At 44.4% G+C, this 72,089-nt stretch overlaps 1 protein-coding gene and 3 pseudogenes across 4 annotated transcripts; 1 reads left to right on the forward strand and 3 right to left on the reverse strand.

Annotated features, from left to right (window-relative positions):
- Nucleotides 1–3,454: 3,454 nt before the first annotated feature.
- On the reverse strand, nt 3,455–6,745 carry LOC120110569 (cysteine-rich receptor-like protein kinase 10; annotated as a pseudogene). The gene is made up of 6 exons (XR_016413302.1): nt 5,800–6,745; nt 5,426–5,530; nt 5,193–5,311; nt 4,853–5,063; nt 3,811–3,961; nt 3,455–3,674 (listed from the first exon to the last, which is right to left on the reverse strand). The product of XR_016413302.1 is annotated as a cysteine-rich receptor-like protein kinase 10 (transcript).
- Nucleotides 6,746–7,426: 681 nt separating this feature from the next.
- On the forward strand, nt 7,427–10,154 carry LOC103696543 (cysteine-rich receptor-like protein kinase 6; annotated as a pseudogene). The gene is made up of 6 exons (XR_015988134.2): nt 7,427–7,487; nt 8,097–8,230; nt 8,400–8,610; nt 8,897–9,134; nt 9,247–9,388; nt 9,468–10,154. The product of XR_015988134.2 is annotated as a cysteine-rich receptor-like protein kinase 6 (transcript).
- Nucleotides 10,155–22,824: 12,670 nt separating this feature from the next.
- On the reverse strand, nt 22,825–26,003 carry LOC148715241 (uncharacterized; annotated as a pseudogene). Its single transcript, XR_016413298.1, has 6 exons — nt 25,184–26,003; nt 24,805–25,104; nt 24,611–24,716; nt 23,322–24,531; nt 23,002–23,205; nt 22,825–22,899 (listed from the first exon to the last, which is right to left on the reverse strand). The product of XR_016413298.1 is annotated as an uncharacterized LOC148715241 (transcript).
- A 6,909-nt stretch (nt 26,004–32,912) lies between these two features.
- LOC103698462 (cysteine-rich receptor-like protein kinase 10) lies at nt 32,913–36,698 on the reverse strand. Its single transcript, XM_088724317.2, has 7 exons — nt 35,708–36,698; nt 35,334–35,438; nt 35,101–35,219; nt 34,761–34,971; nt 34,106–34,343; nt 33,749–33,899; nt 32,913–33,612 (listed from the first exon to the last, which is right to left on the reverse strand). Exons 1-7 carry the CDS (start codon nt 36,591–36,593, stop codon nt 33,286–33,288), a joined length of 2,037 nt encoding a protein of 678 aa, XP_088580443.1. The 5' UTR covers nt 36,594–36,698; the 3' UTR covers nt 32,913–33,285.
- Between the last annotated feature and the right edge of the window lie 35,391 nt (nt 36,699–72,089).

Raw genomic sequence — 72,089 nt, forward strand, 5'->3', positions numbered from 1 at the left:
CCCGAAACCCAAACCCATTAGACCAGTAAACAGATTATTTGCAGTTAAGCCCTTGGCAGTATGCTATTTCAGAAATAAGATCTTCAGTAATTTGTATTTGATCCCTATAGGAAAGACTTATTACATAAAGGTCCCCAACAATAGTTATTTAATCCTCTCACTCAAGTCTTATTATAGAACATTACCCTGTAATTAAATATTAGTCCCTGCAATAAATTTTATTGCATAAATGAACCAATTAGAAGCCAACCATGGGGGCCCTATTTAGCCGAGTCTATGCGGGCCCATTGGGCCGAGTCCGATATGGGCCCTATCAGGCCATGCCCATTATGGGCCAACTTTGGGCTCTGTTGGACCATGTCCAATAGTATTATTTTTGAATTTTGCTTAGTCTGAAATTAACAAAAAATTAATTAAACTTTAACAGGTGAACCTGATCCGTCTACCTGAAGTAGGAATCAAGCGAGAAGAGGTAAGTAACTTAATACTTCAAGTGTGATTTCTAAATTATTTAATAAACTGATTATGTTTTGATATATGTTTTGCATTCAGTAAAATGGGTCAGACATGTTAAATTTTATTTGAAAATCATGTTATATGCTCTGAAATCCATGAAATATAATTGGACAATTTCTGAAATATATTTTTATATATATATGCATTCTCAGCATGGCTATGATCTGTTCTGTTCTGTTCTGGCCCCACCAATGGGGATTATACGTTGGACCTGTCGACTTGTAATCTGTGAGGAACCGGTTTCGACACCGTACCACCGGTGATTAGAATAGTGGTATTTGGACACCGTACCACCGGTGCTTAATAATAGTGATGTTTGGCACCTTGTGCAACCCATGCCACTGGGTTACGTGGCCGTAGCTTATTATGTTGAGATTCTGGTATCAGAGTTTTTGGAAAAATGATAATAAGTTTTGAAAATAGTAAAACAATGTTATTTATGATTTATTTTATTATCCTGTATTTGATCTGATATGCTCTGACCCTACTTTGGGGTATTTTGTTACTTACTGGTTTAGTGTAGCTCATTATTTTATTTTCTCTATTTTTCAGATCCAGAGGCTTGATCGCACGGGATTGGGGAGTGCGTTAGATTTTCCGACGATTCCTTTAGTTATTAGTCCTTTAGTTAGATTGATTAAAGTATTTGACTTTTGTAAGCATATGCTATTTTGAAATTTTATAAGACTGCTTTTGAACAATTTAAATAATTATGCCAGTTTTGAACATCTGTATCTGCTTTGATATGATCTGCTGCCTTGCATGCCTGTGCGGCCCGCCGTGCAGGCGTGCGGCGTCTGCCGCGCCTCGGGCTCGGGGCGTGACAGTCTCTGAGAACAGGATCTCCTCATGGCTGTTGACATGCTGCTTCTTCCCTTAACGCAGGCAAAGCTAAGATTTCAAGAGACGCTTTCCATAATCAAAGAAATGCAGCTTCTTTAATTCAAAAAGGTCTGGCTGTTGAGATGCCCCTTCTTCCCTTAACGCAGGAAAAGCTAAGATTTCAAGAAACGCTTCCCATAATCAAAGAAATGCACCTCCTCTAATTCAAAAAGGTCTGGATGTTGAGATGCTCCTTCTTCCATTAACGCAGGCAAAGCTAAGATTTCAAGAAACGCCTCCCATTATCAAAGACAAGCAACTTATTTAATTCAAAAAGGTCTGGAAGTTGACATGCCCCTTCTCCCCTTAACGCAGGCAAAGCTAAGATTTCAAGAAACGCTTCCCATAATCAAAGAAATGCAACTTCTTTAATTCAAAAAAGGTCTGGATGTTGACATGCTCCTTCTTCCCGCAACGCAGGCAAAGCTAAGATTTCAAGAAAAGCTTCCCATTATCAAAGAAATGCAACTTCTTTAATTCAAGAAGGTCTGACGCCAAAGACAACGCAAAATATCAAGGCGAATGAAGCATATCTATCTTGTTCCTCAGACCAACAATATGTCGTACTAAAAGGGGGTTAGAAAAGACAATTGTTTTACAACCTTAATCCAAATCGGAGAAAGACAAAGAGGTTGGACTAACAACAGAAAAAGTAAAATAAAATAAAATTATAAAGAAATCCGGGTCAACAGTGTGAAGGAGGAGAACAATAAATCCAAATTTCAAGAAAATCAAAAATCCAGGAAAGAGGGGAAGGTGAAGAGAAAAAGCAGAAGAACAATATAAGAGAAGAAGCAACGGTTGGATCAAGAAGAGGTCAGAAAGACGAGTCAGATATTTCGCGTACCGTCGCCATCGGGGGTAGGACGCCGGAGATCATCGATTCTAAAGGGTTCGAAGGAAGGGAGAATGTTGAGCTCAATCGTTCGAAGTCACGGACCTCACGGTAAGTTTCTCTCTTCTTCCACCGACGGTGGGATGTGGGAGAGGGAGGGATCGCGGCGGTAGAGTGCACTTGATATTTTGAAATTTAGGATGCACCGAAAATGCCCCAACCAAGTATACAATTTACAAGTTTGGTTCAAGAACATAAAGTTGTGTGTGTGCGCGCGCATCCACGCGCGTGTGAGAGAGAGAGGCGTGAAATTTTGGGTTCATTCTAAATTATCCTCCAGAAAGATATAACAATATATCCAAAACATTAGTTGTTTCTTAAGAATGTTGGGAGTTGAAAATTATGAAAAGATACCCTACTCCCTACATATGAAAATTATACAGACAATAAGTGACTATAAATAAACAGGTTCGGCATTTTGTATACATACACATACTAATACACAAATATAATGCACATTAAAAATAAATTAATAAAAATTCAAAACAATGGATGATAAGAAAGATAAAGCTGTTTAAACTTGCCTCGAGTTGGATCTGAGCCTAACTTTAGCTATTCAAGATCGGCTTGCATATGCTCTAAGCCCTGCTTTTGTTGAAATGAGTTAAGTTTCCCTATTGTTTTTGTAAATAACGCATGTCCAAATTTGACTCATTTATAAGCCAAGCTCCAAATTTTGTTGGAGCTCAGCTCACTTTCTAACTAAGCTAGGTTTGGACTAAGCCAAAAAGATGATCAACATAAACTCAATATGAGCCATTGCGTTAGACCAGTGAAAAGTAATATATATGAGCCACTAATATTGATGGCCTAAGAGAAGGTGTTTCCGAGGCCCAATCATTCGTCTTCCAGGAAGAAAGGGAGAAACAAGAAAAAAAAAGAAAAAGGAGAAGACAACAATGTAAAAAGAAAAAAGGGCACAGCCAAATATTGATAATAAGGGAAAACAAGATACTCAACAGGAGCAATATATATATATATATATATATATATATATATATATTCCTGTAAGCTTTTTATTCCATTGTCCTTGTTCTCATCAATGATCAAATATCCAAATATCCATGGAGTTTCTTAACGGGGCTCCATGTCGGTAATTGACATGTTGCATATAGTTAACGAGTCAAATGGAGTGGAATTGGTAGTTCCCAAAGCCTCGTCTGACTCAATGGTTGTTCTACCTCGAACAAAGTATGCAGGCGTTGAAGGCGTTGGAAGAGTCACGGAATGATTGCTCAGCATGAGAACCACCGATGCCATGCAAGGTCTTTTCCTCATATCTTCCTGAGTACAGAGTAATCCTATGTGAATGCATGTCAGAGCTTCTCGTCTATGGTACAGTTATTTCCAACGCCTTTCCTTTGCTCCAGTGCTCCCATGCCTGTTTAAGAAACAATCAAAAAGATTAGCCATAATAAAAGAATAAGCTTGGAGAGATTACGGAATGCAATTTATAATCCCTATCTTTTGCTTCATGTCTTGGTAATGACTAAGATTCATTAAGAGGCAGTCCATACAAAGCTTAGGAGAGTTGTAGAATCCCCTGATCCATGGAAGTCACTGATCCTTCGACCGGTCGCAATTTCTAGAACTAAAACTCCAAAGCTAAATACATCTGATTTATTTGAAAAGTACCCTTGCATTGCATACTCGGGTGCCATGTATCCACTGCACACCATCAAGCAATTGTCATTTGTTAAACCAACAACAGTGTTAAGTGCCATAAATCAAATTAAGGGAAAAATAGATATGAAGGAAAATTCTATTAGTTCAATAGATTATCATAATAGCAAAGACTAATAACGTTTGCTAGATATTACACAATGATCAAAATTTTGATTAGGATAAGGAAGTTAATGAGGCTTTTAGCATACTTTGTACCAGCAATTTTACTAGTGCTTCCATGTTCTCTCTCAGACTCGGAGAGCTTTGCAAGACCAAAGTCTGAAATCTTAGGATTCATATGTTAATCTAACAAGATGTTACTTGCTTTTAGATCCCGATGAATAATCTTGAGGCGAGAATCTTGGTGAAGATAAAGAAGCCCTCTTGCAATTCCTTCAATAATTTTATAGCGCTTTCCCTAGTATAGAAGTCCACGTTTGATGGGATCTCTAATTTGATCATTATGACATTATTATATGCTTTGGAAAAAAAAAATCTGAACTTGTCTTTGCCCAGCTCAAAATTCTATATGACTTGTCCCATACAGTCTACTAAAATAGAGACTACTGCTACTTACCAACCATCCATTTACCGCTCAGTTCACCAGTCTGACATGAAAGTTGGTGATTGATTCAATAGGACTCATGAATAGGGCAATGACATAGTAGATGATCTGGATGATCTCTCTCTCTCTCTCTCTCTCTCTCTCTCTCTCTCTCTATATATATATATATATATATATATATATATATATATATATATATATATATATATATATATATATATATATATATATATTAAAAAAAAGAAACGAGGAACATGGTGGCAGTTTCACTTTGTTAAAAAAGAAAATGTAAGATTCATATAGGATGAAAAAGTGTATGTCAAAAATACCGAATAGAAATTTGTCGAGGCTTGTATTTGGGAGAAACTCGTAGACGAGTAGCTTCTCTTTTTCTTCCAGACAACAACCTAACAGCCTCACGAGATTTCTGTGTTCAAGCTTAGCAACAAAAGCAATCTCATTTCTTAACTCCGGAAGTCCTTGCTGTGAACTTCTGGAAAGTCTTTTCACAGCTATTTCCTGGCCATCTGATAGTTCTCCCTGTTGCGAATACAGCAGAAAACAGGAAAGAGTGTGTGTTGTATTTAAATTGAATGGAATTAAGCTATGTTCCCGATATAAATTAGAAATAGAGTGGGTTCCAGACTTAAAGTCTTATGTTAATTGTACCTTATAAACTGGACCAAATCCACCTTCTCCGAGTTTGTTTGTCTCGCAGAAGTCATCAGTAGCGTCTCTAAGTGTGCCCAAATCGAAATACAGAGCTCCAATGTCTTTATTTTCCTCACCTTCAATAAAATCCGGTAGCCATGGAACAGCATGAGAGCTTTTTAACGAAAGAAAAAGTGCTTGCGTCCTGTTTTGAAGCCGTACAAATTAAACTTGACGTATGCAATACTTACGGGATACTTTTAAAAATGTTCTCCTCCTCCATGAACAGATGAAAATGGCTGAGAGGACCACCAACGCGCCAACCAACGGGATGACCAAGGCTACGTTCTTTTTCCCTGATCCAAATGCTAATATTTTAATTAAGCTCATCTCGTTAGAAATATAACAGCCCACGGATCGCATAAGAAAGGCATATTGTTATGTCATTCGTTTTGGAGCTTGGCTTAACCATAATATTTCTGAGTTCGTCTTGGATTCCTTCGGACTTTGTTTGTTTTTGGCCCATCAAGCTTTATGTTGAGTCCAGCCCGGATTATTCATGAGTTCATGGGCTGGCTATGAATGCAGGCTAACTGGGAAGAAAGAAAGCGAGCTTCGGCATTACCTGAGTCCTTTCCTCTAGGCGGCGGAGCGCCGGGATCCACCTCCGGTGCTGGCGGAGGTGGTGGTGCAGCCCCGACAGATTGATTATAGAAAGAGTACATCGCGTGCCGCATGAAGCAGTTGTAAGCCATCGTCGCCGCTGCAATGCTCCGTGGGAAGGGAGTCGACATGACGTTCACCGACCGCTGCAGGCACTGGTGGCAGTCATCGTCCGACTGATCCCTCGTGCACTGCACAAGTCCGTACAGCCTTTCGGAGCTCGTCGTATTGACCTCTCCTGTGGCAAACAGCCGCGCCGACCTGTATGCCGCCCGCTCTGTCAAGTTAGTCATCAGGTTTCCCAACAGTGCGGCGAAGGTCGATCGGCTCCGAGGCATTCTGCGTCTCGTAGGAGAATCGTCTTAATGTTGAAGTCGCGTTGTCTTTGGAAGAGGTGAAGTTGTTGCTAGAGTAGCGGAGAAAGCAATTTGGGTACCAAATGGCTCCTCTTCGACTCAACGGGCAGAGCTGGGGGATGTCTTGGACGGCGGTGGAGAGGCAGCACTGGCATTCGTCTTGAGAGATATCGCCGCGGCAGAGAGCAGAGCCGAAGACTTGGTTCGGGGGTCGGCCGTTGGACTGGGTGGAGAAGCCGGTGGGGATGGCGGCGGAGGAAAGGGAAGAGAGGAGGAGTTGGAAGTCTGATTTATAGGTGCTGTGGGTGGTGAAGTTGGATGTGATGGAGCAATTGAACCAGTACCAGCGGTTGCTGGTGGCTGAAGTGGCGGTGCGAAGGGTGGTGAAGAGGAATGAAAGAAAGAGAAGCTGGGGAAGATTAGGGAGGAGATAGGAAGGCATGGGGTCTGGCGTTTGGGATACTATAGTAAAAGGATGAGGAGAACTGTAGGTGATCTTGCTACTTCCGTATGGAGGTTTATAAGCTCTTGGAGCAGAGTCCTTGAATTGACGGTGATTCCGTGGAAAAAATGGGAAGTCTCGACAAAACGACTTAAAGACTCGAAGACTTAAAAACTATGTAGCGCCGTAAGAGGTTGGAAATTAAAGAAACTTTAAAACTTAGAACAGATGTTAAAGTTCCGGTCAATATAGACTAAAAGTTGTAGTCCAGCCAATAAAGAGACCAGCTATTTGATACACCTTTTAATTTTCTCTCCATCAAATGGACCAAGTGTGGACTTTAGATAAATAAGAATTTCTGAGGACCAATATGTCGGGTCATAATGGATTATAGATCTAGTTCAAGTTACCAAGTATATCCAAAAAGAGAAATGAAATGAAATGATGATAATTTATAATGACTAGATATCAAACAAACTTTCAAGTGGAATGTGGCACAAATGATCAATCTATTGTTTCACAAAATATCCAGCTCTTTTCTTTACATTTTTGTTGGAGAGCTTGAGCAAGTTCTACCAACAGGAAAAAAGGGATGAAATCTAAGGTGAAGTTACTATAGAAGTTATGACCAGAAAGGTGTACTGTTAAACAATAAACAGTGCGCATTGCTTGATTATTTTTTTTTGGCATATTAAAAAAAAAAGTGTGCATTGCTATAGAAGTTATGACCAAAAAGATGTACTGTAAACAATAAAAAGTGCGCATTGCTTGATTATTTGATTATTTGTTCAATGGCCTTTAATAAGCCTGTAAAAACTAGGTCCAGCAGTCCACAAATCGCCGCCTTCAGAGGCAACAGACCTATATAATTGTGAGGCCTTGTGCGGGCGTGTATTTAGTCCCACATCGGTTATTCGTTGGGTAGATCTTGGGTACTTATACAAGATCAAGGAACCCAAATAATAACTTCCGGCTAGCCATTTTGAGTGAGGTCCTGGGTTGTTACAAATGGTATCAGAGCCGACCCGGCCCATAACCTATGTGGACTAGGGGACACTGCAGCACAGATCTATTGGAGCTGACCACGGGCTGATCGTGGTGTTTGTGATTAGATTCGAATGGATTTGAACCCTTAGCCTGACGAGGACGTCAGGGCTTGAACGGGGGGAGTATGTGAGGACCCATGCGGACGTGTGTTTAGTCCCATATCGGTTATTCGCTGGGTAGATCTTGGGTACTTATACATGATCAAGGAATCCAAATAATAACTTTCGGCTAGCCATTTTGAGTGAGGTCCTGGGTTGTTACAATATTGGTCTTGATTTAGAGTTGACTTGGTTTAATTAAGCAACATCATTTTTCTAATTTTTTTCCTTCTCCAATTATCTCATCTTGTTATCATTATTTGCAAGATTCAAAAGAAATTTTTGACAATAGTTTCAAAATTCCGTGCACTTTCAGTAGATGGGTGTAGCCCGGAGGAAATTGCAAGTGTTGAGTCCCTATTAGTTGATATATCTACACTACGAATTGCAACAGCTAACTTCTCTGAAGAGAACAAACTTGGAGAAGGTGGCTTTGGTGCAGTTTACAAGGTATCATGGTAGTCTATTGCTTCAACTTCTCTATATCTAATCTTAATAGAATTGTACTCCAATATAAAACTTTATCATACGTAATTTTCTTGATCCAATTCAGTTCTATATTTATCTTTAATTTCTTCTAGTTCTATATAATTCCTGCTAACCTCATAATTCTGTATAGGGACAACTACCTGATGGACGAGAAATAGCAGTGAAGAGATTATCAGCTAGTTCATTACAAGGATTCAGAGGGCTGAGAAATGAGCTAGTTTTAGTTGCAAAACTTCAGCACATGAGTCTTGTAAGGCTTATTGGTGTTTGCTTGGAAGAACAAGAGAAGTTGCTTGTTTATGAATATGTGCCTAACAGTAGCCTGGACACCATTCTTTTTGGTATAATTTCTTCATCCACTCAAAACTGACTATCTTTAGAAACGTATGCAGCGGCCATAATATGGTTGAACTATAACTTAATACTGAACCTCCAACATTGATGTTTGTTTAAATCTAGGCTCTCCTCTTCCAACTAAATCAAGTTGTGTTTCTAGTGTAACCCTTTTGTTAGTGCAGAAGAAACAAATGTCTGACCATCTTATGTTCAAGCCCTCTTTGGACTTACTCTAATATGTATTGCCTTAATTGATCATCCTTAATTGATTATCAAGTTTGTATGACATAGATCCTGAGAAGCGTGAACAGCTAAACTGGGAGAAAAGGAACAAGATCATTGGCGGGATTGCTCGAGGCCTACAGTACCTGCACGAAGAATCTCAATTAAAAATTATACATCGGGATTTAAAAGCCAGCAATATCTTATTAGATGCAGATTTGAACCCAAAGATTTTAGACTTTGGTTTGGCTAGGCTTTTTGGTGGAGACCAAAGTCAGTGCACCACGAACCAAGTTGTTGGAACATTGTAAGTAGAAATCTTGAATAACCTAAGCATTCTCTATCTGAAAGAATTACCCATGCATTCCAGTGATGGTTGATTAAAGAGTATTTTAAATAATATACTCATTTTATTACAGTGGGTATATGGCACCGGAGTATGTCCTGCATGGGCAGTTTTCTATCAAGTTAGATGTATACAGCTTTGGTGTTCTAATTTTAGAGATCGTTACAGGCAGAAAAAATAGTGATTGTTCTAATTCTAAATATGTTGAAGATACAGTGACCTATGAGAGTTTTCAATTGTATAAAAACAACTGTTGTTCTGTCCTAAATGACTGAATAAATTCATTTCATGCAGCTCTGGGAGCAGTGGGTCAAAGGAACAATTTTGGAGATATTGGACCCATCTTTAGGCAATCATTGCCCAAGAGGTGAAGCATTAAGATGTGCTCAGATTGGCCTATTGTGTGTCTAGAAAAATTCATCTAATAGACCCAACATGTTACAAGTTGTTGTGATGCTCAGCAGTATCTCTGTGTCTCTCTCGACTCCTTCTATACCAGCATTTTGCACCGGAAAGAGTGGCATTGATTCATATGCTTATTCAAATGAGTTGATTTATCTGGAGGTACGCATGACAAATCTTCAAGCAAGTTAATACCAGTGTCATCAAATGAGGTGTCGATTACAGAAATTGAACCTAAATAAATGTATGAAGGTAAGTAGAAGAAGGTTGATGAATATCTTGAACAATTATGGTCTTTCTTCAAAATTATAAAGATTTTTCATCATGGATGTAACACCTGCATTTTTTATCAGACCCTCGGAAACACTGGAAATTTAGTGTGTGTGCCTCATGTCTGCCCATTCTCTTACAAGACAATCTATTACTTGATTTCCTTTATTACCATGTTTACTTATCTTCCAGAATTTAATCAAAGTTCAAGAAAATGATGTATAGAGAATGAGGACATAAACCTAACCTCAAGCAAAATTACCAAAGAATGGTAGTGGATACACAATTGCAAATCCAAATAGACAAGAGAAGGAAGTGCATAAAAGCAAAGATGATCTTTGCTCTAATTAGGTTGGGCAATTAGAAGTATGAACTACAGCAACCTAAGAGCCGAGGAAAGAGACCAGAGAAAAATGTCTTTTGTCCTGATAGAACTGGTATTATTACTAATCACTAGGCATGATAAGAGGACTTAAGAAACTCTGATCACTCTATTTTTGAAGAACTAACAATCCCTCATAAGTAGTATTTTGTCACCTTGTTAGCGCCAAAAAATAAAGGTACCAAGACAAATTTTACTACCACATGATAAACATCCTGAAAGTTAATAAATTTAAGAAACTGTAATCTAATGGAAAAAATTATAAACATCATATTCAATTCAGTCATATTGGCCTAGTCAACAATCAAGTTATGAAGTCAAAGGAGTAATCTGTAAGGTGTACCAGAAAGCAAGCACATTATTTTTGCAAGAAGTTTATGGTTTTGTTCTGTATTCCGATGATTCCATTATGAGAAGCTCATCCTTCGACACCATGTCTCTAGGTATGTCATGCTTTAAACCTTAGTTGCCAAAACTGGGAGCAGATGCAGCAATGGATACAAGGAGATAAATTTTAAAAAAAATTGAAGGAAATACTTAGGAAGTGAGTACCCAATCGAGTTTCTGGGGAATTTCTGAAGCCAGGAAGTAACCCTCGGTAGAAATTTCCCATGACCAAGTCTTAGTCTATGTTTACATCACTCAACCTCCTAAAACAAGTGCAATTACCCAATATGCATATTTGCACCAATCGAAAGCTAGTGGCTACGTGTAGACGTGAATTCACCAGCTTCTTCCCCAATTGAATGGTCATCCAATGCACTCATTCCAGTTCCACTGGTAATGAGGGTATTTATTCTATCTCAACATTGTCATATAAGCATGGCTAATCTAGAAGTGCACAACATATATTATCAGATGAGATGCAGCAGATAAAGCAACCTCCTGAAGTAAATAAGATGAAATATTGTTTCATCAACATTACTGTAATGGCTGTGCATCCTCAGACTGGTAATCAAGTTTCAGCAAATGTGAATATAAGGGCTAACCGTTTATGTTATTATTCCAATACTAATTAAGAGGTCTTCTGCTCTAGTCATCAGTATATTGGTAGTCGCACTGCCTGAATTTTCCAAATAACAAAAATGGGTGCCTCCCCTCCCCTGTTAATCACCATCACTGTATTAAATTTTTGACCCACTCTTAAAATATCGGAGTCGCTGAGTCTTTTATCTGACTTCTTCCAAGGATTAGAAAGGCTGTCACATCATTGGTTGTGCCCTGTAAGATATAGAAATCATCAGTCAAAGCAAAGAATTGCAGTTCTAGCAACATTTAAAATCTAATATTCATGACTTGATGGGTTCAAAGGCAATGTTGCTAATGCTTCTTTCTTTGAAAGTTCTTTCAACTACTTTATGCTGTCTTCCATCATTACCACGGTTTATGGGCTTGTGATCATTGCAGAACTTTTCTATTGCAGATGCCAAGGCATAAACTGCTAGACCACCAACAGAACTTCCAAGTTAACCTCGATCCTTTGCTCTCCTCCTAATCCCTCAATAAAACCTAGGTGAAATCCTGGACTGGGTCTATGGCCTTGCTCTCTGTCGAGGCAGCACCGACCTCCTAGCATGTTCAACATGCCTCAAACCCACATCTCAGGATCCCTTGCAACTATGCCCACATGTTAAAAGTGCAATTTATCACATATGATGATCGCCACCTGTACTACATGATCACAATTTTATTACAAAAATTTGATGATCCCAAATATGTTCGCAAGTGGGGCTGCAGTCAAGCAAAATGATTAGATCAGGAACTGGGAAAGATAATAATTGTGATTTCTTAATAAACAGTTATTGTTTATGTGTTTCTATTTTGTCAAAATTCCTTCTACCGAAAGCAACAAATAACTCATCTGGGCAACCCGTCTTTTGTACGTTTGAATATATGCATGAGAGCACAGTGATGGTCGGCTGGCACCTTAAAGTCCCTACAAACCCAGCAAATTTCCTGACCAGAGTATGCTCCACCCATGTTTTAGATTCCATTACAAGCATCCGCATTCCCAGCCGCGTATGTTGTAAAGATCTGAATTTGGGCCCGTCCTTGGGCCCAATGAACTGAAGTCGGCAATGGATGCCGACTTCAGTCTGTTCTTCGTGGTCTCCTCATGATAACCACGCCGGCCGAACGGCCAGCGAAACCCCCGCACCCCCCTCTTCTCTCTCTCTCTCTCTCTCTCTCTCTCTCTCTCTCTCTCTCTCTCTCTCTGCGTTAAAGAGAGTTTAGGAACTCTCAGAGGAGCCCCTCTCCATCCCTCTAAAAATTCAAGCTTTCCCCTCTTCTTTTTCCCTTTTCTTGAGAGGATTGCCGGAGCCACCGTCGCCGCCGGAGCCGCCGGGAATCCACTCGTCGACGACCGGAGGTGAGTTGAATCTGAGATCTGTTATGGTCTGATTGAACCAGTAATCAGTAGGATGGATTGAGTTTGAGTTGAATCTGATTGGATCTGTGGGCTGGGTTGTTTTGGGCCTGAGATCTGATCTGGACCTGTAATCTGGTTTGGTTCAATTGGGTCTAATCTGTGTTGGGCCACAATTGGTTTTGGGTTTAAAGGATTCTGATTTTTGGGTTTTGGTCTATGTTTGATCTTGGGGGCCTATTCTTGGATCTATGAACTTAGAAGTTTAAGGGGTTGGAATTAGTTTAAATTATGTTTCTTAATTAATTAAATAATTAATGTTTATGTTTAATCAGGGGTTCGTGATATCTGTGGCAGAGATTTTTAAGCGAGCCCAGGTAGGTGACCGATTGCTTTAAAGTAGAATTTTAACATGTATCTTGCATATGTTGATGTTATGATGTATTATTGGCAATATGTGTTAGAATTAGAATTAAATATTTAATTTCATAAACTGTTATGTGCTTTACTATTGGAAGTATGATCATGACTTTATTTTGGAAATTTACCATGTGGAAAGTTGATTCATTGATTTTTAAATCTGCGTGACTATAGTCTAAGCCCCGCCAATGGGATGATACGTTGGCCCTGTCGACTTGTATTGAGGAACTAGTTCCGACACCGCGATCACCGGTGATAGAATAGTGGCGGCACAGGGGTGCATTTTGCTCTTCGGAGCGGCTCGGTGGAGCGTGAGATTGGCACCAAGGGGTGCGGCACAGTGGTGCATTGGCTCAGTGGAGTGGCTCTTCGGAGAGTTGTATTGGCACTTCGGTGTAACCATGCCACTGGGTGATGTGGCCGTAGTCATGCGGTTGAGTTCTTTTGAGTCTCGGATCGGGTTTACGGATTATCTGTGGATTTTTGGATTCATGAGTTTTAGCTGCTTTTTATATGCATCATGACATGTTATATGATGGTTTTATTGCATAATGTTGCCTACTGAGCTGTTAGCTCACTCCTATTATTTATATTTTTGCAGGTGATGACATATGATTATAGGGATTACGGGATGGAGTGATCATGATGTATTTAGCTAGTAGATATTGACTTTTCTTTTGACTTATGTATATATATGGACATTTGATATGAAAACTGGAATTTATCTTTAATTAGTTATTGATGGTTGATCTGATTTATCTGCCTTGCGTGCCTGCGGGGTCCGCCCTGCAGGTACGCGACGTCTGCTCGCGTCCCGGGCCCCGGGTTCGGGGCGTGACAGATTTATTGGTATCAGAGCCAGGTTAAAGATCACTAGGGTCATTAAAACAGAATCATAATATATATAATAATAAATAATAATAATAATAATAATAATAATAAACTTAGGAATATAGGGACACATGTGAAGAAATGAGAGTGGGGTAGAAAATCTTAGGGTGGATGGATCTAACACTAATGTTGTGTTATTTGTGCAAATAATAATTGATGAAAAAAAAACTTAGAAATATAGAGACACATGCGAAGAAATGAGAGTGAGGTAGAAAATCTTAGGGTGGATGAATCTAACCCTAATGTTGTTTTATTTGTGTATGTATCAGCATGCCGCACCGCCGAGCACGTGTGACACCTCGCCGCCTGATCGAGACTATCGGGAGTGATCCAGCCACTTCTCATCCGACTGAGGAAGTTCAGGAGGACGAGACTGATCAGACGGTATTGGATGGACCAGATCATGGCCAGGAGAGCAGGATGGGAGGACCGACCCAGGTGTTGGAGCTGATTAGAGAGGTTGTTGGGTTAGTTCGGCAGCAAAGGGAACCACAACAGCTATTTCCCTCTGCCAGTTCTTCAGATCAGGGGAGGAGTATAGCAGAGTTCAGGAAGTTGGCTCCTCCGGCCTTCAAGGGAACTACCGATCCCCAAGAGGCCGAATGTTGGATAGATGAGATGGAGAAGGCCTTCAGGGCCATGGGTTGTATTGAGGAGGAGAAGATTAGATTTGCCGCCTATATGCTTCAGGACCGGGCTCATCATTGGTGGGAGTCTGTGGAGAGGACCATGATGCAGGATGCAGGATCTGTGACCTGGCCGGGATTTCGCATGGCCTTCTACTCCAAGTATTTCCCTTCCAGTCGTATCAGGGAGCTGGAGAGGGAGTTTCTGAGCCTCCCTCAGGGGAGTATGACTGTGGAGGACTATGAAGCTGAGTTCGATCGGCTGTCCCGTTTTGCACCATCTCTTGTCCAAGACCCTAAATCTAGGATGAGTAGATTTGAGGAAGGACTGAGGCCTCGCCTGCGTCAGGATTTAGCTGCTGTTCACTCGACTGATTATGATGATCTAATTGACAGAGCTAAAAATATGGAGATCATCTGGAAGGAGACACAGGATGCTCAGAAAGGAAAATCGAAGAGGACCAGGGACTTTGATTCTGACGGTGAGCGGCATCTGCGCCGACCTATGCAGTTCCGTCCAGGAGCTGGGCAGCAAGTTCCACATGGGAGGACTGCACCGGATCGCAGGAGGATATCAGGAGTGTGCTTCAGGTGTGGCCAGACTGGACATAGAGCTGTTGAGTGTCTTCAGACACAGCCTGGTGTTGGGGCGTGTTTCAGGTGTGGTCAGCAGGGCCACCGGATAGCTGAGTGCCCTCAGACTCAGACTGTTTCTGGAGTTTGTTTCGGGTGTGGTCAGCCGGGCCACAGGATTTCCAGTTGTCCTCGTACTGGATCTGCGCAGAGGCCACCGAGTTTTGTAGCTCCTCAACGACAGACTTCCTTCATTCCAGTACAGGTTACTCAGTCAGCTGTTCCCAAGCAGCAAAGGGGAGGAGGGCCTCGTACCCAGGGACGAGTTTATGCGCTGACTCAGCAGGATGCTCAGGCATCCAACACCGTAGTGACAGGTACACTGTTGGTATCTTCCACTTATGCTTATGTGTTATTTGATTCTGGTGCTACGCATTCTTTTATCTCATCTTCATATGTGCATAAGTGCGATTTACACTACTCTTCCTTAGAGAGGGAATTATCCATTAGTACTCCAGCTGGGGGTACGATGACAGTTAGTCAGATCTGCATTTCCTGTCCAGTACTAGTTGAGGGTAGAGATTTGAGAGCTAATTTGATTGTTATGAATCTGCATGACTTTGATGTAATCTTGGGTATGGATTGGTTGGCTGCATACCACGCTACCATAGACCGTTTTCTGAAGAGGGTGACTTTTCAGATCCCGGATACTGATGAGTACAGTTTTATGGGTGATGACTGGGGTGTCTCTTCTCAGGTAGTGTCTGCTATGCAGGGCATAAGATCTCTTAGAAAGGAGTTTCCCATCTTTATGGCCACAATTGCAGATTCTGAGCAGTCTGAACAGAGAATTGAGGATATACCAGTAGTCAGTGAGTACCCTGATGTCTTTCTTGATGATCTGCCTGGCTTACCTCCTGATAGAGATATTGAGTTTGTTATTGATTTAATCCCTGGTATTGCACCTTTGTCTAAAGCTCCTTATAGAATGGCCCCTGCTGAACTAAAGGAGCTGAAGGACCAATTACAGGAGCTATTGGATCTGGGTTTCATTCGACCTAGTGTCTCTCCTTGGGGTGCCCCAGTATTATTTGTAAGGAAGAAAGATGGTAGCATGAGACTGTGTATTGATTACCGGAAAATTAATAAGGTGACTATTAAGAATAGGTATCCTCTGCCCCAGATTGATGATTTATTTGACCAGCTTCAGGGTGCTCAGGTATTTTCCAAGATTGATCTTCGATATGGATATCATCAGCTGAGGATAAAGGAGTCTGACATAGCCAAGACTGCTTTCCGTACCAGATATGGACACTATGAGTTCCTTGTGATGCCTTTTGGTTTGATTAATGCTCCAGCAGCATTTATGGACCTGATGAACAGAGTGTTTAAGCCTTTTCTGGATAAATTTGTGATAGTATTTATTGATGATATTCTGATATATTCAAGGAGTCAGGCAGAGCATGAGCATCACTTGAAGATTATTTTGGAGACTCTGAGGCAAAATCAGTTGTATGGTAAATTAAAAAAATGTGAATTTTGGCTGGACAGGGTGATGTTTTTGGGGCATGTTATCTCTAAGGAAGGAATTACGGTTGACCCAAAGAAGATTGAAGTGGTGGTTGATTGGAGCAGACCGAGTAATGTGTCTGAGATTCGCAGCTTCCTTGGACTAGCCGGTTATTACAGAAGGTTTGTGGAGGGCTTCTCTAGTATTGCTGGACCCTTGACTCGACTCACTCGCAAAGGGGTGAAGTTTGAATGGTCGGATCAGTGTGAGAAAAGCTTCGGGGAATTGAAACGCCGTCTAGTATCAGCACCTATTCTAACCCTACCAGTTACCGGTACTGATTTTACCATTTACAGTGATGCTTCCAAGAAGGGTTTAGGTTGTGTGCTGATGCAAAATGGAAAAGTTATTGCTTATGCCTCCCGACAGCTCAAGCCCTATGAAGAGAATTATCCCACTCATGATCTTGAGCTTGCAACTGTGGTTTTTGCCTTAAAGATCTGGAGACATTATCTGTATGAAGAGACATGCCAGGTATTCACTGATCATAAAAGTCTGAAATACCTCTTCACTCAGAAGGAGCTGAACATGAGACAGAGAAGGTGGCTGGAATTGCTGAAGGATTATGATTTATCTATTCATTATCATCCTGGGAAGGCAAATGTGGTAGCAGATGCTCTAAGTAGAAAATCGTCAGAAAATGTTGCAGCTTTGATTACTACTCAAAGGAATATCGTGGAGGATCTGAGGAGGACAGAAATAGAGGTATATCTGCAAGATGCTACCCTGAAGTTGGCAAACTTGCGGGTCCAGCCTACACTCATTGACAGAATTAAGGCAGCGCAAGTGGATGACTCTCAGCTCCAGAGGATCAAGAAAGACGTTGAGTCTGGATCTCAGTCTGATTTTCATATACATGAGGATGGCTCATTGAGGTTCATTGGCAGAGTTTGTGTTCCAAATGATTCTAGTCTGAAGAAGGAAATTATGGAGGAGGCTCACAGTACTGGATATACAGTGCATCCTGGTAGTACAAAAACGTATAGGGATCTGAAAGTTGTGTTCTGGTGGAATAATATGAAGAGAGAGATTGCCCAGTTTGTATCTCAATGCTTAACTTGTCAGCAAGTTAAGATTGAGCATCAGAGACCAGCTGGTATGTTTCAGCCCCTTCCGATCCCAGAGTGGAAGTGGGAGCATATTACTATGGATTTTGTGTCAGGACTACCTCCTCAGAGGTAATGATTCAGTCTGGGTGATTGTAGACAGATTGACCAAATCAGCACATTTCCTAGCATTTAAGACTGGGATGACACTAGAGAGATTTGCAGAGTTGTACATTGAACAGATCGTACGGCTGCATCGAGTTCCAGTATCTATAGTGTTTGATAGAGACTCCCGATTTGTGGCTCATTTCTGGGGCAGTTTGCACAAAGCTTTGGGGACCATTCTTAGTTTTAGTACAGCTTTTCATCCACAGACAGATGGGCAGTCCGAGAGGACCATTCAGATTCTAGAGGATATGCTGAGAGCCTGTTCTATTGACATGAGGGGTTCTTGGGATCATCATTTATCGTTGGTAGAGTTTGCTTATAACAATAGCTACCAGGCAAGTATTCAGATAACTCCTTATGAGGCTTTGTATGGTAGGAAGTGTAGATCACCTATCTATTGGGATGATGTGGGGGAGAGGAAGATTCTGGGTCCAGAGATTATTCAGCAGACAGTGGAGAAGGTTAAGCTGATCAGAGAGCGACTTCGGGCAGCTTAAAGCAGACAGAAGAGTTATGCTGATATCAGGAGGCGGGATCTGGAATTCCAAATCGGAGATCATGTTTTTCTCAGAGTGTCCCCTTCTAAAGGAGTAATGCGATTTGGAGTTCGGGGTAAGCTCAGCCCGAGATATGTGGGACCATTTGAGATTCTCGAGAGAGTTGGAGCTGTTGCTTATAAGCTGGCACTTCCACCTGCATTATCGGGGGTCCATTCTGTTTTCCATGTCTCTATGTTGAGGAGGTATATTGCTGATCCCAGTCATATGATTGAAGTGGCACCTTTGCAGCTCCGCGCAGATCTTTCTTATGTTGAGCAGCCTATCCGTATAGTGGATAGGAAGGACCAAGTTTTGAGGAGGCGCACGATTCCTTATGTAAAAGTGCAGTGGAGCAATCACAGTGAGAGAGAAGCTACCTGGGAATTGGAGGAGGAGATGAGAGAGAAGTTTCCTGCCTTGTTCTCGGATTGAGGTATGTTTTAATTTCGAGGACGAAATTTTTTTTTAGTTGGTTAGAGTGTAAAGATCTGAATTTGGGCCCGACCTTGGGCCCAATGAACTGAAGTCGGCAATGGATGCCGACTTCAGTCTGTTCTTCGTGGTCTCCCCACGATAACCATGCCGGCCGAACGGCCAGCGAAACCCCCGCACCCCCCTCTTCCCTCTTCTCTCTCTCTCTCTCTGCATTAAAGAGAGTTTAGGAACTCTCAGAGGAGCCCCTCCCCATCCCTCTAAAAATTCAAGCTTTCCCTTCTTCTTTTTCCCTTTTCTTGAGAGGATTGTCGGAGCCACCGTCGCCGTCGGAGCCGCCATCACCGCCGGGAATCCACTCGTCGACGACCGGAGGTGAGAAAGACAACCTATTCATTATTTTTTTTATGGATTTAAGGGGAGAGGAATGAGGGATGTTATCGGTTGCACTTCCCCTGTTTCGGGGACGTTTTGTGAGATTCGGCCGACCGACGGTGGGTGGCCGGGGTCAATCCGGCCGAAACGAGTTCGGCCGGAGGTGGGCGAACGGGGGCCGGGCTTCCCAGCCCCGGTCTCTCTCTTCCTCCCTTTCCTCCTCTCCTTCTTCTCTTCTTCCTCTCTTCTGCGCCGCTCGTGACAGCGGTGTGGCCGACGGCTGCTGGCCGAGCGCCGCCGCCGAGGGCCACGGTCGGCCGCCGAAGGTCGACCGGAACCACCAGCCACCCTTCCTTCTTCCTTTCTTCCCCTTCCTCTTCTTCTTCTTCTTCTTCTTCTTCTTTCTTCTTCCTGGGAGTTTTGTTTTTTTTCTTGTTTTGATTTTCGTTCCTTATTTATGGATCAGACCATGAACCGGTTCAGACTATGAACTGGTTCCACCTAGTCCCTGAAGTGGGTTTCAACTGAGTTGAGAGAATGGGTTTTGTTATGGTCTGATTGAACCAGTAATCAGTAGGATGGATTGAGTTTGAGTTGAATCTGATTGGATCTGTGGGCTGGGTTGTTTTGGGCCTGAGATCTGATCTGGACCTGTAATCTGGTTTGGTTCAATTGAGCCTAATCTGTGTTGGGCCACAATTGGTTTTGGGTTTAAAGGATTCTGATTTTTGGGTTTTGGTCTATGTTTGATCTTGGGGGCCTATTCTTGGATCTATGAACTTAGAAGTTTAAGGGGTTGGAATTAGTTTAAATTATGTTTCTTAATTAATTAAATAATTAATGTTTATGTTTAATCAGGGGTTCGTGATATCTATGGCAGGGATTTTTAAGCGAGCCCAAGTAGGTGACCGATTGCTTTAAAGTAGAAATTTAACATATATCTTGCATATGTTGATGTTATGATGTATTATTGGCAATATGTGTTAGAATTAGAATTAAATATTTAATTTCATAAACTGTTATGTGCTTTACTATTGGGAGTATGATCATGACTTTGTTTTAGAAATTTACCATGTGGAAAGTTGATTCATTGATTTTTAAATCCGCGTGACTATAGTCTAAGCCCCGCCAATGGGATGATACGTTGGCCCTGTCGACTTGTACTGAGAAACTAGTTCCGACACCGCGATCACCGGTGATAGAATAGTGGCGGCACAAGGGTGCATTTTGCTCTTCGGAGCGGCTCGGTGGAACGTGAGATTGGCACCAGGGGGTGCGGCGCAGTGGTGCATTGGCTCAGTGGAGCGGCTCTTCGGAGAGTTGTATTGGCACTTCGGTGTAACCATACCACTGGGTGATGTGGCCGTAGTCATGCGGTTGAGTTCTTTTGAGTCTCGGATCGGATTTACGGATTATCGTGTGGATTTTTGGATTCATGAGTTTTAGCTGCTTTTTATATGCATCATGACATGTTATGTGATGACTTTATTGCATGATGTTGCCTACTGAGCTGTTAGCTCACTCCTATTATTTATATTTTTGCAAGTGATGACATATGATTATAGGGATTACGGGATGGAGTGATCATGATGTATTTAGCTAGTAGATATTGACTTTTCTTTTGACTTATGTATATATATGGACATTTGATATGAAAACTAGAATTTATCTTTAATTAGTTATTGATGGTTGATCTGATTTATCTGCCTTGTGTGCCTGCGGGGTCCGCCCTGCAGGTGCGCGGCGTCTGCTCGCGTCCCGTGCCCCAGGTTCGGGGCGTGACAGATTTATTGGTATCAGAGCCAGGTTAAAGATCACTAGGGTCATTAAAACAGAATCATAATATGTATAATAATAAATAATAATAATAATAATAATAAACTTAGGAATATAGGGACGCATGTGAAGAAATGAGAGTGGGGTAGAAAATCTTAGGGTGGATGGATCTAACACTAATATTGTGTTATTTGTGCAAATAATAATTGATGAAAAAAAAACTTAGAAATATAGAGACACATGCGAAGAAATGAGAGTGAGGTAGAAAATCTTAGGGTGGATGAATCTAACCCTAATGTTGTTTTATTTGTGTATGTATCAGCATGCCGCCCCGCCGAGCACGTGTGACACCTCGCCGCCTGATCGAGACTATCGGGAGTGATCCAGCCACTTCTCATCCGACTGAGGAAGTTCAGGAGGAAGAGACTGATCAGACGCTTATAAGCATCTTTCCCGACGCTTATAAGCGTCGGTAGATCTCCTGGCCACGCTCCCCGAAGCGTGGGTAACACGTCGGGCAGGTGGGCGTGGGCTCGGTTTAGGCCGACGCGTCAAGAAAGCGTCGTCGACCTATAACGACGCTTTCTAGCGTCGTTCATTGCGGACGTAACCGACGCGTAAAAGCGTCGGCGATAAGGTTGGTTACTGTGGGACTAGGCCGACGCTTAAAAGCGTCGTTAAAGGCGTGCCACTTTACGTGCCGGTTGCTTTTTTCGACGCTTATAAGCGTCGGCATTAAATTTTTTTTTAAAAAAAAATTTTGTAAAAGTAATTTTTAAATACTCTGTGTACATTAAATTCTAACAAAACAAATACACTGAATCACATATATAACAAAATACAAGTCACAAACAAAAACTTTGATTACATTCATATTATCATATTTGATTACATTGTACTTCAAAAACATTCTAAAAACATACAAGTCAAATTCCTAAGTACACAATCTACGATATGTATCAAGGGTCGGCATCATCATCTCTACGAGTAGATGAAGTATCATCAACCTACAAGAAAAAAAAATATTTTAGAAACTAAAAATACGAAAGTCATCACGCTCATACAAGAATACATTATAATTACATAAAATATTCAAATAGATTTAGTTATATACCGGAGGAGCAAATCTCTGCAAAAAGGATGAAATATGGTCAAGCTGGTCCTGCAAAGATTGTATCTTCAACTCTTGGCTTTGCTTCAACTCCGCCATATCAGTCATATGACTCTGCCTCATCTCCTCTATCCTTGTCTCATATGACTGCTTTATCTGTGCCATCTCTGTCTTCAAACTACAAACCTCTGCAGTGCTAGTACCTTGTCTGGCATCTTGGGTTTATCGGCTCACTGCAGATAGCTGAGTGGGGGTAACTTCGACACCGTAACCCCTCACGCGACCATAACGTTCTGGGCCCATCAATTCAGCATACACCTGAGCCTCGACGCGACTGACCGCGTCGGATGATGATGACTCCCCGACACGCTCTGAAATAAGATTTGTAGCTCTTTCTTATATCTCTCTCTCAAAAAAAAAACAGTCACATTAATATTTTAAAAGACGTAAAATTAATAAAAAAATTGTGATCAAATAAAAAATGAATACATACAACTATATTTCTCGACTCGTCCCGGACAAAGCTGCCATCTCGGTGGGTGTGGGTCATCTTATAAAACTCTACCTCACCAGGCTCCCTTCCATGCTCTACTATCTACACATACGGAAAGTATATTGGCAAACTATATATTATGATACGTGCTATATGTTAGTAAAATTTCAAATAGTTTCAAAAGAACTTACGTATTCATTTCTACGTCTCGCATAACTCTTCGAGCTTGAAGTATGAGGAACTGCTTGAGATGCTCGTGCAGCTCTACCAATATTAGAATATGTCTGACAAAATAAAAACACACAGTATAATATGATTCAATGTATATATTTGCAATCTATATTAATAATAAATATAATATAAAATATTGAAACAATATACGTGACCTGTCCTTTTTCAGAAAACCAGTAGTGAACAAGCTCCCTCCACTGCTGAGGGTATACATCAGGAGGAGTCACACGAGCAACCTCCTCCTCTGTCATACCCTCGCGCTTGAAGTCCATCTTCAATTTTGCTTTATATTCTTTCCATTTGCGATTGAGGGACTTTAGCACCCAATCATGGCTCTCTGGAGGGAGTACAAACTTACCCTACAACAAGATATAGAATGTTATAATAATATTAAACCTCAAAAGTAAAATTATGGTAGTAAACAAATTAACATACAGAAGGTGTCAAATTAAAAAGAACAAATTCAATTCATTACCCGTATGAGTCTAAGAAGCTCAACCTTATACGAAGGAAGCATGTCATTCCACTTCGTATAGTTGAGCGGACACAGCTGACCCTTGCGTGCAACCGATCCTAAAAAGCTTGATAGAAGACTTCCAGCTCTATTGATGGGCTGCCCCAATTCGTTGCATCGGATGATGATCTTCTCACCCGGAGGAAGCTTCCACACATCCTTTGCTTGAGTGGGTCCCCGTCTTGTCCTCACTGTCCCTTGTCCATCTATTCAAATTAAAAAGTCTTAAAAAGTTGAAGACAAATATGAACATAAAATATAAACTTTAAATCGAATTACCCTGGATCCGGAGCTCATCCTCCGGACAATCAGCAGGAGGCTCGTACTGAGATCCTGACTCGTGCTGCTGGTGCTCACATGGCTGCTGGGACTGCAGGGACTGCTCAGAAGTAGATCCCACCTGAGAATGCTGGAACTCCACATCTCTAAATCGTCTCCCTCGGGGCATATTGTTACCTGGTATGCACAAAAAAGAATCAATATTTGGTTAAATAATAAATTTATACTAAATAAAGGGCTAATAAAAGAGAATATAATATTTGGTTAAATGATAAATTTTACTTACCATTATGAAACTACATTCTCATTCAACATCCATCCTAATCAAACTCATTGGCGCATTTACTTCATCAGTTGGCACAACATTATAAGGCATACACTGAGTATAAGTATCATCGTCCTCCTCTTGCAACCTTTTTCCCATATCATACAAGTCCCTAGATTTCGTCTTAATAACAAGAGACCAATTTTTATCTTTTGAGTCTTGCACAAAAAATACTTGTCGAGCTTGAGATGTAAAAATAAATGGATCATCTTTCAATAGCACACCTGTATGTATCAACCTTGAAAAATTTACTAGTGTGAAGCCATTTATATCTTGCCTCAAACCTCTAGGTGAGTTTATATCCATCCAATTACATCGAAATAATACTACCTTAAACTTTCCATAATAATCCAGCTCATAAATATCTGTTAGAGCACCATAATAATTTTTCCCATCCGCCTCAACCATTACTCCACTATTTTGGGTTTTTCTAAATTTCTCACGCTCTTGAGTATGAAATTTAAAACCATTTATAATAAACCCATCATATCTGTTGACAATATTATTCGGACCTCGAGCAATGACTATTAACTCTTCAGAACAATTCCTCTCCATCATCACCGGTACCTAAAAAAATTATGGAAGTAATGATTAATTTCTCTCTAGAAAAATTTAAAAAAAAAGCTTAATATATTAGACATCTAACCTGTTTGAAAAGCCATTCTGGAAATAACTCAACCAACCATCGTTGCTCAATCCTTGGTGTAGGACGAATGTTATGGTTGAGACTTCGCTGAGCTATTAAAAATTCTCTGCACGATCAGAAAATCTTTAATTAAAAGCCAATATTACATTCTTCTGACATGACAGTAAATTTAGATTTTAAGTAACCGTACTAACCTGCGAGACTCGGATATTATATCACTATGAAGTAAGACATAGCGATGTGCCTGTGCCAACGATTTCTGGTCAAGAACAACACTTTCAACTTTTCCCAAAACTCTTCCACCAGATGAGAACTTGTAAACTTCTGCATTCTCTATGATATCACAATTCCTTTGAGGTCGATTGAAAACCGTTTCAACACCTTCAAGATATCTCGAACAAAATGTCAAACACTCCTCAGCAATATATCCTTCAGCAATCGATCCCTCGGGATAGGCTCGATTGCGTACATAATCTTTTAAGCGCACAAGAAACCTTCAACAATAAATTTTTAAAATAAATATCAAAATCAAACTGATTATTAAATATGGATATTAGAGTTTAGAAAAATCACCTCTCAATAGGATACATCCATCGGTAGTGAACCGGTCCACCAAGTTTAGCTTCCGCCGCTAGGTGAATGAGTAGATGAACCATAATAGTAAAAAATCCAGGAGGAAAGATCTTTTCCATATGGCATAGTGTAAGTGCAACATTAGACTCCAATTGATCAAGCTCCTTAGGATCAAGAACTTTGGAACATAATGCCTTAAAGAATGATGACAATTGAGAAACAATTGTGTAAACTTGTTTCGGTGCTGACGATCTTAAAGCCAATGGAAAGATATCTTGCATCAAAATATGACAATCGTGACTTTTAAGATTTGAAAGTTTTCGCTCTTTGAGATTTACGCATCGTGAAATATTCGATGAGTACCCATCAGGAACCTTCATATTTTTCAGAACTGTTAGAAAAAGATCTTTCTCTTGAATAGACATTGTATAACATGTAGGAGGTATATAAAATTTATCATTGGCAAGCTCTGTCGGATGAAGCTCTTGTCTTATGCCCATATCTTTCAAATCAAGACGCGCTTTCAAGTTATCTTTGGTCTTTCCATCAAAATTTAACAATGTTCCAATCAGGTTATCACAAACGTTCTTCTCTATATGCATCACATCAAGGTTATGTCAAAGAAGATTATACTCCCAATAAGGTAAATCAAAGAAAATGCTCTTTTTTTTCCATAGTTGTTTCTGTGTAGATGCTGTCATTGAGTCATCATCATTTTCCTGACCATATACGTTGTCTTCATTCTCAAAAAATTTGTCAACATCCTCAGCAACCTCTGCTATTAATCCTTCATTCATTGTGCTGCCAACATGCTCCCTTCCCCTCTTCTTTGAACATTTGGAGACCTTACCCGGTATATAATTGGTGCCATGCATTTGTTTAAAGACTTCAGTTCCGGTTGGTGGAATAGGGGCAGATCGCAACTCTATGGTATTATCAAACAAGTCTTTCTGAAATCGAAATGGATGGTTTGCTTCTAACCACCGACGATGGCCCATATAACAAAACTTTCCTCCATGTTTTAACCAATATGAATGGGTTGAATCTCCACAAGAAGGACATGCAATACGCCCCTTAGTGCTCCAACCAGATAAATTAGCATATGCAGGAAAATCATTGATAGTCCAAATAACAGCTGCACGCAATTTGAAATTTTGGCCAGCAAAAGCATCAAATGCATCAATACCCTCCCATAATTGTTTCAATTCCTCTATTAGAGGCTGTAGAAAAACATCAATATCATTACCTGGGCCCTTGTCACCTGGAATAACCATTGACAGAATTACTGAAGACTGTTTCATACACATCCATGGCGGCAAATTATATGGAATCAAAACAACTGGCCAAATGCTGTATGTTGAGCTCATCGTTCGAAATGGATTAAACCCATCAGTAGCTAAACCAAGCCTAACACTCCGAACATCAGAAGCAAATTCGGGATGCCTATCATCAAATGCTTTCCATACGGGACTATCTGCTGGGTGTCGTAACATTCCATCCTTTGTACGGCCTTCGTCATGCCATCTCATCGAGGAAGCCGTCTTCAGTGATGCAAACATCCTTTTCAATCTTGGTATAAGAGGAAAATACCTCAAAATTTTAGCCGATTTTTTCTTAATCGGTGAAGCATCCACTTCAGTCACCGAATCATTCTCATCTTCTTTATGTTTTTTCCATCGTGAAGTTCCACATATTCGGCACGACTCTTGGTTGATATTTTCACCGCGATATAAAATGCAGTCATTCGGACAACTATGTATCTTCTCATATCCAAGGTCCAACTCTTTTATTAGTTTTTTGGCTTCATATGAAGATGTTGGCAAAGTAACACCTTCCGGAAATGCATCCTTTAATAATTGAAGAAGCATAGTAAAAGACTTGCTGGACCACCCATTCAAATATTTCAAATGTAATAAATGCAGGAGAAAAGAAATCTTCGTAAAATTCTTACAGCCCGGATACAATTCTTGATCACAATCATTCACCAAGTTATCATAACGAGCTGTGTCATCAGAATATATAGATTCATTAACATGCATGGACTGATCATTAACTGTACGCTCATCTTCTCCTACAGTTCTAATACTATGTCCAAGAGCATCTCTAAGTAAGCCCCTTATATCATCTTCTTCTACAGAATTTTGTTCCGTGTCACTGGTTCCAAAATTGAAGGTATGTTCTAGATAGGAGGGTTGGCTACATGAAGGTATGAACTCTCCATGAAGAACCCATTCAGTATAACCCTTTAGAAAATCATTCCACACCAAATGTTCTTCAACAATTTTTGGATCAAGAGCAGAACCGTTTACACATTTTTGACATGGACAATAAATCTTCCCGTTCATATTAGATTTCTCAAAAGCAAACTTAATGAAATTCTGAACTCCATCCAAATATTCGGCACTGGATCTCAACTTATTTATCCAACTTTTGTCCATTCTATTAGAATATAATATTTGAACTGCAGTTTATAAAAAAAATATAAACAAAATTAGGACTCATATGAAATTAGGACTCATATGAAATTAGGACTCATATGAAGTGCAGCAGTGATTAAAGGAAAAAGGATTATGCTTTACAGAGTTACTTACAGGCTGCCTCACGTTCCCTGATCGACTGCCCAATTACGAGGAGCTCAGAGCCTACATGAAAGCATGGGATGGGTGAGTGCCAGGTCTAGCATTCAGCTAGAGATTGAGTGTCTTACTAACAACTGTTAGTTGTGAACAAAATTTCCAATGTTTTGTCAATACCACTTCTCATTTGGAATTGTGCTAGGTATCATCTCTTCTTCCTGTGCATTGATTATTAGATATCTGCAGAAGAGTTGTTCTTTTTTTCTTCGTTTTTATTCTCAACATTTCTGAATATAGAACTGGCTAGAGCCATCTCTTCTTATGTTTTTTTATATAAGTAGGTGTGGGCAGTGACAAACCATGTGAAGTAAAATATGATGTTTTTTATATAACTATTACGGAGATCTGTTTTAAGTTTACAGGTCTTTTCTCTAGATAGTAAGTTCAATAATAAAACCAACAGATCTTATTTTTGGCTCATGCCAAATTCAAGTTGCATGCTTGTTTGATGCTGTTGGACGCATACAGAAAGTTTCACAGGATCACAAAGTTGTGCTGGTTTTCCTAGTGCCCATTTTGCAAGGCTAGGCTTGCATTAGGCCACTCCTAAACCAAGCTTGGCTAGTTCAAACTATTTGGTGAAGTTGGCCAAGCTTTCATGACTGAAGTTTGTCCATCTTAGGACAGTAATTTAAAAGCAATGCTACTTAACATTAGTGGTACTGGTACAGGCTACTTCTTGCTGTCTATATTCCAGCCAAGGTTTCACAACACTTGCAACATATTAAACATACTTATAGGCAATAACAATGCAGCCCAATTCCCGGCATCAACCAACTTTAAAATCAACAAAGTTAGAAGCAATGCTCCAGAAAAGCAACAGTGGGAATGGGCATCTATTGTAGTACCTGGTCTATTGCTTCTTTGCTTCCCACCAGTACACTGATTTGTTTGCCCTGCAGAGATGACATCTACGCTAGCAAACTTGATTTATACACTCTACCCCTAAAAGATACTGCAGCAATGAGTCTTTTCCAGCTGCCATTTATTTTGGAACCAACAAAAATTTGAATATGGGATATCATTCAAACAAACATCCACTAAATGAACAGCTATAGTTTCCTGAAATATATCCAACAGGCCATAACAGTGGAGAGTTCAGAATAAAAATTTAGCTTTTAGAACTTACAGACTGAGTATGTGACTAATCTAAACAAATCAGTTCATTGACTGGCAGCACATACATCACAAGATAAGTGCTGACAAAATCAGACTCCTCTAATGAAAGCCTAAGATTTGTATTTGTACTCTGAGTCTGTAATTTCATATATCTTCTGTAACTTTATATATCTCATGAAAAAGGAAGGTTCTCTAAACATTACCCTTGCCCTAGACCACCTCACAAAAGTACATGACCCTTAGACCTAAACCTTCAATTAACATCAAGGTTACTATGTTGGTACTCAACAAAAGGAAGGCCAAGGCTGACGGTGAAAGGACAACAGGAGGATGGCCATCAGATCACGAGGATCACCATCACCATCAGATCACATGAGATATGATCCACTAGATATGATCCATGTACTTCAGTCTCTCTCTCTCTCTCTCTCTCTCTCTCTCTCCTACACAAACACACAAAGGTGTGTACTGTGAAGTCACCTCTCATTCATCCATTGGCCAGCTCCAATCACACAAAAAATAAAACAAAAACTTTTCAAAGTTTCAAACAACCAAGTTTTCTTTTTTTTATCTTTCCTTTCCTTCGGAAATAGCAGATGCCAACCATTAATTACAGAGAGGACTGAGAGTAGAAATGGAGCAGCTTTGTTCAGCATAGTTTGGTTCTCACAATTACATCATCCATGATGGAATTGATTCTCCTCCTTCTGATCCCAAAGAGGCCCCATATTCTGTTCTTGAATAGTCCGGTAATAATGGTGCACGAGATTATGAGGCATCATAATTATTATGAGGCTTTTTTTTTGTTTTCAGGGATAAAACAGGAGATTAAAAAAAAAACCTAAAACAACATAATTATACACCCTCAACTGGTGAACAAATTTTCCTACAGGATTCTAAATGCATAATCTAGCAAAGTCATTAGATATGTTCACAGCAAGCAGTTATGAACGGAGAGTATGAGGATCACTTACCTCAGACGACGGCAATGTCGACGGCGGCGGAGTAGCTAGGGCTCGCGCGGGATGGAGGTGAGATGTCGGCGCGCAGCTAGCGCATCGACCGACAGAGGATGAGGAGACAGGGCCGGGCGAGCGTTAAAGACAAGAAACAAAAAAAGAGTTGGAGGAGGAGGAGGAGGAGGAGTAGGATGCTTACCTCAGACGACGGTGAGGTCGACGGCGGCGGAGAAGCGGAATCTTCGATCGCCGATCGGGGCTAGGGATGGAGGTGAGATCAGTTAGAGGAGGAGGAGGAGGAGGAGGAGGAGGACGAGGAGAAGAAGGAGACTTACTCAGACGAGGGCGAGGTCGACGGCAGCGGGGAAGTCGCCGATGGAGGTGAGAAGTCGGCCGGGCGATGGAGCTAGGGCAACGAGCAATAGAAAATGAGGAGAGGGGGGAGGAGGAGGAGGAGGACGAGGAGAAGAAGGAGACTTACCTCAGACGAGGGCGAGGTCGACGGCAGCGGGGAAGTCGCCGATGGAGGTGAGAAGTCGGCCGGGCGATGGAGCTAGGGCAACGAGCGATAGAAAATGAGGAGAGGGGGCCGGGTTGGGGGGTTTTATGTTTTCTAACGACGCTTTGTAGCGTCGTTGTTTTTGAACGTTTTAACGACGCTTTATAGCGTCGTTGTTTCTGGAGTTTAACCGACGCTACCAAAAAGCGTCGGCAAAGGTTGGCGCCGAGCCAAACTTTACCGACGCTTTTTCCTAGCGTCGGAAAAAGATAGTCGGCAAAACCCACATTTGTTGTAGTGTATATAGACCTCACCCAATCAAGGGTTATCTTGTGATACACAAATAGCCTGTGATTGCAAGCTAGATTTATCTACTTCAATGGTGTATTGGAGAGAATCCAAGCTCATGGCTCATACATGGATAGCCTCTTAGTACCAAGGGTGCAAGAGAACTGAGGAGGAGAGCATAGAAGCCAAACTGAGAAGTTAAGATTTAAAACGGAAAATATCAAGACAAATTGACTTAAACTCTACAATTTAAGCATGTTTAAGTTTTGTTATCTCAAATTTTGAATCACAATTACCTTAGTCTTAAGTTATTATAAACTATGGATTGTTACTGTTGTAAAATGAACCAAAAAAAGTATTCATTTTGATATATAAGTTACAAGGTGTCCCCTTTGAGATCCATCATGGAGCCTGATGTACTCTTCACCAAGATATATTACACTACAGGAAAAATAGCTTTCCTCGATTGTGATCTATCGTCGCTAGAAAAAAGCATCAGTAATTTAGTTACCATGCCAAAATTTACCGATGCTTTTTAGTAACGTTGTCAGGAATTAAACTAAGACGATGCTTATAAGCGTCGTCAGAAGCCAATATTAAGACAACGCTTATAAGCATCGTCGGAAGCCAAGGTTAATGAAAATAGAAATTCCGTATCAAATGGCTAAAGGAAAGGAGGGCAACAAAAAGAGATCGGATTTTTTCATCTCTTCACTTTAGCTAGAAGATCAGCCAGGATTAAGACAATGCTTATAAGCGTCGTCGGATGCCAAAAATCAATATTAAGACGACGCATATAAGCATCGTCGGAAGCCAATATTCAACCCACCCCATCACTTGACCCAGCATCCCTAGCATCCCGATTTCAACCCCTTTTCTTCTTTGGCATCTAAATCGACTGACCGACCCGCCGAGCTCCACCTCCTTCCGTCCGCGCAGGTCTCCTTCTCTTTCTCCCCCTCTCCGGCGCTTCTTTCTCCTTTGCCAACTTTGTCCTCCTTTTCCTCCTTGCTGCCCATACCCATCGCCAATCTGCGGTGTTTTTCGAAGATCCGACCGACCACCCTCTTCCGGTCGACTGCCTCCTCCATTGCAGATCTCAGCCGACCTTTCTCTACGCCGGTAAGTTTCTATGTCTAGAATATTTTCCTTTTGAGTTGTTATTTGGATTTTGGCCGAGAGTTTTAGAAAATTTAGGGATTTCTTAAATTTTTTTGCAAATATTTTTCTCATATTTATTCATACAAAAAGCATATTCTTTTTATTGTAATCTTCTTCAAATGAACAATTTTATTCTAAAATTTTGTTGCTACCAGTTTGGCATCTTCACCAAGGACACGAGTTACGACAGCATGACAATGAAAATGGTAGCTCCATGTGGCACCAAGTGTATCCCATGGTAGTCTAAATATTGAATACTTATTAGCATCAAATAAGTGCAATAGACAAAAGAGCTTAAGATTCCTATTTTTATGATAGTATAGACTTAGGCATCATGTGCCAAGAAAATATCCTTGTCATCAGATGATCCAAACTTAGAAAGTTACATTCATGACTTATTAATAAGATAAATAGTAGAATAATCATGTGTTTTTTTATGCAAAGCAGGCCATCTACCATGTGAGATGCATGAAGTTGTATTAAAATTAAAGTCAAAGTATACTTAAATATATTTAAAGTATATTTAATAGATCAATGTCTAATTTTGTCAAAAGTTAGATAAATAAGTCGAGATCCAGCAAAAAATATTTGGATGGAGTTCAGAATTTTATTAAATTTGCTTATGAAAAATTTAATATGAACAGAAAGATTTTATGTCCATATCGAAAATGCACATACTAATAAATAAACAGGTTCTGCATTTTGTATACATACACATACTAATACACACATATAATGCACATTAAAAATAAATTAATAAAAATTCAAAAAATGGATGATAAGAAAGATAAAGCTGTTCAAACTTGGTTCGAGTTGGATCTAAGCCTAACTTCAGCTATTCAAGATCGGCTTGCATATGCTCTAAGCCCTGCTTTTGTTGAAATGAGTTAAGTTTTCCTATTGTTTTTGTAAATAACGCATGTCCAAATTTGACTCATTTATAAGTCAAGCTCCAAATTTTGTTGGAGCTCAGTTCACTTTCTAACTAAGCTAGGTCTGGACTAAGCCAAAAAGATGATCAACATAAACTCAATATGAGCCATTGCACCAATGAAAAGTAATATATATGAGCCACTAATATTAATGGCCTAAGAGAAGGTGTTTCCGAGGCCCAATCATTCGTCTTCCAGGAAGAAAGGGAGAAAAAAAAAGAGAGGAGAAAACAACAATGTAAAAAAGAAAAAATGGCACAGCCAAATATTGATAATAAGGGAAAACAAGATACTCAACAGGAGCAATATACATATATATATATATATATATATTCCTGTATGCTTTTTATTCCATTGTTCAGGTCATCCTCGGACTATTGCTTCATGCTGTAGGGAAAGAAAAGAAACTCAAGTTGCAATTCATACATGCGATCTATCATCAGTCTCGTTGGAAAAGCTTGTCCTTGTTCTCATCAATGATCCAATATCCAAATATCCATGGAGTTTCTTAACGGGGCTCCATGTCGGTAATTGACATGTTACATATAGTTAACGCGTCAGATGGAGTGGAATTGGTAGTTCTCCAAGCCACGTCTGACTCAATGGTTGTTCTACCTCGAACAAAGTATGCAGGCGTTGAAGGCGTTGGAAGAGTCACGGAATGATTGCTCAGCATGAGAACCACCGATGCCATGCAAGGTCTTTTCCTCATATCTTCCTGAGTACAGAGTAATCCTATGTGAATGCATGTCAAAGCTTCTTGCCTATGGTACAGCTCACCTAGGCTGTGATCCATTATGTCCAACGCCTTTCCTTTGCTCCAGTGCTCCCATGCCTATTTAAGAAACAATCAACAAGATTAGCCATAATAAAAGAATAAGCTTGGAGAGATTACGGAATGCAATTTATAATCCGTATCTTTTGCTTCATGTCTTGGTAATGACTAAGATTCATTAAGAGGCAGTCCATACAAAGCTTAGGAGATTTGTAGAATCCCCTGATCCATGGAAGTCGCTGATCCTTTGACCGGTCACAATTTCTAGAACTAAAACTCCAAAGCTAAATACATCTGATTTATTTGAAAAGTGCCCTTGCATTGCATACTCGGGTGCCATGTATCCACTGCACACCATCAAGCAATTGTCATTTGTTAAACCAACAACAGTATTAAGTGCCATAAATCAAATTAAGGGAAAAATATATATGAAGGAAAATTCTATTAGTTCAATAGATTATCATAATAGCAAAGACTAATAACGTTTGCTAGGTATTACACAATGATCAAAATCTTGATTAGGATAAGGAAGTTAATGAGGCTTTTAGCATACTTTGTCCCAGCAATTTTACTAGTGCTTCCATGTTCTTTCTCAGACTCGGAGAGCTTTGCAAGACCAAAGTCTGAAATCTTAGGATTCATATGCTGATCTAACAAGATGTTACTTGCTTTTAGATCTCGATGAATAATCTTGAGGCGAGAATCTTGGTGAAGATAAAGAAGCCCTCTTGCAATTCCTTCAATAATTTTATAGCGCTTTCCCCAGTCTAGAAGTCCACGTTTGATGGGATCTGTATCATCCAAGTAAAATCTAGTCAAAGCATATAATAATGTCATAATGATCAAATTGGAGAGAAGAATGAGGTTTTTGCCTTAATTCAACGTTATCGTGTAAAATGATACCATAATATAACCAACTTATCAATTGGAAAAAAAAAAAATCTGAACTCGTCTTTGCCCAGCTCAAAATTCTATATGACTTGTCCCATACAGTCTACAAAAATAGATTCTACTGCTACTTACCAACCTCCATTTACCGCTCAGTTCACCAGTCTGACATGAAAGTTGGTGATTGATTCAATAGGACTCATGAATAGAGCAATGACAGTTTTTTTTAAAAAAAATAAAAGAGGAACATGGTGGCAGTTTCACTTTATTAAAAAAAATGCAAGATTTATGTAGGATGAAAAAATGAATGTCAAAAATACCGAATAGAAATTTGTCGAGACTTGTATTTGGGAGAAACTCGTAGACGAGTAGCTTCTCTTTTTCTTCCAGACAACAACCTAACAGCCTCACGAGATTTCTGTGTTCAAGCTTAGCAACAAAAGCAATCTCATTTCTTAACTCCAGAAGTCCTTGCTGTGAACTTCTGGAAAGTCTTTTCACAGCTATTTCCTGGCCATCTGATAGTTCTCCCTGTTGCGAATACAGCAGAAAACAGGAAAGAGTGTGTGTTGTATTTAAATTGAATGGAATTAAGCTATGCTCCCGATATAAATTAGAAATAGAGTAGGTTCCAGACTTAAAGTCTTGTGTTAATTGTACCTTATAAACTGGACCAAATCCACCTTCTCCGAGTTTGTTTGTCTCGGAGAAGTCATCAGTAGCGGCTCTAAGTGTGCCCAAATCGAAATACAGAGCTCCGATGTCTTTATTTTCCACACCTTCAATAATATCCGGTAGCCATGGAACAGCATGAGAGCTTTTTAACGAAAGAAAAAGTGCTTGCGTCCTGTTTTGAAGCCGTACAAATTAAACTTGACGTATGCAATACTTACGGGATACTTTTAAAAATGTTCTCCTCCTCCATGAACAGATGAAAATGGCTGAGAGGACCACCAACGCGCCAACCAACGGGATGACCAAGGCTACGTTCTTTTTCCCTGATCCAAATGCTAATATTTTAATTAAGCTCATCTCGTTAGAAATATAACAGCCCACGGATCGCATAAGAAAGGCATATTGTCATGCCATTCGTTTTCGAGCTTGGCTTAACCATAATATTTCTGAGTTCGTCTTAGATTCCTTCGGACTTTGTTTGTTTTTGGCCCATCAAGCTTTATGTTGAGTCCAGCCCGGACTATTCATGAGTTCATGGGCTGGCTATGAATGCAGGCTAATTGGGAAGAAAGAAAGCGAGCTTCGGCATTACCTGAGTCCTTTCCTCTAGGCGGCGGAGCGCCGGGATCCACCTCCGGTGCTGGCGGAGGTGGTGGTGCAGCCCCGACAGATTGATTATAGAAAGCGTACATCGCGTGCCGCATGAAGCAGTTGTAAGCCATCGTCACCGCTTCAATGCTCCGTGGGAAGTGAGTCGACATGACGTTCACCGACCGCTGCAGGCACTGGTGGCAGTCATCGTCCGACTGATCCCTCGTGCACTGCACAAGTCCGTACAGCCTTTCGGAGCTCGTCGTATTGACCTCTCCTGTGGCAAACAGCCGCGCCGACCTGTATGCCGCCCGCTCTGTCAAGTTAGTCATCAGGTTTCCCAACAGCGCGGCGAAGGTCGGCTCTGAAGCATTCTGCGTCTCGTAGGATACTCGTCTTAATCTTGAAGTCGCGTTGTCTTTGGAAGAGGTGAAGTTGTTGCTAGAGTAGCGGAGAAAGCAATTTGGGTACCAAATGGCTCCTCTTCGACTCAACGGGCAGAGCTGGGGGATGTCTTGGACGGCGGTGGAGAGGCAGTACTGGCATTCGTCTTGGGAGAGATCGCCGCGGCAGAGAGCAGAGCCGAAGACTTGGTTCGGGGGTCGGCCGTTGGACTGGGTGGAGAAGCCGGTGGGGATGGCGGCGGAGGAAAGGGAAGAGAGGAGGAGTTGGAGGTCTGATTTGTATGTGCTGTGGGTGGTGAAGTTGGATGTGATGGAGCAATTGTACCAGTACCAGCGGTTGCTCGGGGCTGAAGTGGCGGTGCGAAGGGTGGTGAAGAGGCATGAAAGAAAGAGAAGCTGGGGAAGATTAGGGAGGAGATAGGAAGGCATGGGGTCTGGCGTTTGGGATACTATGGTGAAAGGATGAGAACTGTAGGTGATCATGCTACTTCCGTATGGAGGTTTATAAGCTCTTGGAGCAGAGTCCTTATGTTGATGGTGATTCTGTGGAAAAATTGGGAAGTCTCGACTAAACGACGTAAAGACTTGAAGACTTAAAAGGCTTTAAAGACGAGAGTCTCAATTGGAGCTTAACATCATAAGCTCTTGGAGCAGAGTCCTTGTGTTGATGGTGATTCTGTGGAAAAATTGGGAAGTCTCGACTAAACGACGTAAAGACTTGAAGACTTAAAAGGCTTTAAAGACGAGAGTCTCAATTGGAGCTTAACATCCGGCTCTTTGTTTTGACCGGGTCCATCGGTATTTAGTTTTTAGTCCCGCACATATTTATAATTTTATAGCATACACTTATTGTTCTTGTACACGCTAATATTGTCCCTTCACATAGTTACATCGTCTTGCACATATTTACAATTGTGTACACCGTTATTTGTAACTATATACATATTGTGATATAAAGCCACTAAAGGTTGGGAATTAAAGAAACTTTGAAACTTAGAACCAATATTAAAGCTCTGGTCAATATAGACTAAAAGTTGTAGTCCAGTCAATAGAGAGACCAACTATTAGATACACCTCTTAATTTTATCTAATTTTAAAACTTAAAACCGATATTAAAGCTTCCGGTCAATATAGACTAAAAGTTGTAGTCCAGTCAATAGAGAGACCAGTTATTAGATACACCTCTTAATTTTGTCTCTCCATCAAATGGACCGAGTGTGGAATTTAGATAAATAAGAATTTGTGAGAACTAAGATGTTGGCAAGTAACAGATTATGAGTCTAGTTCAAGTTACCAAGTAGATCCAAAAAGAGCAATGAAATGAAATGAAATGACGATAATTTATGATGGCTAGATATCAAACAAGCTTTCAAGTGGAATGCGGCACAAATGATCAAGGGCTATAGTGCGAGGCAGACTAGATATTTATTTATACTAACTCTTTAAGAAAAGTCAAAGGTAAACAAAATTATATAATTAATATTATTCAAATTACATATTAAGTCAAATATTGGACACAAATCAATCCCAACACTTTTTTTCTACCACATATGGACTTAGAATTGTTTATGGGGGTTTATAATTAGACTTGACTCAAAACCCGCATGTTTGAGTTAAAGTCCCACAAATCAAGTCTACGTGATAATACCGTAGGAAAAGATTCTATAAAGCAATTCAGTTTTTTCTACCAGATATGGATCTAAAATTATTTATGAAGGTTCATAATTAGACTTAATTCAAAGTCTGCATGTTTAATTCCGGTCCTACAGTTCAAGTCTATATGACAATGCAATGAGAGAAGATTTTCTATAAAGCAATTCCAACACTTTTTTTCTATCAGATGGACGAGGTGAGTTTGTCCTCAGGAGATCTAACGGGACCTTCTATGTTGGTTTCCGTCTGGTCCCCTGTGGCATCTGCTTTAAGATTCTTAAACTAGCTGACATGGTGCGACATTAAGCGCCCTCCACGATGCTTTCTAGAGAGTCCACAGGCATACTTTTGTCCCTCTCTTCCCTAAGTTGAATGGAATCGAGTTGTTTCTTGATAGTTTTCCAAGCCCACAGGTCTAACAGACCACTCCTTTCATTTTCTTCCACAAAGATTGCGTGTTTGTATTTGTTATTTATTTAGCATGGAACTTGACTGGGACAAACGTGAGATTTAAGTTGCAAATTTGCGGCAAATCTGGCCCAGACCAAAATTTTGATACAAATCCCGACTCGGCCCGGCCCAGCCCGTAAACTGCCCAAAATCCAACCTACTTGAACTCATAGATGCAATATTAAAAATTAGAAATATAAATCATAAGAATCATACATAGCATGACAAGCTAATTAAATCCAATTCCGAGAATGAGTAACACTAGGATGCACCCATTGGACCATACACAAAATCAAACCATCCAACTCTGTGGGGTTCAGCTGTCTCGGCTCAGGCATTGTTGTGACCTGTCTTGTGATCATGGGGAAGATGAATAATGCTTATCCTATCACCAATAGATTATATCCATGAACCAACCTTTTTTTATTTGGTAAATTATTTCCTAGAAATTGCTATATCATTATTTTATAAAAAAATAATTCACTAAAATAAATTCAGAAGATTGAAAAGGGCTTACCTAGATCAAGGCGTGAGATATACACTGTCCTAAAAACGTGATTCGCCCCTCTACGTGCGGGTTTGTGGCAATCTCGTTTCTAAGGCATAACAACCCGACTTAGACCGATCCTCCTCTAATGAGCAGGATTGCTGGAGAGGCTTGACCCAACCGATTCCTTCAGATACACAAAAAATTAAAGGAAAAAAGATGAAAAGGAAGAAAAGATAGAAAGCAAAAAAATCTTTTTGGGAGATAGAGTACCAGATTTGATTAAGATTAATTCCGGAGGAGTCTTTTTTTTTTTGGCGAAGATGGGTGGATCATATCTGACGAGTACAGATACAACCAATAAAATTGAAAAACAAAATACCTCGGAGTGCCAGGAGCAACTCCCCATCTCCAGCCTATAGGGTACTACAGGAGTGATTGACTACATAAGCAGCCACCTAGTCCGCAGCCCTATTAGCTTCACGGAACACGTGCTTGGCCTGGAAGGCCCCTCCAGCCCCCACCATTGCCCAGATATCTCGAAGCAATAGGTGGGCACTACCATTACCCCTTGGCCCCCTCGGACCCAACTGATGATCGTGGCCGAATTCCCCTCCAGGACGATGGAGCTGGCTCGTAAAATACACCGGGCATGACGAAGGCCCGCCTAAGCGGCCCTCAACTCCGCATCTAAGACCGATATGTCAAAGAGCTGACTGCCCCCTGCAGCCACGATCCTGGCAGACGGGCTCCCACGTGAAAAACACCGTACAGGATGCTGCCGAATCAGAATGGGAATCCCTGATGTCCCAAGCTGTCAAGGTTCCTTCGACAACTATGATGTGACTAAGCTCCCCCGTCTACATACGGGCACTCTCCACCATAAGTCTCGACGACATACTGCGTTCCTAGCCAGCCAAATATGGTAGGACGTGCAAATTATCCGAACCACCTCCTGGCGAAGCAAAGGGGACTCCGAGCGTCGGCGCATGGCCTGTAGGAACAGGTCCCTTTGACCTCGAACCTCCCGCGGGATACCTGCTAGTCGCCAAGTCGCCCTAGCCCATGTGTACTAAAACAAGGCGTGGTCCACCATCTCGTCCACACCATAATTTCCACATACCGAGGGAATCCTCAATCCTCATCCACTAAGAATTGCTCTTGTCGGAAGCCGGTCCCAAACCACCTTTCAGAGGAACAATGCTACCCTCGAGTGGAGTCCCAAGCGCCAGATCCAAGTGCAATCTGACCTAGGCTCGTACTGCCGCCGGAGAATGCGGGAGAAGTCGCCCACCCTGACGTTGGTCCTGGTAGAGGTGCTCCAAACCCGCACGTCTGGACTAGCGCACCCAAGTAGCGGGAGGGAGTGGACCCTCTCCACCAGGTGCCCCACCAAAGAGCTGAGCCAGCTGAGTCTCGTCCCATTTAGCCCCCCGGGGACAAGGAGATCACAGACACGTAGGCCCTCCATAGCCTCAACACTAACCATAGTCGGCCAATGTTGCAAGGGTAGGGCATCTATCTATGAGTCCCCAGCCACATCAATATTGTGCCCATTGCCTATCAGCCATCTAGTGTGGACCTACGTAGTAGGTAGGTATCTCGCAATTTCTCGCCATAGGAAGGAACATCTCTACCCTCAAGCCAAGGCCTCAGGGCCCACCTGCCCATAGCGGGCTAGCATGATCCGGATCCAGATCCTCTACGGCTCCAAAAGGACCTGAATTGCATGCCGGGCAATAAGCACCTCTTGTCTCTTCAGGAGAGATAAAACCCCAAAGCCATTCTCACTAAAAGGAAGGTAGATGCTCTTCCATGCCACCAAGTGCACTTCCCGACTACCACCATGCGAGCCCCATAAGAAGCCCCGAAGTAGTCGCTCGATCTTCAGTCGCACTATTCTTAGCACCACCGTGTTTGACATGAGATAGATGGACATGGAGCCAAGTACAGATCTGATCAGCATCAATCTATCCATCATATATAGAAACGTTGCCTGCCATCTCTCCAGCCTATCCTGGACCCGTTGCACCAGCCCGATGCACTCAGATACCTGCAACCAGAGTGTGTGGTGTTGGGTGCTCGCAAAAGTTGGTGCATGGATAATTTAACAAAAAAAAAAGGTTGGTTCATGGACAATGCCTGAGCCGAGACAGCTGAACCCCACGGAGTTGGATGGTTTGATTTTGTGCATGGTCCAATGGGTGCATCCTAGTGTTACTTGTTGTGGTTCAAATTCGGCCCGAGGGTGACCACTCTGGAGGAGTCGAGTGAGCTATCGGTCGGTGGAGAAAGAAGACAAGGGTCATCTCCTGCGCGGTGGCGGCGACGGACCTGCACAAAGCCTCACCGGTGTTTCCGGTGAGGGTCCTCTAACGATCAAGTTAGAGTGGGGTAAATTTGGTCCAGCCAAAAGTCCCTTAGAAATTACTTGAACGGGCTATTTATAGTTCCGGTGGAGAGGCTTAGGTGGCAGAGGCATTGTCCGCCCTCATCATGAGAGCGGGGTGGCTCTGAGTCGAATGGCGCGCAGCTAAAGCTGGCCGGTGGCGTGTGGCGCTGTCTATTCTCGAGAACGGCAAGGTGTTGACAGTCGTAGCAGAGTATGGCCGGAGTAGTCATGGTGCTGTCCTTTGACTGTCAAGGGCCAGTTATCGAAGCGTGGTGTGGTGGCGTTGAAATGTATGGCCACATAGGAGGACGTGGGCGCACACATGGGTGCGGCTGTTGGCGAGGCCGAATCCATTGAGAGGTCGCATCATACGTTTGGCGAGGTCTCCTCGGATTTCGAGGTGTGCTCGGTGGAGCGCCCCAAGCTCGAGGGTCCGGGCGTACTGCTGAAATGGGCGCCTCGAGCTCGGTCGGGGCGGGTCGGCGAATATTGGGATGCCCCGAACTTGGTCGGGTGAGTCAGTGAATATCCGAGGTGTTGGGAACCCGCCCATGCCGCAGAAAATTTAAAAAAATTTCAGATGCAGCGGAAGTGGCATGCGCGGGATCAATCGTTCATCCTATGAACGTTGTTCAAAAACCGTTCGTAGATAGATTAGGATTAAAAACTTTTAAACTAATTATGAAGATCAGATCTTCACCTTGTGCGGGTAGATGATCAACGCAAACTGAAGTTCATGGTTTAGAAAAAAGGCTTGCTTGAAGCCGCACACGTATCCGGCCTCTACGGGTATCCACACGAAGCAAAACACCGATCCAAACGCTTGAATCTCCCCGGGGTGCTAGCTTCCTTGCAGAGATAACTTTGATGGATGAAATTCTTTCTCCTTGCAGCAAACAACACCTTGATTGCTCTCTCTTAAGGAAGAAGAATAGGAGAAAGAAGGATCAAAAGAAGCACGCTTGCTGCCTTTTGATTTGGTGGAAGAATGATGAATGAAAGATGCCAACACCACTCCCTTATTTTTGTTTTCCCTTGCGGCTGAAAAACAAGGAGGGAGAGAGAGGTTGCTTGCAGCTTCCAAGAGGGAGTTAATGCTCCTTTACGGCTGGGAGAGGGGATTAAAATCACCTAGGGCGTACCCCCTAGGTGTCCTTTTATAACGCCTTGTGGAACTTCTTTTAGGACAGGGGACCCTCCCCCTTTTTTTTTCTTGCCGAGTGTTAAGGGCCCCTCCCTTATTTTCCCTCTTATCTCATGCCCCTACTTAAGAAAAATTAAGTGGGGGGATGTAGCCACATAGATGGGGAACCCAATCCTTTTCTAAAGAGGATTAAGTGAACCCAATTTATCTTTCTTTCAAAATTCCAATCTAATTAGGATTTAATTGAATCATGACTCAATTGAACTCTTCAATCCTAATCCAATTAGGAGTTATGTTAATTAGATTAAAATTAATTAAGACTTTAAAAAAATCCTAATCTAATTAGGACTTGTTTGATTTTTAGTCCTAATCCAATTAGAACTCTAGGATTCCTACTTCAAGTAGGACTCCCATTTAATATGATCAAGTCCAATTAATTTAAATCCAATTAAATTAAATTGCAATCCAATCACAATTATTTCTTCTTCAACTTACTAACTCTTAGTGGGTTACACCAATTAGTAATCAAATTGATAATTATAAATTATTTGTGATTCCTAATCACAATTCAACCATCGGATCAATCAATACTTCTAGTGTGTGTTAACCCATAGGTTCTATTCTGTCTGGTAGTGAGATATACTGCGATCTCTATCACAATATCATTGAAAACTTCTTTCAATGGATTGAAACGATTCCAATTCAACTCATTAGGGATTATCGACCATCGAGATATTTTCTATGAGTCTGACCATCCACTAGTGACACCTAGCAGCATGTAGTGGCTACCCAGCAGAATGGAATGATGAACCTCTAGGTGCAGTTATCGTATGATACAGTCCTATTATCGTGGATCCCTACAGGACGGAGGTCATGGACAACTCGTCAAACCCCATCGTCTGTCATATGTCAAGATTTATTCGACTTAAGTTCGACAGTGGAAAACTCTTTCTCCACTATGCATACTGTCCCGGCCGAGGTCTTACGAACTCAGTCTTATAAATTACATAGGATCTCTCCTTATCTACCAAGGTCGATAGATTCCATATAGGTGCATATCCTACTCCTACAGTGAACCTATTGCAGCCAATCTACACTGCATGGACCCGTATGTCTAGAGACCATGTATATGTGCAGTCAAACTACAATAACCTCACTGTGAGTAGCCGAAGCACCGCAGGTCAAATAACCAGTCACACTACTGCAACATCAAGCAAGTCACTGACGAGTGGATAGACATCCAAGTGACTTCTTATCTTGGTCATGCTCAGTACCCTTGTTCTTAACAAGCACCTGCACTATTACTTCAGTGTCGCCACACCGTGGACTCGAGTCTCGTCCATCCATAAGGAAAGCAATGTGTGCACTGATCTCATCGGATCGATCACCGTCCTCGTGATGATCCATTGATCAGGAGCATTCAGAATTTAATCATCAATGATGCATCGCTCAAATTTTTAACTCTTAAGAATATGCATCATCATCTTATTAATTCTTGGACGATTCATAGACACATAAACAATATGAATGAAAAGGATGCCTTTTATTTATTCAATAATAAATAGTCAAGTACAAAATTATGTCCTAGAATTAACAATGTGTCAGCCAGATTGGCTTCTAGGGCATACATCTAACAATCTCCCACTTGCACTAAAGCCAATTAGTCATATATCTAAGTCCCATCTTCTCAAGATGGGCTTCAGTCTTTTGCTGACTCAGCTGTTTAGTGAATGGGTCTGCCACGTTGTCCGCGGAGTCTACTCTCTGCACCTCGACATACTTCTTCTCAACATAGTTGCGTATGAGGTGGAAGCGCCGCTCTATGTGCTTGGACTTCTGATGAGACCTTGGCTCCTTACCAAGAGCTATGACACCATTATTATCGTAGTAGAGTGTTATGGCATCTGATGTCATCACGTCCAACTTTGCAATGAATTTCTTGAACCAGAAGCCTTCTTTAGCAGCTTCAGAGGCGGCGATGTATTCAGCTTCCATAGTAGAATCAGCAATGATCGGTTGTTTAGAACTTTTCCAATTCACCGTACCACCATTGCACAAGAACACATATCCAAATGTAGACTTTCTATCATCGATATCAGTCATGAAGTCTGAATCTGTATACCCTTCTACCTTTAACTCTGATGTTCCTCCAAAGACCAAGAATAAATCTTTAGTTCTTCTTAAGTACTTAAGAATATTCTTCACAGCTGTCCAGTGCTCTTCACCTGGATTCGACTGATATCTGCTAGTGACACTCACAACAAGGGCTATATCAGGTCGTGTACATAGCATGGCATACATGAGGCTCCCTATTGCCGATGCATAAGGGATCTTGCTCATGCATTGAATCTCTTCAGATGTGTTGGGGCACATCTTCTTGGAGAGATGAATTCCATGCCTTAGGGGTAAGAGACCCCTTTTAGAGTTTTCCATGCTAAACCTTTTCAGCAATTCCTCTATGTACATCTTCTGTGATAGGCCAAGCATCCTTTTAGATCTATCTCTATAGACCTTAATCTCCAAAATATAGGATGCTTCCCCAAGGTCTTTCATGGAGAATTCTTTTGACAACCAGACCTTGACCGAGGTTAGCATGGGAATATCATTCCCTATCAGGAAGATGTTGTCCACGTACAGTACGAGGAATACGATAGCACTCCCACTAACCTTCTTATAGACACACGGTTCCTCTTCGTTCTTGATGAAATCAAACATTTTGATTGCATCATCGAAACAAGTATTCCAACTCCGAGATGCTTGCTTTAGTCCATAAATGGACCTTTGCAGCTTGCAGACCTTGTGATCTCCATCACTGGAAGTGAAACCTAAAGGCTGTTCCATATAAATATCTTCATCAAGATGTCTATTCAGGAAAGCTGTTTTCACATCCATCTGCCAAATTTCATAATCATGAAATGCTGCAATGGCGAGCAATGTTCGGATGGATTTCAGCATGGCTACAGGTGAAAAGGTTTCCTGATAGTCAATGCCTTTGCGCTGACTATATCCTTTTGCCACTAGCCTTGCTTTATAGGTCTCTACCTTTCCATCCGAACCTATCTTTCTTTTGTAGATCCACTTACATTCAATAGGTACAATACCTTCTGGTGGATCCACTAAGGTTCAGACATGGTTGGAATGCATGGAGTCTAACTCTGACTTCATAGCTTCCAGTCATTTCTCGGAATCAATATCTAATATCGCCTCATTGTAGGTTTTGGGATCCTCTATGTGTTCCCTATCTCCCACGAAAAATATTTCTTTAGTATCCTCTTCAAGCATACCTAAGTATCTATCAGGAGGATGGAAGACCCTACTAGATCTGTGAGGTGGAACGTGTACTGGCTTTGTATGAATGGGTTCTATAGAATCCATGACTCGTTGCTTTTCAGAGACTTTCTCTTCAAGCTCAATTTTTCTCCCACTGCCTCTTTTAAGGATAAACTGTTTTTCCAAGAAGATGGTATGTCGGCTCCACAAAAACATTGTGATCCTCTGAGACGTAAAAATTGTATCCTAATGACTCTTTAGGATATCCTATAAAACGAGCACTTATGGTCCTAGCCTCTAGCTTGTCCGCCTGTAGTCGTTTGACGTGGGCCGGACATCCCTAAATCTTGAGATGACTAAGACTTGGTTTCTTACCATGCTATATCTCATACGGTGTGGTAGGAATGGATTTAGAGGAAACTCTATTCAGTAGATATACTGCGGTAAGTAAGGCATCTCCCCAAAGAAATATAGGTAAATCAGTGAAGCTCATAATGGATCGGACCATATCTAATAGAGTCTGATTTCTCCTCTCTGACACCCTGTTGAGTTGAGGTGTATCCGGAGGAGTCCATTGTGAGACTATGCCATTCTCCTTGAGATAGTCCCGGAATTCTCCACTAAGATATTCTCCTCCTCGATCTGATCGAAGAGCCTTAAGGGGTTTTTCAGTTTGTTTTTCTACTTCATTTCTGAACTCTTTGAACTTTTCAAAAGATTCAGATTTGTGTCTCATAAGATACACATATCCATACCGTGAATAATCATCGGTAAAGGTAATGAAGTACGAATAACATCCCCTGGCTAGCATATCGAATGGGCCACATACATCTGTATGTACCAGGATAAGTATTTCAGTGGTCCTCTCCCCATGTCCTACAAAGGACAATCTAGCCATTTTTTCTTGAAGACAGGACTCGCAAACTGGATATGACTCGAAAGTCAATGAACTGAGAAGCCCATCTTTATCCATTTTGTTCATTCTGTCCTCTCCAATATGGCCAAGCCTGAGGTGCCACAAATACTTTTGGTTTGTCTCATCCCTGGATCTCTTGGATCCTTTGGCACTCACTTCTTGCTCAGACACATTTACAGATACATCCATATGCAAATGATAGAGACTGTCAATCATAAAATCATGTGCGACTATTTTATTTCTGAAATAAATAGAACAACAGTTTTTGTCAAATGTAAAAACATGACCTTCCTGTGCTAGACATAAAACAGAAATCAAATTTCTACTAGCAGCAGGTACATAATAATAGTCTCTAAGTAATAAACTAAAACCAGACGGTAGTCGCAGAGGATAGGTGCCCACAGCCACGACAACAACTTTTGCCCCTTGCCAACCCGAAGGGTTACCGCACCTTCCGCCAGCATTCTACTTTTCTTTAGACCCTGCATAGTAGTGCACAAGTGAGCACTAGAATCAGAATCTATAACCCAACTAGAAGTAGAAGAAATCGTTAGATTAGTTTCAATTACGAGCAAGTCTATACCTTCTGAAGGTGTGTCAGCCTTCTTGTTCTTCAGGCTCTCGAGATATGAAGGACAATTCCTTTGACAGTGGCCATCGACATTGCAGTGGAAACATTTTCCTTTGTCATTAGCCTTTTTCATTTGAACTTTCTTCTTTGGCTTCTTGTCTTTCTTTTGCTTCTTTGCAGGCTTCTTTTTCTTCCAAGTAGACTTTCTCTTGGAACCAGAAGTCAACTCAGCAGCAAGGACATTGCCCCTTGAACCTTTCAAGGCTCCCTCAACAGTTACCAATATGTTTAACAGTTCAGTCTTAGTGCATTCAATCTTATTCATGTGGTAGTTTACTATAAACTGTCCAAATGAATCAGGAAGGGATTGAAGGATCAGATCTACTTGCAATTTCTTGTGCATGTTCATACCGAGCTTCTCAAGCTCCTCTAGGTCCTTAATCATAGTCAGACCGTGATCATGGACAGACTGCCCCTCGCGCATCTTTACTTTGAAGAGCCTCTTGGACACTTCAAAACGAGCTGTGCGACTCTGCTCACCATACAACTCTTGCAGGTGTGCCAGTATGTCCCTAGCAGTCTTCATATTCTCATGCTGGCATTGGAGTTCATTGGACATGGATGCCATGATGTAGCACTTGACCCTAATATCATCGTCTGTCCACTTTTCATGCGTCGCACGCTGATCAGCGGTCGGACGTGCTGGTAATGTGGGCATATCATTGTCGAGCACATAGCCTATTTTCTCGCAACTCAGAACAATTTTGAGATTTCTAAGCCAGTCTCTATAATTGGTACCGGTCAATCGGTTGGTCTCAAGAATACGGGTCAAAGGGTTTGAGGCTGACATTATGATCTGCAGAGAATAAAGATTCTAGTTAGACTTTTGTACTTGATCCTAATTTGTTATAGGGTCTTTTAGAACAAATGTACCTCTCACTATTTTCTCGAATTCCTCACACTCCTCTGGTAGGAAAACGAAAAACCTACACTGTTGCTGGTGGTCCAAACCGAGAACGATTGGCACAGCGGTGTGAACGGGATTCCGTCTGAGCTGCCTTGGTCGATGTTGATTGTGCTCCACCTTCCACCGGGAAACCTGCAAGCAAGCCTCGCACCACCACTGGGGTAGCGGGGGCCCTCCGACGATCAAGTCAGAGGAGATTGGAGGAGGAGGAGAAATGATAATAGCAAGCAAGAGAGTGCTCTGGAAGATATTGCTTACCCCCCCCTTCTTCCCCCAGCCGCATATATACCTAGCTGGGGGGTCTCTCAGGGGGGTTTGTCATCGTGGGGCGCGATGGAGTGGCCACTGACATGGCCGTTACAGGGCGTCGTGGAGCAGCGCTGGGTACGGCCATGACAGGGCGTAGGGGAGTTCCGCTTTGTACGGCTGATACAGGAGATCGTGGAACAGCATCGGATACAGCCATTGCAGGGAGTAGTGGAGCAGGAGGCCTCGGCGTGCCTCTGGGAAGCAGCCTGTCGTTATCAAGAGATCTCCGACTCGGGGTCGGAGTGCTGGATCAGGGGGCAGCCGACTCGGGGTCGGGCTGCGGTGCTGAGGATATCCGACTTGGGGTCGGATTGCTAGATTAAGGGGCAGCCGACTCGGGGTCGGGTTGCGAAGCCGAAGATGTCCGACTCGAGGCCGGACTGCTGGATCGAAGGGCAGCCGACTCGAGGTCGGGCTGTGGAGCCGAAGATGTCCGACTCGGGGTCGGATTGCTGGATCAAAGGACAGCCGTAGTCTTCATGAGCGCGCGTGCCGGTCACGTGGAGCATGGCGGCTTAGTTCCCCCGTAACAGTAGCCCCCCACTTCCGAGCCTGGAACCAGAAGGGGAACGGGTGAAGGGAGTGATGCTTCGAGATTGCCGCCATCCCTCGGAGAGGCGCGCGCGCTTCGAGCTCCCTGCCTTCTTTATGGCGTATGGCGGTTGTTGCTGACCTGGCAGTCTGAGAATTTCGGCGGACATCCTTCCTCAATGGTGTCGATTCGCCTTTGGGGCGCGAGCGACCCTTCGGCGGCCAGGCGTCCTCTGGCGTCATCGAGGCATCACCCGCCTTTCCGCCTATTTAACCGGGGGCCCTCCCTCGTCCGTCTTCCTCTTTACAGACATTTTCGAGTTTCCCCTTTGCGCTGCCGTTGTTGCCGTCGGACTGTTCGCTTGCTTCTCCTTTGACGCTCTCGGAGCCGTTCTTCCTTCTCTTCCGGTGAGTTACCCCATTCTTCTACTTAGGGCTCTCCATACTTTCTCCTTTTGTACTAGTGTACCCCAGTCGTCCCGGCCTTTCCCCCCTTCTTGTCCCCGTCCTGACCGTAGGTTTATTGGCCATTAGGAATGGGCGAAGTGAGAGCAGACCACATTAAGTCGGAGCTGGTCGCCGAAGACTTAGACAAACTCGTGGCTCGGTACCACCTTCCCGAGGCCTGCAACGTTACGCTCCCGGGGCCTGAGGAGAGGATGTCCCATCCTTCTCCAGGGAAGATCGCCATCAATGAGGGCATTCTCCAGGCCGGGTTCCGCTTTCCCCCTTCGGACTTAGTCGTGCAGGTACTCCGGGGTTTAAGAGTTGCGCCGACGCAGCTGGTGCCGAACTCGTGGCGTGCCCTGACGGTCTTCCAGGTTCTCTGCCGCATGCACGAGATTCCCGCCACTCTGAATGTTTTTTGGGAGTTCTACAGCCTGAGTGGCCACCCCCAGGACAAAGGGTGGTGGTGCTTTGCGGCGCGGCGAGGGTGCGGCCTCGTCAAAGAGGCTCCTTCCTCCATTCACGGCTGGAAGGAGCGTTTCTTCTTCATCGATGTAGATCCCTCTTGGGAAATCAGGGCGACCTGGGAGACGCCGATGAAGTCCCCGATCGGCCTATCGAGACTGTCGAGGGAGGAATCCGATGGCTTGGCCGCCTTGAAGGGGTTGGTTGCCGAGGGCCAGCTCCCCCCGGTGGCCCGCCTTATTTCCGAGGATACCTTGGTGAATGTCGGTCTGAGCTCGGTCCCCACCGACCGTGAGCCCGCCACCATTTCTTTTTTGACTCTTTTCTCCTCTTTCGTCTCGTTCTTTCCTTCGGTTTCTCAGCCCGACCATCTCGTTCTTGTTGCAGAGATTGACGACGTCATGCGGTCGGACAAGGGACCGGCCGTTGGTAGGTCGTCCCTACTGGAAGCGGTCCGGAGGAGGAAACGAGCTCCTCCGAGCGGGGCCCCGCCAGCGAAGAAGTCCCGCAAGGAGGTGCCTCCGACGCCGACCGACGAGTCCGGGCCCACCGATCAGGGAGACGCCGTGGGCACGGACCGGCAGCTGACGCTGTATCAGCCCTCCGGTGGTGAGACTGCCGCTATTCCGGAGGTATCATCCGAGCCCGCTCGAGACGGACGGGTCGGACGTGATCGGTCCCCGGCCCGGCCTTCGACTCAGCCGGCTCCTGATGATTCGAGGAGGGACGCGCCGAGGCCCCGGCCGAGCGGGGCCCTATCAATTCCTGGGGTGACCCCCGCCCCGAGCACAATCAGCAGGACTCTTCCCCAGGCGATGGATAAGGGTAAGGCTGCAGAACCACCATCCGGCTCCGGGGAGAAATCGGGGTCGGCCTTCACTACCGATGGCGCCCGAAACCTCATCGAAACAGTGCTGCTGGAGAAGGACCGTCGGCGGGTCCGGGAGTTGGGGGTCTCTGACGTCGGGGCTGCCAGCTGCGTCTGTCTCATGTCGGTGAGTGTTCTTCTGGCCGCTTTTCACCATTTATTAGCTCTGTTGTTCTCCGCCTGACGCCCTCACTTTTCCTATCTCTTAGCTCGCCCAGTACATGATCCGTCTAGAGGAGTGCTACAAGGAACAGGCGGGGTTTCTGGCGAAGGCCGAGGACCGACTGAAAGCAGTGGAAGAGGGAGGCCAGGCTGTGGCGGGCAGGACGACCGGGGACCTCGAGGCGAGGCTCCGGGAGGCCGAAGAGCGGGCACTCGGCTTCGCCGCCCTCGAGAAGCAACTGTTGGAAGCTCGGGAGCAACTCAAAGTCGCCTCGGGCCTCGAAAGCAGGGTTAAGAAGGCGGAGGAACGAGCTGAAAAGCAGTCCCGGAAGGTCGCGGACTATCGAGAGAGGTGGGAGAAGGCTCAGTGGTCTGCCGACAGCGCCCGCAACCGAACCCGGTCTCTTGAAGCCAAACTGGGCGAATTGGAGTCAGCCTTGGAGAGGTCCCGCGCGAACGACCAAGAGCTCCGTTCGCGCCTGGAGGAAGCCGAGGCCGCTCGCACTGCTGCCGAGGCGAAGCATAAGGAGGCTCAGGCTAATCTGCTGAGGGTCTCCTCCGAGGCTGAAGACCGGATTGTGGCGAAGGTCTTGGAGGCTAAGGCTCAGATTACGGAGCGAGCAGAGGCGGCGCTGGCCGAGAAGAGTGCGGAGATCGGGCGCCAGGCGGTACAGGCTTATCGTCAGTCCGCCGAGTTCACCCGTGATATGTCGGAGGCGGTACGGGCCTATCGTCAGTCTGACGAGTTCGTCCGTGACGCGTCGGACGCGGGGTCCGAATCCTTCATCTTAGGCTTCGAGGAGGGCCTGGCAAGGGTGTCGGCTAAGTACCCCGAAGTTGACCTGAGTGGGATTTCCCTTCTCGACTCCTCTCCGGCGCCATTGCCTGCTGATTCTCCTACCGCCTCCCTACCCCCTGCGGACGAGCCCGACGCTCCCGACCCGGGGGTTCCTCCAAGCTGACCTCTTGTACCTTTCGTTGTCCTCTTTTTTTTTTTGTATGTCGGCGTTTTGCCAAATTGTATGGGCCTTGGCCCTGAAACAATGAAAATTAATACAAGTCGAATGTTTCTTCATCTCGCTTTCGTCCTCCTCTTTTTTTTTTTTTCTTTTTAACTCTTGGCAGCGTCTTGCCGACTCCTAACTCTCGAAGTTCTTCCGGCCCTAAGCCAGGCATCCGAGGGTTAGGCCTCAGGAAATTCTTCCGGCGCTAAGCCAGGCATCCGAGGGTTAGGCCTCAGGAAATTCTTCCGGCGCTAAGCCAGGCATCCGAGGGTTAGGCCTCAGAAAATTCTTCCGGCGCTAAGCCAGGCATCCGAGGGTTAGGCCTCAGGAAATTCTTCCGGCGCTAAGCCAGGCATCCGAGGGTTAGGCCTCAGGAAATTCTTCCGGCACTAAGCCAGGCATCCGAGGGTTAGGCCTCAGAAAATTCTTCCGGCACTAAGCCAGGCATCCGAGGGTTAGGCCTCAGGAAATTCTTCCGGCACTAAGCCAGGCATCCGAGGGTTAGGCCTCAGGAAATTCTTCCGGCACTAAGCCAGGCATCCGAGGGTTAGGCCTCAGGAAATTCTTCCGGCGCTAAGCCAGGCATCCGAGGGTTAGGCCTCAGGAAATTCTTCCGGCGCTAAGCCAGGCATCCGAGGGTTAGGCCTCAGGAAATTCTTCCGGCGCTAAGCCAGGCATCCGAGGGTTAGGCCTCAGGAAATTCTTCCGGCGCTAAGCCAGGCATCCGAGGGTTAGGCCTCAGGAAATTCTTCCGGCACTAAGCCAGGCATCCGAGGGTTAGGCCTCAGAAAATTCTTCCGGCACTAAGCCAGGCATCCGAGGGTTAGGCCTCAGGAAATTCTTCCGGCACTAAGCCAGGCATCCGAGGGTTAGGCCTCAGGAAATTTCGCTCGTCGGTCGGCCAAGGCTGGCGCAAGCCGAGGCGACCGGTCGGGGCTTCAGGCTAGTCTGGTCCCGGGATGGTCATCGGGTTAGCCTGGCATCCGAGGGCCGAGCCTCGGGAGATTCCACTCGTTGGTCGGCCAAGGCTGGCGCAAGCCAAGGCGACCGGTCGGGGCTTCAGGCTAGTCTGCTCCCGGGATGATCATCGGGTTAGCCTGGCATCCGAGGGCCGAGCCTCGGGAGATTCCGCTCGTTGGTCGGCCAAGGCTGGCGCAAGCCAAGGCGACCGGTTGGGGCTTCAGGCTAGTCTGCTCCCGGGATGATCATCGGGTTAGCCTGGCATCCGAGGGGCGAGCCTCGGGAGATTCCACTCGTTGGTCGGCCAAGGCTGGCGCAAGCCAAGGCGACCGGTCGGAGCTTCAGGCTAGTCTGGTCCCGGGATGATCATCGGGTTAGCCTGGCATCCGAGGGCCGAGCCTCGGGAGATTCCGCTCGTTGGTCGGCCAAGGCTGGCGCAAGCCAAGGCGACCGGTCGGGGCTTCAGGCTAGTCTGGTCCCGGGATGGTCATCGGGTTAGCCTGGCATCCGAGGGCCGAGCCTCGGAAGATTCCGCTCGTTGGTCGGCCAAGGCTGGCGCAAGCCAAGGCGACCGGTCGGGGCTTCAGGCTAGTCTGCTCCCGAGATGATCATCGGGTTAGCCTGGCATCCGAGGGCCGAGCCTCGGGAGATTCCGCTCGTTGGTCAGCCAAGGCTGGCGCAAGCCAAGGCGACCGGTCGGGGCTTCAGGCTAGTCTGCTCCCGGGATGGTCATCGGGTTAGCCTGGCATCCGAGGGCCGAGCCTCGGGAGATTCCGCTCGTTGGTCGGCCAAGGCTGGCGCAAGCCAAGGCGACCGGTCGGGGCTTCAGGCTAGTCTGCTCCCGGGATGGTCATCGGGTTAGCCTGGCATCTGAGGGCCGAGCCTCGGGAGATTCCGCTCGTTGGCCATGCGCCTGTCGCTTGCAGCCCGACGGGGTTTCTCCGTGGCCAGCTGCGATCGTGTTTCTCCTCTTCTCCAAGCGTTGCCTGGGGAACACCAGAAGGGCATTAAACGCTAATTGATGCGTTACCTGGGAAATCGGATCGCCAGTTGCTGCTTGCGAGGAGTGTCAGTTAAGCGGCCGCGATGCGCACGTTCTTCGAGGCGGACGCGACCTGGGCGCGAGCGGAGATATGTGGACCTAGGGGTACGTGCCACCCGGAGTGTCCTGCACAAAGAATGCGATTAAGGAGAATGACGCTTAGGAAATCGCGGGAAGATACGCCTCGAGAGCCAGAACGGCTCCGGATTCAATGCGTCCGCATTTATGGGAGCCACCCGCATCGGAACGACCGGGGGGCTGCAGTTTGGCTATAAATACAGGTGCAGGTGCGATGGAGTTTGCCAAGCCGGAGCTGTTCAAGTTGCCATGGATCGTGGACCTTCTCTCTGGCGCATGGCTGAGGGACTCCTGCCGAAGGAACGGGAGGCGCGCCCCTCGCGACTTCAGCCAACTAGCCGTTTCATCTGGGATCAACAAGGAGGTTCTCCCCGGCGGAACTCCGCTCTAGGCGTTTCATCCGGGATCACGTCTCCCCTCCTTGAAGTTCAGCCTCCCGATTGAGCTCTGCACCAGACGCTCGATCCGGGACCGCGCCTCCATATGCTCTTCTCCCTCGTATTCCTTCTCTCCTCTGACACTGGGGAGGATCGGAATATCCTTTGGAGGCGGCGTTCCCCTGGGGGCAGTGGCGGCTTCTCCAGCGGTGGTTCCTCGTCTTCTTCGTGAGGCGTCGCTGGTGCCTCCGGTTAGAAGCACCCACTTCCGGCGGGGTTGCAGCCGCTTCAGATGGAGGTTTCGGGATCCCAGATCTTCAGCTCCTCGGAGTCTCCACCTCTTCTTTACTTTCTTTACACCCTAATTCCCCTTTGGGAATTCCTTGTAATCACACGAGCGCGCCGTTGTAACCAGAAATTATTGAAATGCAAAACGTTATACATTTTTGAACTGTCTTTCTGGCATCGTCGTTCTACTGGTAATACATCCGCAGGTTAGCGGAATTCCAGCTCCTTAGAATTTCTCGACCATCTAGGGCCTCCAACTGGTAGGAGCCAGGTCGGTTTACCCAGCGAACCTTATATGGGCCTTCCCAATTTGGCGCTAGCTTCCCACCTTCCGCAGGTCGAGATGCTTTAGCTCGCCTTAGCACCAGATCTCCGATTCTGAAAAGCTTCGGTCGGACCTTGGAGTTGTAATATCGGGCCACCCTCCGCTGATACATCGCCATCCGAACCTGCGCCATTTCCCTCGCTTCTTCCAAGAGATCCAGGTTCCCTCGGAGTTGTTCCGAATTGGCCTCGGGTCGGTGCGCGGCCACCCGAGGTGAGGGGAGTCCGAGCTCCACGGGGACAACGGCTTCCGTGCCATAGGTTAGGCTGAAAGGCGTCTCCCCGGTAGGGGTCCGATGCGTGGTCCGATACGCCCAAAGGACATTCTCGAGTTCTTCGACCCAAGCTTGCCCCGTCCGACCGATTCGCGCTTTGATTCCTTGGAGGATTGTCCGATTTGTGACCTCGGCCTCGCCGTTGGTTTGGGGATGCGACACAGATGTGAACCGATGCTCGATCCCGAACTCCTCGCAGAAGTCACGGAAATGCTTGTTGTCGAACTGTCGCCCATTATCCGAGATGAGGACCCGAGGTACCCCAAATCGAACAATGATGTTCTTCTTCACGAACTTCCGAACTTGCACCTCCGTGATAGTGGCCAGCGGCTCTGCCTCCACCCACTTGGTGAAGTAGTCGATTGCAACAATCAAAAATTTCCGCTGAGCTGAAGCGACGGGGAATGGTCCGAGGATATCCATTCCCCACTGGGCGAAGGGCCAGGGTGCAGTGATTGGCGCCAAGGGGACAGAAGGGACTCTCTGGACGTTGGCGTGGCGCTGGCAGGCGTCGCATTTCCGCACATGATCCTTTGAGTCCTCCAACAAGGTAGGCCAATAATAGCCTTGCCTCATGATCTTATGCGCCAAGGACCTAGCCCCCAGGTGCGATCCGCAGATGCCTTCGTGGACTTCGCTGAGGGCGTAGGCCGCTTCCGAGGGGCGGAGGCACCTTAAGAGGGGGGCGGTGAACGAGGTCCGATACAGCCTCCCTTCATAGAGTACGTAGTGGGCGGACTTCATGACGAGTCGCCGAGCTTGATCTTCGTCCTCTGGGAGGATTCCTTCGGCGAGGTAGGCGACGAGCGGGTCCATCCAAGATGGCTCCGGATCAATCGCCATCACCGCTCCGGCCTCGCCGATGCTTGGGGCATCCAGGGTCTCCAGGTAGATCGCCCTCGACAAGTTGTGCGCGTCTGCGCCCACCAAGCGGGACAGCCTGCCGGCCCTGGCATTTTCGCTTCTTGGGACCTGCTGAATGTCAACACTGCCGAGGTCGGGAATGAGTGCTTGCATCTTCCAGACATAGCTCTGCATGGTCGGGCTCCGAGCCTCGAACTCCCCTCGGACCTGCCCGACCACCAGCTGGGAGTCGGTGAAGACCTTCAAACGCCGGATGCCGAGCTCCTTGGTGAGTTTGAGTCCTGTGACTAGGGCCTCGTAAAACAAAATATCAGCTGAGCTTCCACTATCCACAAGAACACGCCTTACATCATAGTTCGCCATAGTGAGGGAGATCACCATGGCATCATCATGGGGGGTCTGAACCCCCTTTACATCCTCATCACAAAAAGTGATTACATTTCCGACCCGCTGCCTCTTCGCGACGGCCACCCCTGATGCTTCCACCGAGCCCCCTGCGTTCCTCACGGGCCGAGAACAGCCCCCAGTGATGGTGTGGATTACGCCCGCGACGGGTCGATTCTGCTCCCGAGGCTCCTGAGGGGCCGGGTCGGCCGGACGCGGGTCTGCGGGGGGACGTCGGTCGTTTACATATCGACCGAGACGCCCTCGGCGGATGAGAGCCTCGATCTCGTCCCGAAGCTGGAAGCAGTCTTCGGTGTCGTGGCCGTGGTCTCGGTGGTACTCACAGTACGCCCGAGAGGGCCTCCTCCCAGGGATTTTCTTCATCTGCCTCGGGACCGGGAGGTTCTCCCGCCCCTTGACCTCCATAAGGATCTGGGCCCGGGGGGCCAGGAGTGGGGTGTACCGGTTGAAGCGTCGATGCGGAGAACGAGGGCGTGGGACGCCGTGGTTCCTCGCCGGTGACGGGCTTCTGCGCCGATGTTGAGGCGTCGGGCTCCTCCTCTGGGGTGCCTCTTTTCGCCTTTTCTTTCCGAGCTTTAGAGGGGCCTCGGCGGCCTCCTTGTTCCGGTGGGCGGCTGCCTCCTCGGCGTCTGCATACTGGTTCGCCCGAGACAACAGCTCCGGGAAGCTCCGTGGCAGGCGTTTGTCCAGGGAGAAGGTGAGTCTGCCCTTCCGGAAGCCACGCTTCAGGGCTGAAAGAGCCACCTCCTGGCTCAGATTCCGGACCTCCAATGTAGCCTTGTTGAAGCGGGTAAGGTAATCCCGCAGGCTTTCTCCCTCGTTTTGCCGGACATCAAAGAGGGAGTCGGAAACCAATCGCCGCCGGCTACTGACGGCGAAATGGCTGATGAAGAGGCGAGTGAACTGGTCAAAGGACTGGATAGAGTCAGCCTCCAGGCCGGCGAACCACGCCCTGGCTGGGCCACGGAGGGTCGCCGGGAAGGCCTTGCAGAGGAGGGGATCTGATGCTCCATGGAGGAGCATAAGAGTCCTGAAACTCTCCATGTGATCCCGCGGGTCCGCCGCCCCGTCATAGGGCTCGATCGCCGGCATTTTGAATCCCGGCGGATTTGGGGTCCGCAGGATCCTCGAGGCAAGCGCCGGTTGGGAGGAGATCTCCAAGTCGGCGAAGAGATCTTTGGAGTGGCCCTTCAGGACCTGGAGTTGTCTGTGGAGATCGTCCACCCGCCGGTCCAGGGAGCGCGACCGGTGGGTGGGAGACAAGGAGCGGCGCGAGGGGGACCGACTGGAGTGCGGGCCCCTCGAGGACTGGGGGGTCGGAGAACGCGCCCGGGTCCGCCTCTCGTACCCCGCGCAGCTTCGATGAGAAGGTCCTGGCAGAATGGACCGTGCTCGAGAACTTTCCTCGCGCCGGCGCTCCTCCCCATGGGAGAGGAAGGAGCGCGGGTTGAGGAAGACAGGTGAGCGCTCGGGGGGCAGCGGCTCCTGGGCCTGCTGTGGCGCTCGAGACATCACACCCTGCAGGTTCTGCACTGCCTCCGCGAGGGTGCGAACCTGCTGGGCTAACTGGTCGAACTGAGCGGCTTCGACCATCTGAATGGGGGGTGGAATGGTGGAGTGTTGCTGAGAATGTGTTGGAGACGCAGCGGCCTCCCGGCCGGAGGCGCGAGAGGCCCCGCGACCGGAGGCATTGGAAGCTCCACGACCACCTCGCCGTGCCATTACGATCGCTCTGAGATCAGGGGCCCTTCCTCTAGCGCCAACTGTTGCTGGTGGTCCAAACCGAGAACGATTGGCACAGCGGTGTGAACGGGATTCCGTCTGAGCTGCCTTGGTCGATGTTGATTGTGCTCCACCTTCCACCGGGAAACCTGCAAGCAAGCCTCGCACCACCACTGGGGTAGCGGGGGCCCTCCGACGATCAAGTCAGAGGAGATTGGAGGAGGAGGAGAAATGATAATAGCAAGCAAGAGAGTGCTCTGGAAGATATTGCTTACCCCCCCTTCTCCCCCCAGCCGCATATATACCTGGCTGGGGGGTCTCTCAGGGGGGTTTGTCATCGTGGGGCGCGATGGAGTGGCCACTGACATGGCCGTTACAGGGCGTCGTGGAGCAGCGCTGGGTACGGCCATGACAGGGCGTAGTGGAGTTCCGCTTTGTACGGCTGATACAGGAGATCGTGGAACAGCATCGGATACAGCCGTTGCAGGGAGTAGTGGAGCAGGAGGCCTCGGCGTGCCTCTGGGAAGCAGCCTGTCGTTATCAAGAGATCTCCGACTCGGGGTCGGAGTGCTGGATCAGGGGGCAGCCGACTCGGGGTCGGGCTGCGGTGCTGAGGATATCCGACTTGGGGTCGGATTGCTAGATTAAGGGGCAGCCGACTCGGGGTCGGGCTGCGAAGCCGAAGATGTCCGACTCGGGGCCGGACTGCTGGATCGAAGGGCAGCCGACTCGAGGTCGGGCTGTGGAGCCGAAGATGTCCGACTCGGGGTCGGATTGCTGGATCAAAGGACAGCCGTAGTCTTCATGGGCGCGCGTGCCGGTCACGTGGAGCATGGCGGCTTAGTTCCCCCGTAACATACACGATTAGGGTTTCTAGTGGGTACTGCGGTCCCACCGATTTACATGCCACCTCACCTAATAGTTATTGGTGACACATAAATGGATGAGTGTACAACTCTTGTACAATACTTCTCAAGCATGTTGCAGTGCTACTTGGTCTCTAAGTCATGAAGACCTCACCTAACAGTTATTGGTCTCATTCCTTAATTAAGTCAGACCCACCGTATAACCGTAGAAATAAAGTTGTCATTGGGTCCTCACATAACAGTTATTGGTGTCCAACCCCATCTTTATTCCTACAACATCACATGTCTATAGAGAGGTCCAGCCTCCCGATGCAACTTGCCCACTATGTCCAGCCGAGACAAGTCAACATCAGAAAGACCTTAGCAGCTCTACTACGGTGGAAGACCTATGGACTTAATATCGGTTAATCAGGTCTTAGTGTTTGCAACTTGAGCTCTTCATAAGAGGTAATCGATCAATTGGCCAGGTAAGCAGGTGGGAGGCTCCCCTTACTCAGAGAGTAAGGTCCTAATTAAGTAACCACTTTTCATGCTTTTCTAGACACCAATTAGATCAATTAATCTAATATGACTCGCTTATGTTGGTTCACTCTCGACTTGATTGAGGAAGTTTTAGTTTAGGTCTTTTTGGGATTGGTCTAATAGTTTGCATCATATGTAAACCTATCTACCCCGCTCACATTTGCATCACATGCAAATAGCACATCACAGGCAGTTATAATTGGAGCAATAAATAAAAGCTAAACTTTAAATAGATGATGATCATGGATTCTAATTAGGTCATATTACAAGCACATGCACGTCAATCGATCAACTGGTCTTCAATTCTTGAATTGGTCCCGAGCCTCCTTGATTCGATCTCTGATCAACTCTTGATCCAATCGCCATCAACCGCTCAGATCGCCGTTCATCTCATGTACCGTCTTCGACTTGATCGTTGACGTACATCACATCACAGAAATACAACCAGATAAATAATAATAAATTACATCCCCTTTTAGGAGGCACGCAGGCCTCTCAAAACATCAAATAAGATGCATGCAAGCATCTGAAAAATTACATGACATTACAGATCACATCGCAGGTCATTACATTTGATACCAAAAGGGTTTGAATCCTATGATCATCACCGCATGCAATAATTATAATTTTCAGATCTGAAATCTAATTAATTATCTTATGACATGGGTTGCTGATCATGCTAAACATGATTCTAAACTTTGTAATCCCATTAACAATACAATTAGAATCATCAATTTATCACATAAAAATCAACATGCAAAAATCAGCAACCCTAAAAAAACTGCAAGCAGAAAAATTTCAGAATGCATAATCTTTCAATTTTCAGATCTTATACACCTTTTAATAATTAATCCTAATCTTAAACTACGAAACCTAAGCTCTGATACCACTGTTGGGAACCCGCCCATGCCGCAGAAAATTTAAAAAAAAATTCAGATGCAGCGGAAGTGGCATGCGCGGGATCAATCGTTCATCCTATGAACGTTGTTCAAAAATCGTTCGTAGATAGATTAGGATTAAAAACTTTTAAACTAATTATGAAGATCAAATCTTCACCTTGTGCGGGTAGATGATCAACACAAACTGAAGTTCGTGGTTTAGGAAAAAGGCTCGCTTGAAGCCGCACACGTATCCGGCCTCTACGGGTATCCACACGAAGCAAAACACCGATCCAAACGCTTGAATCTCCCCGGGGTGCTAGCTTCCTTGCAGAGATAATTTTGATGGATGAAATTCTTTCTCCTTGCAGCAAACAACACCTTGATTGCTCTCTCTTGAGGAAGAAGAATAGGAGAAAGAAGGATCAAAAGAAGCATGCTTGGTGCCTTTTGATTTTGATTTGGTGGAAGAATGATGAATGAAAGATGCCAACACCACTCCCTTATTTTTGTTTTCCCTTGCGGCTGAAAAACAAGGAGGGAGAGAGAGGTTGCTTGCAGCTTCCAAGAGGGAGTTAATGCTCCTTTACGGCTGGGAGAGGGGATTAAAATCACCTTGGGCGTACCCCCTAGGTGTCCTTTTATAACCCCTTGTGGAACTTCTTTTAGGAAAGGGGACCCTCCCCCTTTTTTTTCTTGCCGAGAGTTAAGGGCCCCCTTTTTTTTTTTTCCTTACCGAGAGTTAAGGGCCCCTCCCCTATTTTCCCTCTTATCTCATGCCCCCTACTTAAGGGAAATTAAGTTTTGGGGGGGGGGGGGGGGGGTGGGAATGTAGCCACATGGATGAGGAACCCAATCCTTTTCTAAAGAGGATTAGGTGAACCCAATTTATCTTTCTTTCAAAATTCTAATCTAATTAGAATTTAATTGAATCATGACTCAATTGAGCTCTTCAATCCTAATCCAATTAAGAGTCATGTTAATTAGATTAAAATTAATTAGGACTTTAAAAAGATCCTAATCTAATTAGGACTTGTTTGATTTTTAGTCCTAATCCAATTAGAATTCTGGAATTCCTACTTCAAGTAGGACTCCCATTTAATATGATCAAGTCCAAATAATTTAAATCCAATTAAATTAAATTGCAATCCAATCACAATTATTTCTTCTTCAACTCACTAACTCTTAGTGGGTTACACCAATTAGTAATCAAATTGATAATTATAAATTATTTGTGATTCCTAATCACAATTCAACCATCGGATCAATCAATACTTCTAGTGTGTGTGACCCCATAAGTTTTATTCTGTCTGGTAGTGAGATATACTGCGATCTCTATCACAATATCATTGAAAACTTCTTTCAATGGATTGAAACGATTCCAATTCAACTCATTAGGGATTATCGACCATCGAGATATTTTCTGTGAGTCTGACCATCCACCAGTGATACCTAGCAGCATGTAGTGGCTACTCATCGGATCGATCGCCGTCCTCGTGATGATCCATTGATCAGGAGCATTCAGAATTTAATCATCAACGATGCATGGCTCAAATTTTTAACTCTTAAGAATATGCATCATCATCTTATTAATTCTTGGACGATTCATAGACACATAAACAATATGAACGAAAATGATGCCTTTTATTTATTCAATAATAAATAGTCAAGTACAAAATTATGTCCTAGAATTAACAATGTGTCAGCCAGATTGGCTTCTAGGGCATACATCTAACACGAGGCTGATGGAGCTTTTGGCGGAGTTCGAGACCGAGCTGATTCTGAGCCGGGCTGAGGATTCAATTGATCGGCGTTGGTGTTTATCGGGCCAAAATTGGGCGGCCTTTTTGTTGTGGGCTGGACAACCCATTTTGTCCCCCATCATTTGTTAGATGTATGCCCTAGAAGCCAATTTGGCTGACACATTGTTGATTCTAGGGACATAATTTTGTACTTGACTATTTATTATTGAATAAATAAAAGGCATCTTTTCATTCATATTGTTTATGTGTCTATGAATCGTCCAAGAAATTAATAAGATGATGATACATATTCTCAAGAGTTGAGAATTTGAGCCATGTATCATTGGTGATTAATTTCTAAATGCTCCTGATCAAAGGATCATCACGAGGACGGTGATCGATCCGATCAGTGCACAGATCACTCTCCTTCTGGATGGACGAGACTTGAGTCCACAGTGTAGGGACACTGAAGTGATAGTGCAGGTGCTTGTTAGAGAACAAGGGTACTGAGCGTGACCAATACAAGAAGTCACTTGGATGTCTATCCACTCGTCAGTGACTTGCTTGATGTTGCAGTAGTGTGACTGGTCTTTTGACCTGCGGTGCTTCGGCTGCTCACAGTGGGGTTATTGTAGTTTGACTGCACACATACATGGTCCCTAGCCATATGGGTCCATGCAGTGTAGATTGGCTGCAGTAAGTTCACTGTAGGAGTAGGGTATGCACCTATATGGAATCTATCGACCTTGATAGATAAGGAGAGATCCTATGTGATTTATAAGACTGAGTTCGTAAGACCTCGGCCGGGGCAGTATACACAGTGGAGAAAGAGTTTCTCACTATCGAACTCGAGTCGAATAAATCTTGACATATGACAGACGATGGGGTTTGACGAGTTGTCCATGACCTCCGTCCTGTAGGGATCCACGATAGTAGGACTGTATCACATGTTAACTGCACCTAGAGGTTCATCATTCCATTCTGCTGGGTAGCCACTACATGCTGCTAGGTGTCACTGGTGGATGGTGGGACTCATAGGGATTATCTTGATGATCGATAAACCCTAATGAGTTGAGTTGGAATCGTTCCAACCCATTGAAAGGAGTTTTCAATGATATAGTGATAGAGATCACAATATATCTCACTACCAGTCAGAATAGAACCTATGGGGTCACACACACTAGAAGTATTGACCGATCCGATGGTTGAAATCGTGATTAGGAATCACAAGAAATCAATTTGATTGATAAGAAGTTGAAGAAGAAACAAAGGGAATTAATTAATTAGACTTAAACACAAATCCTACTTCGGGAGGGATTCCTAGAGTCCTAATTGGATTAGGGCTGGGAATCCTAGTTGGAGTAGGACTGGAATTCCTACTTGGAATAGGATTCCTACAATCCTAATGAGATTAGGAATTTTGAATTAAAATTGGATTCCTACTTGGAGTAGGATTCCTAGAAATCCTAATTGGATTAGGACTTCGGATTCAAATAGAGTCCTAATTGGATTAGGACTAAAATTAAATACATCCTAATTAGATTAAGATTCCTTAAGTCTAAATTAATTATTAATCTAATGAATCAACATGACTCCTAATTGGATTAGGATTGAAGAGTTCAATTGAGTCATGGTTCATTCAAATCCTAATTGGATTAGGACTAGCATAGATTGAACCCAATTTGGCTAATCCTAATTGGATTGGGATTAAACCATAAGAGAGGCACCCAATCCTCTTTGGAAGAGGATTAGGGCATCACAAGAAGGAGGGTTCACGCCCCTCCTCCTCTCCTTGTGTGCGGCATGAAGAGAAGGGCCGGCGCCCCCCTTCCCTCTTAGGCAATATGTCTAGGGCTCCTAGATTGTAGGAGCCCTAGATGGCTTTACAAGGAGGCATGAGGCCGGCGCCCTAGCCAAGAGCTCTCTTCCTCCTCTTGCTGCCGCCACCAGCCCCCTCCTCTCTTGGTTCAGCCGCAAGCAAAGGGAGAGCAAAGTCCAAGCGTTGGCGTCATCCTCTTCCTCCAATCCTTCTTCCAACGCAGGGAAAAGAAAGAAGGCTACAGAAGCTGTGTTCTTCTTCCTTGAGTCCCTTCTTCTTCTTCCTCCTCTCAAGCACTTTCAAGAGTTGAAAGAAAGAGAGGAGATCAGCCATCAAAGGAAGTCTCTGCAAGGGAGCTAGCACCCCGGGGAGACGAGAAAGCTTTGATCGGTCCTCTGCTTCGTGTGGATACCCGTAGAGGCCGGACGTTTGAACGGCTTCAAGCGAACCCTCTTCCTAAAACCACGAATTCAGATTCGCGGTGATCATCTACCCGCGCAAGGTGAAGATTTGATCTTCCTATTAGTTTTAAAAGGATTTAATTCTTACCTAATTACGAAAGGTCTCGAAACAACGTTCATGAGATGAACGTCGAACTCGTGCATGCCGATTCCGTTGCCATCTGAAAAATTTTTGAAATATCAGCGGCATGGGCGGGTTCCCAACAGTGGTATCAGAGCCTAGGCTTCGTAGATTAAGGTAAGAATTAAATATTTAAAGGCTTATTAGATCTGAAAATTGATTGATCATGCATGCTGAAAAATTCTGCATGCAGATTTTTTCAGGGGTGCTGAATTTTTACATGCTGATTTTTATGTGATAAAAAGATGATTCTAATTGCATTGTTAATGGGATTACAAAGTTTAGAATCATGATTAGCATGATCAGCGACCTATGTCATGATATAATCAGTTAAGTTTCAGATCTGAAAATTATAATTGTAGCATACGGTGATGATCATAGGATTCAACCCCTTTTGGTATCAAATGTAATGACCTGCGATGTGATCTGCGATGTCATGTAATTTTTCAGATGCTTGCATGCATCTTATTTGATGTTTTGAGAGGCCTGCGTGCCCCCTAAAAGGAGATGTAAATTATTTTTATTTTTATTTTACATCTGGTTGTATTTCTGTGATGTAATGTACATCAACGATCAAGTCGAAGACGATGCATGAGATGAACAGGGGTCTAAGCAGTTGATGGCGATGGGATCAAGAGTTGATCAAGGATCGAATCAAGGAAGCTTGGATCCAATTCAAGAGTTGAAGACCACTTGATCGATTGATGTGCATGTGCTTGTAATACGACCTAATTAGAATCCATGATCATCACCTAGTTAAAGTTTAGCTTTAATTTGATGCCGCGATTATAACTGCCTGCAATGCGCCGTTTGCATGTGATGTGAATGAGAGTCGGGTAGATAGGTCTACATGTGATGTAGCAAACCCAATTGAGACCTAAATTAAAATCTTCTCAATCAAGTCGAGAGTGAACCGACATGAGCAAGTCATATTAGATTAATTGATCTAATTGGTGTCTAGGAAAGCATGAAAGGTGGTTACTTAATTAGGACCTTACTCTCTGAGTAAGGGGAGCCTCCCACCTGCTTACCTGGCCAATTGTTCGATTACCTCTTATGAAAGGCTCAAGTTGCAAACACTAAGACCTGATTAACCAATATTAAGTCAATAGGTCTTCCACTGTAGTAGAGCTGCTAAGGCCTTTCTGATGTTGACTTGTCTCGGCTGGATACAGTGGTCAAGTTGCATTGGGGGGCTGGACCTCTCTATAGACATGAGATGTTGTAGGGTAAAGGTGGGGTTGGGCACCAATAACTGTTAGGTGAGGACCCAATGACGACTTTATTCCTACGGTTATACGGTGGGTCTGACTTAACTAAGAAATGGGACCAATAACTGTTAGGTGAGGTCTTCATGGCTTAGAGACCAAGTTGCACTGCAAATGCTTGAGAAGCATTGTACAAGAGTTGTACACTCATCCATCTATGTGTCACCAATAACTGTTAGGTGAGGTGGCATGTGAATTGGTGGGACCGCAGTACCCACTAGAAATCCTAGTCGTGTGGGATTTCCGTTTTCCTACCAGGGGAGTGTGAGGAATTCGAGAAAATAGTGGGAGTCATATTTGTTCTAAAAGACCTTAGGACAGATTAGGATCAAGTACAAGAGTCTAACTAGAATCTTTACTCTCTGCAGATACAATGTCGGCTTCAAACCCTTTGACCCGTATTCTTGAGACCAACCGACTGACCGGAACCAATTACAAGGACTGGCTTAGAAATCTCAAAATAGTTTTGGACTGTGAGAAGATAGGCTATATACTCGATTCAGATATCCCCACATTACCAGCACGTCCCACTGATGTTCAGCGTGAGATGCATAAAAAGTGGTTGGACGATGACATTAGAGTAAAATGCTATATGATGGCATCTATGTCTAATGAACTCCAATGCCAGCATGAAAATATAAAGACTGCTAGGGACATACTAGCACACCTACAAGAGTTGTATGGTGAGCAGAGTCGCACAGCTCGTTTTGAAGTGTCCAAGAGGCTTTTCAAAGCGAAGATGCGCGAAGGGCAGTCTGTCCATGATCACGGTCTGACCATGATCAAGGACTTAGAGGAGCTTGAGAAGCTCGGTATGGACATGCACAAGGAATTGCAAGTGGATTTGATCCTACAGTCACTTCCTGATTCATTTGGTCAGTTTATAGTAAACTACCACATGAATAAGATTGAATGCACTAAGACTGAACTAATCAACATGTTGGTAACTGCTGAGGGAGCCTTGAAAGGTTCAAGGGGCAATGTCCTCGCTGCTGAGTTGACTTCTGGTTCCAAGAGAAAGTCTACTTGGAAGAAAAAGAAGCCCGCAAAGAAGCAGAAGAAAGACAAGAAGCCAAAGAAGGAAGTTCAAAAGAAAAAGGCTAACGACAAAGGAAAATGTTTCCACTGCAATGTCGAAGGCCACTGGAAGAGAAACTGTCCTTCATACCTCGAGAGCCTAAAGAACAAGAAAGGTGACACACCTTCAGAAGGTATAGACTTGCTCATTATTGAAACTAATCTAACGGTTTCTTCTACTTCTAGTTGGGTTATAGATTCTGGTTCTAGTGCTCATTTGTGTACTACCATGCAGGGTCTAAAGGAAAGTAGAAGGCTGGCGGAAGGTGCGGTAACCCTTCGGGTTGGCAACGGGGCAAAAGTTGCTGCTGTGGCTGTGGGCACCTACCATCTGCGACTACCGTCTGGATTTAGTTTAATACTTAGAGACTGTTATTATGTACCTGTTGCTAGCAGAAATTTGATTTCTGTTTCATGTCTAGCACAGGAAGGTCATGTTTTTACATTTGACAAAGACTGCTGTTCTATTTATTTAAGAAATAAAATAGTCGCACGTGGTTTTATGATTGACAGTCTCTACCATTTACATATGGATGTATCTGTGAATGTTACCGAGCAAGATGTGAGTGCCAAAGGATCCAAAAGATCCAGAGATGAGATAAACCAAAGATATTTGTGGCACCTCAGACTTGGCCATATTGGAGAAGATAGAATGAACAAAATGGATAAAGATGGGCTCTTAGGCTCATTGACTTCCGAGTCATATCCAGTTTGCGAGTCCTGTCTTCAAGGAAAGATGGCTAGACTACCCTTTGTAGGACATGGGGAGAGGACCACTGAAATACTTACCCTAGTACATACAGATGTATGTGGCCCATTCGATGTGCTAGCCAGGGGACGTTATTCTTACTTCATTACCTTTACCGATGATTATTCACGGTATGGGTATGTGTATCTTATGAGACACAAGTCTGAATCCTTTGAAAAGTTCAAAGAGTTCAAGAATGAAGTAGAAAAACAAACTGGAAAACCTCTTAAGGCTCTTCGATCAGATCGGAGAGGAGAATACCTTAGTGGGGAATTCCGGGACTATCTCAAAGAAAACGGCATAGTCTCACAATGGACACCTCCGGGTACACCTCAACTCAACGGGGTGTCAGAGAGGAGAAATCGGACCCTATTGGATATGGTCAGGTCCATGATGAGCTTCACTGATTTACCTATGTTCCTTTGGGGAGATGCCTTACTCACAGCGATTTATTTATTGAATAGAGTTCCCTCTAAATCCGTTCCTACCACACCGTATGAGATATGGCATGGTAAGAAACCAAGTCTGGGTCATCTCAAGATTTGGGGATGTCCGGCCCACGTCAAGCGACTACAGGCGGACAAGTTAGAGGCTAGGACCATAAGTGCTCGTTTTATAGGATATCCTAAAGAGTCATTAGGATACAATTTTTACGTCTCAGAGGATCACAATGTGTTTGTGAGCCGTCATGCCATCTTCTTGGAAAATCAGTTTATCCTTGATAGAGGCAGTGGGAGGAAAATTGAGCTTGAAGAGAAAGTCTCTGAAAAGCAACGAGTCATGGATCCTATAGAACCCATTCATACAGAGCCAGTACACGATGTCCCTCGACCACCTCGTAGATCTAGTAGGGTCTCCCATCCTCCCGATAGATACTTAGGTATACTTGAAGAGGATACTGAGGAAATGTTCCTAGTGGGAGATAGGGATCACATACAGGATCCCAAAACCTACAACGAGGCGATATCTGATATCGATTCCGAGAAATGGCTGGAAGCTATGAAGTCAGAGATAGACTCCATGCATTCCAACCAAGTCTGGACCTTAGTAGATCCACCAGAAGGTATTGTACCTATTGGATGCAAATGGATCTACAAAAGGAAGATAGGTTCGGATGGAGAGGTAGAGACCTATAAGGCAAGGCTTGTGGCGAAAGGGTATAGTCAGCGCGAAGGCATTGACTATCAGGAGACCTTTTCACCTGTAGCCATGCTAAAATCCATCCGAACATTGCTTGCCATTGCAGCATTTCATGATTATAAAATCTGGCAGATGGATGTGAAAACTGCTTTCCTGAATGGATATCTTGATGAAGATATCTATATGGAACAGCCTTTGGGTTTCACTTCCAGTGATAGAGATCACAAGGTCTGCAAGCTGCAAAGGTCCATCTATGGACTAAAGCAAGCCTCTCGGAGTTGGAACACTCGTTTCGATGATACAATCAAAACGTTTGATTTCATCAAAAACGAGGAGGAACCATGTGTTTATAAAAAGGTTAGTGGGAGTGCTGTCGCTTTTCTCGTACTGTACGTAGATGACATTCTCCTGATTGGGAATGATATTCCCATGCTAACCTCGGTCAAGGTCTGGTTGTCAAAAGAATTCTCCATGAAAGACCTTGGGGAAGCATCCTATATCTTGGGAATAAAGGTCTATAGAGATAGATCTAAAAGGATGCTTGGCCTGTCACAGAAAATGTACATAGAGGAGGTGCTGAAGAGGTTCAGCATGGAAAACTCCAAGAGGGGTCTCTTACCCCTAAGGCATGGAATTCATCTCTCCAAGAAGATGTGCCCCAACACACCTGAGGAGATTCAACGCATGAGCAAGATTCCTTATGCATCAGCAATAGGAAGCCTCATGTATGCCATGCTATGTACACGACCTGATATAGCTCTTGCTGTGAGTGTCACAAGCAGATATCAGTCGAATCCAGGTGAAGAACACTGGACAGCTGTGAAGAATATTCTTAAGTACTTGAGAAGAACTAAAGATTTATTCTTGGTTTTTGGAGGATCATCAGAGTTAAAGGTAGAAGGGTACACAGATTCAGACTTCATGACTGATGTCGATGACAGGAAGTCAACATCTGGATACGTGTTCTTGTGCAATGGTGGTACGGTGAATTGGAAGAGTTCTAAACAACCGATCATTGCTGATTCGACTATGGAAGCCGAATACATCGCCGCCTCTGAAGCTGCTAAGGAAGGCTTCTGGTTCAAGAAATTCATTGCAGAGCTGGATGTGATGACATCAGATGCCATAACACTCTACTGCGATAACAATGGCGCCATAGCCCTTGCTAAGGAGCCAAGGTCTCATCAGAAGTCTAAGCATATAGAGCGGCGCTTTCACCTCATACGCGACTATGTGGAGAAGAAATATGTAGAGGTGCAGAGAGTAGACTCCGCGGATAACGTGGCAGACCCTTTCACTAAGCAGCTGAGTCAGCAAAAGACTGAAGCCCACCTTGAGAAGATGGGCCTAAGATATATGACCAATTGGCTTTAGTGCAAGTGGGAGATTGTTAGATGTATGCCCTAGAAGCCAATTTGGCTGACACATTGTTGATTCTAGGGACATAATTTTGTACTTGACTATTTATTATTGAATAAATAAAAGGCATCTTTTCATTCATATTGTTTATGTGTCTATGAATCGTCCAAGAAATTAATAAGATGATGATATATATTCTCAAGAGTTGAGAATTTGAGCCATGTATCATTGGTGATTAATTTCTAAATGCTCCTGATCAAAGGATCATCACGAGGACGGTGATCGATCCGATCAGTACACAGATCACTCTCCTTCTGGATGGACGAGACTTGAGTCCACAGTGTAGGGACACTGAAGTGATAGTGCAGGTGCTTGTTAGAGAACAAGGGTACTGAGCGTGACCAATACAAGAAGTCACTTGGATGTCTATCCACTCGTCAGTGACTTGCTTGATGTTGCAGTAGTGTGACTGGTCTTTTGACCTGCGGTGCTTCGGCTGCTCACAGTGGGGTTATTGTAGTTTGACTGCACACATACATGGTCCCTAGCCATATGGGTCCATGCAGTGTAGATTGGCTGCAGTAAGTTCACTGTAGGAGTAGGGTATGCACCTATATGGAATCTATCGACCTTGATAGATAAGGAGAGATCCTATGTGATTTATAAGACTGAGTTCGTAAGACCTCGGCCGGGGCAGTATACACAGTGGAGAAAGAGTTTCTCACTATCGAACTCGAGTCGAATAAATCTTGACATATGACAGACGATGGGGTTTGACGAGTTGTCCATGACCTCCGTCCTGTAGGGATCCACGATAGTAGGACTGTATCACATGTTAACTGCACCTAGAGGTTCATCATTCCATTCTGCTGGGTAGCCACTACATGCTGCTAGGTGTCACTGGTGGATGGTGGGACTCATAGGGATTATCTTGATGATCGATAAACCCTAATGAGTTGAGTTGGAATCGTTCCAACCCATTGAAAGGAGTTTTCAATGATATAGTGATAGAGATCACAATATATCTCACTACCAGTCAGAATAGAACCTATGGGGTCACACACACTAGAAGTATTGACCGATCCGATGGTTGAAATCGTGATTAGGAATCACAAGAAATCAATTTGATTGATAAGAAGTTGAAGAAGAAACAAAGGGAATTAATTAATTAGACTTAAACACAAATCCTACTTCGGGAGGGATTCCTAGAGTCCTAATTGGATTAGGGCTGGGAATCCTAGTTGGAGTAGGACTGGAATTCCTACTTGGAATAGGATTCCTACAATCCTAATGAGATTAGGAATTTTGAATTAAAATTGGATTCCTACTTGGAGTAGGATTCCTAGAAATCCTAATTGGATTAGGACTTCGGATTCAAATAGAGTCCTAATTGGATTAGGACTAAAATTAAATACATCCTAATTAGATTAGGATTCCTTAAGTCTAAATTAATTATTAATCTAATGAATCAACATGACTCCTAATTGGATTAGGATTGAAGAGTTCAATTGAGTCATGGTTCATTCAAATCCTAATTGGATTAGGACTAGCATAGATTGAACCCAATTTGGCTAATCCTAATTGGATTGGGATTAAACCATAAGAGAGGCACCCAATCCTCTTTGGAAGAGGATTAGGGCATCACAAGAAGGAGGGTTCACGCCCCTCCTCCTCTCCTTGTGTGCGGCATGAAGAGAAGGGCCGGCGCCCCCCTTCCCTCTTAGGCAATATGTCTAGGGCTCCTAGATTGTAGGAGCCCTAGATGGCTTTATAAGGAGGCATGAGGCCGGCGCCCTAGCCAAGAGCTCTCTTCCTCCTCTTGCTGCCGCCACCAGCCCCCTCCTCTCTTGGTTCAGCCGCAAGCAAAGGGAGAGCAAAGTCCAAGCGTTGGCGTCATCCTCTTCATCCAATCCTTCTTCCAACGCAGGGAAAAGAAAGAAGGCTGCAGAAGCTGTGTTCTTCTTCCTTGAGTCCCTTCTTCTTCTTCCTCCTCTCAAGCACTTTCAA

The sequence above is a fragment of the Phoenix dactylifera genome, chromosome 1 (assembly GCF_051530095.1).
Source record: "Phoenix dactylifera cultivar Ajwa chromosome 1, Ajwa_hap1_PhDact_Kaust_v1.1, whole genome shotgun sequence".
In the NCBI taxonomy this organism is placed as follows: domain Eukaryota; kingdom Viridiplantae; phylum Streptophyta; class Magnoliopsida; order Arecales; family Arecaceae; genus Phoenix; species Phoenix dactylifera.

Bases quoted from the DNA above. Each gene is read 5' to 3' on its own strand.
- LOC103698462 (XM_088724317.2), bottom strand. From the start codon at position 36,593: ATGATCACCTACAGTTCTCATCCTTTCACCATAGTATCCCAAACGCCA. The intron at 35,220-35,333 runs GTAAGTATTGCA...ATATTATTGAAG, and splicing joins AACATTTTTAAAAGTATCCC to GTGTGGAAAATAAAGACATC. The intron at 34,344-34,760 runs GTATTTTTGACA...TGGATGATACAG, and splicing joins TCTCGACAAATTTCTATTCG to ATCCCATCAAACGTGGACTT.